The sequence below is a fragment of the Lolium rigidum genome, chromosome 6 (genome assembly GCF_022539505.1).
Source record: "Lolium rigidum isolate FL_2022 chromosome 6, APGP_CSIRO_Lrig_0.1, whole genome shotgun sequence".
Classification (NCBI taxonomy): Eukaryota; Viridiplantae; Streptophyta; class Magnoliopsida; order Poales; family Poaceae; genus Lolium; species Lolium rigidum.
The window spans coordinates 20714216-20770208 of record NC_061513.1 but is presented as its reverse complement, the minus strand read 5'-3'; the positions used below and the strand labels follow the sequence as shown (position 1 = coordinate 20770208).

The window sequence follows — 55993 nt, the reverse complement described above, 5'->3', positions numbered from 1 at the left end:
ATAGATGATCTTGACTCATGTTAGGCAGCTCACAAGATCCAACAATGAAGCACAATGAGGAGAAGACAACCATCTAGTTCATGCTATGGACCCATAGTCCAGGGGTAGATCACTCACACATCACACTCGGGAGGCGACCATGGCGGCGTAGAGTCCTCCGGGAGATGATTCCCCTCTCCGGCAGGGTGCCGGAGGCGATCTCCCGGATCCCCCGAGAGTGGGATCGGCGGCGGCGGCGTCTCGCAAGGTTTTCCGTATCGTGGCTCTCGGTCATCGGGGGTTTCGTCACTCGAGGCTTTAAGTAGGCGAGAAGGGCAGGTCGAGAGGCGGCACGGGGGCCCGCACCATAGGCCGGCGCGGCTAAAGGGGGCCGCGCCGCCCCTAGGGTTTGGCCACCCCGCGGCCCCTCTTCGTCTCGCCTTCGACTTCGGAAGCTTCGTGGAAAATAGGCCCCGGGCTTTGATTTCGTCCAATTCCGAGAATATTTCCTTACGCAAGGTTTTCGGTATCGTGGCTCTCGGCATCGGGGTTTTCGCGACGGAAGCTTTAAGTAGGCGGAGGGTCAACGCGAGGGGCCACACGAGGGGCCCGGGGGCTAGGTCGGCGCGGCCGGGGCCCGGGCCGCGCCGGCCACCCCCCTGGCTGCCTCGTGGCCCCACTTCGTTAGGTCTTCGGTCTTCCGGAAGCTTCGTGCAAAAATAGGACCCCGGGCGAAAGTTTCGTCCAATTCCGAGAATATTTCTTTACTAGGATTTCTGAAACCAAAAACAGCGAGAACAACGAATCGGCTCTTCGGCATCTTGTTAATAGGTTAGTTCCAGAAAATGCATAAATATGACATAAAGTGTGCATAAAACATGTAGGTATCATCAATAAAGTAGCATGGAACATAAGAAATTATCGATACGTTGGAGACGTATCAGCCGCCCCCAAACTTTTTTAACATTAAAATACTTTTTTTTGTTTTTTTTGCATTTTTATTTCAATAGAGAGAATGAACATTCCACAAACTAATACATAATTAGGAACATGCTTTTACACAAACTAAAACATAGTTTGGAACATGGTTTCCACAAACTAATATATAGTTAAAACATTGGAAAATGAGGAAATCTAACTTGTGTTGGCATCGCCGATTTCGTGTATTCACTGCCAAGAAAGAACACTCTCACTCACCCAAACTGGAAAATCCAGCTAGTAATGATAGCCATGTTGGTCCTTTCGAGGAAGAACATCCAGAAATCTACGTGCATATTTTTGTTGCGAAGAAAGAACACTCAACATGTTCAATCGTCCTTCTCATCGTCGTTGTCGTGGTAGTGTCGATGGCAGCGCGTGTCGTTGAGCACCTTGACGCTCATATTCGCGTCGCCAAGGTAGGAGAATGTGAGCACGCAGCCGGCTTCGAGGTCGTGGTAGCGCGCTAACTTCTCCCAGCCGGTGTGGAGGTACATCTTGCCGCGCCCGTCGAAGAGGACGTCCACCGGCCACCAGCAGCAGTCGCAGCCAGTCTCCCGCAGTTGCAGCGCGGCCGGCTCATTGCCGGCGATGAACTCGGCGAACTTTTCCGGCAGCCTCTGGATGCCGAGTGGGTCTCCCTTGAGGACGACGACGAACTCGAACATCCCTTGGTCCTCCTCCTGTAGGTCCGACGATGAAGACGACGACGTCGCAGGCGACGGCGACCGTGCAGCTCTGCCGCGGCCACGACCTCGGCCTCGGCCTCGGCCTCTACCAGCCATGGCGTCGACTCTTGAGATGGTGGCGACTAGGGTTGGGAGAGAGGCGCTAGGGTTTGTGTGTGAGGGACGATGCGAGAGCGCCCTTTTTTATAGGCCGGAGGGAGGCGGGGGCGTGGTGGCGCTCATTAACGCCGGCACGGAGAACTAGGCGCGATGAGACGCTTCGTTGCGCCTCTGCAGAAACTGCACCGTCATTGCGCGCTAATAACTTTCGTCCCGAGGTAGGCGATGGTTAGGTTAAACTTGAATGTGTCGCTGACTAGTCGGGTCCGCGTCTCCTCGCCTCGCTTTTCGTTGTGTCCGCCGTGCCCAGAGCGTCCCTTGTGGAGCGGGGACAGGCTCGGGGCGCCGGACAGCGTATGGGCTGCGCCGGACGGAAGGAGGCTTTAGGGCGTGTGGCTGGGAACGAAATTTTGTCCGGCGCGCCCCAAATTCCTTTGGGGGCGCTTTGGGGGACGCGGCTGGAGATGCTTGTCGTCGCTCTAGATGTTTGCGATTTTCTCACCATCTTGGCTACTACCTATGCTAAATCCACAGTTGGTTGATGGGTGCCCCGAATGTCATGGTATGTATTTTTTGGCGCGGTGTTGCTGTGTCGTCTTTGGAGTGTTCGGTCGTGTCCCTGTGTCGGTTGTAATTTTTTGTCCGTTTTTTTCCTAAGAAGTAGACATTCTCTTCTTAATTAATAGATCTTTACTATTAAATTGGAGTTGGTCGTTTGACACTCAACGCGTTTGATGGTCGTCATTGAAAACATCTTGTCCGTCCAATCTAATCCCACGGTCTCAACTTAACATATCAATCCAATCCACCGTGAGTTCTCCTCATATAACCTTCCTCACGAGTAAACAATCATTAAAAGGAAAGCTATCTTATCTTTCCAATCAATCTTTATTTTTGTTTTTATTACCTCGATTCCAATCGCTGCAAACTTGGAAAGAAGAAATTAATGTTGCCAAATATTTCAGCTACAAACTTGGAAAGAAGGAATCCTCCGTACGGGCAGAAGCCAAGGCAGGGATCCCACAACTACGGATCCCCTTGATCTAGAAAAAAAACTACGGATCCCCTCACCTCTACGTATCCTCTCCACGGGTCTGCTCACGACGACGCCGACGCTGGCTGCTTCCAGCGCCGCCCTTCGCCGGCGCGAGCTCGGCTACCTCACATCTTGCAAATACCATCACCATTTCTTCCTTCTACATCCTGAACTACGGCCTCGGCTACCCCTAGCCGCCTCAATCTCCGGCTGCCTTGAAGGGCTCGGATCTGTCCTCCCGGAACTAGATCTCGAGTATGGTGTCCGAGGAAGGAAGAGAGCATTGTTGCGCGGCAAGGTCCGGCACCGGAAAGCCATCAAGCGCGTCGTGGCCCACACGCGTCGGAAGGACGACCACCGGAGCTCCATGGTCGCCTCGGGAGTGTCACGACCCTCCGTGTGAGAATTTCGTGTATTGGTGAGTTCTGATTTCTGAAGTTGGCACCCTCAAATGGACAGAATGAACCACCCGAGAGAATGCCCGATCCAAGTTTCTCCCGGGGAGGTACTAATAGTGAGCAATATTGGTTTGGTACGCATCTCCTGCAAGTTACAATGTGATCCAGGTAAACAACATCTTCAATTTAAGTACCTACTTTCTGTCACTACAAGAATTATTTTGCTTGAATATTTATCAAGTATATTTTGGTGGCCTTTTCAAAATCAGGTACATGTATTTCCTAATAATTACATTTGCTATTGCGATCGTTGCCAAAGAATCACGTACATCGAGCAGCCATTGCAGTTGTTTACCACCACGGCGAGCACCATCACACGTGCCGTTCGCAAATAGGAATGGCATGCTCCCGCCTCGGACGTCCATGCTCTTCTTCTCTGTGGCCCGTCTTCCGCTGCTGGATATACAAACTGTAGACGAATTGATTGCTGCCACGCTTCAATGCTCTCTCCTTCTGTATGTCAACTTCAGTCAGAAAGACATATTGAGGTACTTGCTGCCACTTATGATCTCTTATGGAGAGCTGAGGTGTTTTTAGACAAAGAGTAATTTTTTTATTGGCTTGTACAAATGAGTTCTTGCATCTTAGGTTAATGAAGCTTGCAATACATACAACACTTCCCATCCGATTCTTGTACCAGACACCGGATTGTAGATGGATCGGAGCAGGAAGCTTCGTACGCACAGTGGTTCCGCGGGTTAGTTTAGTCAGTGGTTATTAACAAAGAAACAAAAAGATGTGCAAAGCAGCAATGATATACTTATTATACTCCTATTCCTTCTGTCATGTACCTCAAATATTTTGTCTGGTTGTCACCATTGCAAGGCCATGTGGTTCTCTCCTGTGTGGTAATGCTTTGTAACGTCCTTAATGAACGTGAGGTTTTTCTTTGTTCTCTTTCAATTGTAAAGTGTTATTTCCCAACTAAATATTTAGTATCTGATATGCTTTTACCGCTGAGAATAGTGAAGGAAATACATTTTCTAGCATCCTTCTCAGTTTTCAAGGATAATTGGTGTTAGATGGCATAGGTCATAGAAGGAAATGACATAGTAAGTTATTTTGTTTCTCGGGTCAATGTTTTACTGACTAAGCTGTTCTATTTTGTTCTGTTATCTCATCAAAACCACTATCTTTTCGCAGCAAGCAGTTTTTCACATTTATTAGTGTATTTTTTTTGTCACCCTTAATAGTATAGAGCAGATGGATTTATTTCTTGTGACAACGATTTGAAATTAATCTAGATATAATGAAAAATGTGCCTCATGTAGAGAAGTATAATCTTTACTATTAAATTGGAGTTGGTCGTTTGACACTCAACGCGTTTGATGGTCGTCATTGAAAACATCTTGTCCGTCCAATCTAATCCCACGGTCTCAACTTAACATATCAATCCAATCCACCGTGAGTTCTCCTCATATAACCTTCCTCACAGTAAACAATCATTAAAAGGAAAGCTATCTTATCTTTCCAATCAATCTTTATTTTTGTTTTTATTACCTCGATTCCAATCGCTGCAAACTTGGAAAGAAGAAATTAATGTTGCCAAATATTTCAGCTACAAACTTGGAAAGAAGGAATCCTCCGTACGGGCAGAAGCCAAGGCAGGGATCCCACAACTACGGATCCCCTTGATCTAGAAAAACTACGGATCCCCTCACCTCTACGTATCCTCTCCACGGGTCTGCTCACGACGACGCCGACGCTGGCTGCTTCCAGCGCCGCCCTTCGCCGGCGCGAGCTCGGCTACCTCACATCTTGCAAATACCATCACCATTTCTTCCTTCTACATCCTGAACTACGGCCTCGGCTACCCCTAGCCGCCTCAATCTCCGGCTGCCTTGAAGGGCTCGGATCTGTCCTCCCTGGAACTAGATCTCGAGTATGGTGTCTGAGGAAGGAAGAGAGCATTGTTGCGCGGCAAGGTCCGGCACCAGGAAAGCCATCAAGCGCGTCGTGGCCCACACGCGTCAGAAGGACGACCACTGGAGCTCCATGGTCGCCTCGGGGAGTGTCACGACCCTCCGTGTGAGAATTTCGTGTATTGGTGAGTTCTGATTTCTGAAGTTGGCACCCTCAAATGGACAGAATGAACCACCTGAGAGAATGCCCGATCCAAGTTTCTCCTGGGGGAGGTACTAATAGTGAGCAATATTGGTTTGGTACGCATTTCCTGCAAGTTACAATGTGATCCAGGTAAACAACATCTTCAATTTAAGTACCTACTTTCTGTCACTACAAGAATTATTTTGCTTGAATATTTATCAAGTATATTTTGGTGGCCTTTTCAAAATCAGGTACATGTATTTCCTAATAATTACATTTGCTATTGCAGTCGTTGCCAAAGAATCACGTACATCAGCAGCCATTGCAGTTGTTTACCACCACGGCGAGCACCATCACTGTGCCGTTCGCAAATAGGAATGGCATGCTCCCGCCTCGGACGTCCATGCTCTTCTTCTCTGTGGCCCGTCTTCCGCTGCTGGATATACAAACTGTAGACGAATTGATTGCTGCCACGCTTCAATGCTCTCTCCTTCTGTATGTCAACTTCGATCGAAAGACATATTGAGGTACTTGCTGCCACTTATGATCTCTTATGGAGAGCTGAGGTGTTTTTAGACAAAGAGTAATTTTTTTATTGGCTTGTACAAATGAGTTCTTGCATCTTAGGTTAATGAAGCTTGCAATACATACAACACTTCCCATCCGATTCTTGTACCAGACACCGGATTGTAGATGGATCGGAGCAGGAAGCTTCGTACGCATACGGTGGTTCCGCGGGTTAGTTTAGTCAGTGGTTATTAACAAAGAAACAAAAAGATGTGCAAAGCAGCAATGATATACTTATTATACTCCTATTCCTTCGTCATGTACCTCAAATATTTTGTCCGGTTGTCACCATTGCAAGGCCATGTGGTTCTCTCCTGTGTGGTAATGCTTTGTAACGTCCTTAATGAACGTGAGGTTTTTCTTTGTTCTCTTTCAATTGTAAAGTGTTATTTCCCAACTAAATATTTAGTATCTGATATGCTTTTACCGCTGAGAATAGTGAAGGAAATACATTTTCTAGCATCCTTCTCAGTTTTCAAGGATAATTGGTGTTAGATGGCATAGGTCATAGAAGGAAATGACATAGTAAGTTATTTTGTTTCTCGGGTCAATGTTTTACTGACTAAGCTGTTCTATGTTGTTCTGTTATCTCATCAAAACCACTATCTTTTCGCAGCAAGCAGTTTTTCACATTTATTAGTGTATTTTTTTTGTCACCCTTAATAGTATAGAGCAGATGGATTTATTTCTTGTGACAACGATTTGAAATTAATCTAGATATAATGAAAAATGTGCCTCATGTAGAGAAGTATAATAAACACAATACGAAAGTTTGTTGTAGAAGAGGCCTAGCTACTGGTGTCTACAATAATACTTCCATTGTATGAGGCTACATGTAATCCTGCACTGTAGGCCACTTTCCTAAATGTACCAAGAAACTCTCCACCTGTTAGCAATTTTTTCTAATTACCCAAAATTTATTTTTTCTAATCTCCACCTGTTAGTGTAATTTTGGGTTAAGGGTACATTGAACTAGACATTCTGAAGGCTATACGTCTTGCCCATCATTACTGCTCATTTATGTTGGATGCAAATGAAGGCTCCATACAAAATGAAGCAATCACCGTTTTTGACTAACTAAACTGTTTGTACTTGTGCAAAGTTGATGCTACTATAAAAACTCGGTAGTTTTAATCTTTCTGCAGTATGTTCAGTCTTTTCATTAATATATCCCGGTCATTGGGAGGTTATCTGGTTGTTTTAATAATTTTAGCATTGGTTTCAGAAATAGAGTGACTCATCGACTCTTTGAGCAACCAGTTCATAGAGATGATTGATGACGTCTCCATGATGTTAGCATTGCTGCTATGGACAAATAGAGAGTTGTTGTTGCTGATGAAAGCTGTCAGAGTTTGCTTGATGCTCAGAATATAATACATGGAAATCTTGCTCATGTTATGAACATTAAACGGGAGAAGTTAGGGTTCTTGGAGGCCTCGAAGTAATTATTGCTGCAAGAACAGCTTTGGTTGTAGGTTCCTTTGAAGTAGTGATTGAAGGTTTCTCTCCAGTAGTACACTTATTACTAGGATTCTCGGCTGATCATCTAGCTGCTAGGCTTTGGTTGTTTCAGATTGGTTAATTGTGAAGATTTCTATGCAAAAAGAAGTTGCGTGTTAAAAATATGAACTACCATGTTTTTCTTTGCAACTAGAGGCAATGCCACAAGGAAGTTCAAACTGGAAATGATGGTACAATGTTTTAGGCGTCATATTAATAAGGTGCTAAAATGAATCATCCACTCGTCGTGGTAGCAATTTTGTTGAGCTGAACACACCTCTTGTATTGTCTGAAGATCTAGCTGACGGTGGCTATGAAGGTATTCTTTGACAAAATCCTGTAAAGCTGCAATTTCCTTGAAGATTTTGTTTTGAAAACATCCATGTTCTGAAAATTATGTTGTTATTCTTTCATATTAAGAATTATACCGCAGCCATTCTGATGCTTATGCTCTGATATATTGAATCATGATACTCCAAAAATCTTATGTTTGATTCATAAGCAATTGTGCTCTTCTTTCCAAGTTGTGGATCTTCAAAATAAAAAAAAGATTAGGAGTCGTTTCGTGAAACAATCGTGAAGGCACAGACAAAAGGCACTTCTAGACCATGTCATGTTCTCAAAATACATGCTAAATTGTGTGCATTACATTTATTATGCTACTCACTTGCTGTTTGGAGGTCTTCCTCTGCACTCTGGCAACTGTAGGTGACATGCTGTTTAGACATGTCTTATAGGGGCAGAAAATAGACCCTGGAAAATCATAAAAGGAAAAGGAGAGGCTGGAAAATAGACCCTGCTCTAATAGGCTATTATGTATAAGTTGCATGTAGGTAGATGTTAGAACCAAACATTGAATTGCTCCTCACCCACCCCAGCCTCCTCCGTCGGGGCGCAAAACAAGAGGCAACGGGCAGAGGGAGGAGGAGGGGTGAGAACGGATCGATTTCACTTGCTAGGAGTTCACGAGAAGGTCTACATTGCGGATTAGTACTTCTAAATACAACCTTGCCTATAATTGAGACCAAACTCTGAAAATCATCTCTTTTTTACCAAGGACTGCACATAAATCCATTGGTGAGGACTTGGTAATTAGTTTAGTTAGGAATGTATAGACCAGGGCAAGTGCTCGTTTGGCTTGGACCGGACCTGACTTCGTTCGTAGGCCCAACTATTATTCACTAATTCAGCCTCATCAATTTCAGGGAATTTGTGCTGCTTGATTACCCGACTTTTCGCGACTGTGATGAAGGCTGCTCAGAGAAGAGTATCTCATGAACAGTAAGTTAACTTCATATAGTCATCAAGGTCAGGGGCACAACCATCTTCGTCTGACACGAGTAAGCACACTTCTCTCGCCATTAAAGGAGATATGTAATGTTCCACTTATCAGTTGTTTACCTAAAAATTGAAATGCTTTCCAGTTCTGTAGTTAGTCTGTCATTTGGTTCGGCCGCTGTGGCGGATAAAGGCAGTGAGAATTGTTTCGTACTCCCAGACAACATGCTGACTCTCAACATGCAGTTTCTTCTAACAAAGAGCTTTAGCTACATCCAAGTGATGAAAGCCTACAAAATATTCAGCGAGGACGTGAACTCGATGATCTATTACCTGATGGAAATGGGAGGCACCGGAGTCTCTGCAGGTAGCAACAATCGCTGGAAGGGAAAGGCTGCCGATCGATGCCGTGATGCGTGCACCTTTCTTTGAGGGCACGAGAGAAAGGAGTTTATCGGACATGAATCATGCAAATCTTTACTATTTACTGTTAATTGGGATCGGCCATATGTTGTCTCGTCCCGTCGAAAAACCCAGCGTCACACTACTTAAATAAAACCGTTGACACTTGTTTCCGGAAAATAGTGGTTGCTCTTCTATATATCATGTCCTTATTTTGAAAACTGGTTCGTAGTTAGAAAACGAGTGCAATATCCATCAACACTTCTATTTCGGTCGTATGTATATGTTATCCATAGACTCTTAGTTTGAAAATAAGGAATGGATACAAGGACAAGCAAAAGAGTAACCCGTCAAAGAATATTAAGAAACGAACAAAAACAACAGGTATTAAAATTCTCAAAAGTAAATTATCTTATTCACCAAAGCGCAAAAAAGCAATAGAATAATGAGAAAATATTGAAATTTACCGAAACAAAAATTGAAATATTTTTAACTACTGCTTTTTCTCTAGCTTTTCTTGATATTTTTCAAACTTTGTGCAATAAAAAAAATAACCGTAGCAACGCACGGGCATTTAACTAGTAAACACAATACGAAAGTTTGTTGTAGAAGAGGCCTAGCTACTGGTGTCTACAATAATACTTCCATTGTATGAGGCTACATGTAATCCTGCACTGTAGGCCACTCTCCTAAATGTACCAAGAAACTCTCCACCTGTTAGCAATTTTTTCTAATTACCCAAAATTTATTTTTTCTAATCTCCACCTGTTAGTGTAATTTTGGGTTAAGGGTACATTGAACTAGACATTCTGAAGGCTATACGTCTTGCCCATCATTACTGCTCATTTATGTTGGATGCAAATGAAGGCTCCATACAAAATGAAGCAATCACCGTTTTTGACTAACTAAACTGTTTGTACTTGTGCAAAGTTGATGCTACTATAAAAACTCGGTAGTTTTAATCTTTCTACGAGTATGTTCAGTCTTTTCATTAATATATCCCGGTCATTGGGAGGTTATCTCGGTTGTTTTAATAATTTTAGCATTGGTTTCAGAAATAGAGTGACTCATCGACTCTTTGAGCAACCAGTTCATAGAGATGATTGATGACGTCTCCATGATGTTAGCATTGCTTGCTATGGACAAATAGAGAGTTGTTGTTGCTGATGAAAGCTGTCAGAGTTTGCTTGATGCTCAGAATATAATACATGGAAATCTTGCTCATGTTATGAACATTAAACGGGAGAAGTTAGGGTTCTTGGAGGCCTCGAAGTAATTATTGCTGCAAGAACAGCTTTGGTTGTAGGTTCCTTTGAAGTAGTGATTGAAGGTTTCTCTCCAGCCGTACACTTATTACTAGGATTCTCGGCTGATCATCTAGCTGCTAGGCTTTGGTTGTTTCAGATTGGTTAATTGTGAAGATTTCTATGCAAAAAGAAGTTGCGTGTTAAAAATATGAACTACCATGTTTTTCTTTGCAACTAGAGGCAATGCCACAAGGAAGTTCAAACTGGAAATGATGGTACAATGTTTTAGGCATCATATTAATAAGGTGCTAAAATGAATCATCCACTGCTGTGGTAGCAATTTTGTTGAGCTGAACACACCTCTTGTATTGTCTGAAGATCTAGCTGACGGTGGCTATGAAGGTATTCTTTGACAAAATCCTGTAAAGCTGCAATTTCCTTGAAGATTTTGTTTTGAAAACATCCATGTTCTGAAAATTATGTTGTTATTGTTTCATATTAAGAATTATACCGCAGCCATTCTGATGCTTATGCTCTGATATATTGAATCATGATACTCCAAAAATCTTATGTTTGATTCATAAGCAATTGTGCTCTTCTTTCCAAGTTGTGGATCTTCAAAATAAAAAAAAGATTAGGAGTCGTTTCTGTGAAACAATCGTGAAGGCACAGCAAAAGGCACTTCTAGACCATGTCATGTTCTCAAAATACATGCTAAATTGTGTGCATTACATTTATTATGCTACTCACTTGCTGTTTGGAGGTCTTCCTCTGCACTCAGGCAACTGTAGGTGACATGCTGTTTAGACATGTCTTATAGGGGCAGAAAATAGACCCTGGAAAATCATAAAAGGAAAAGGAGAGGCTGGAAAATAGACCCTGCTCTAATAGGCTATTATGTATAAGTTGCATGTAGGTAGATGTTAGAACCAAACATTGAATTGCTCCTCACCCACCCCAGCCTCCTCTGTCGGGGGCGCAAAACAAGAGGCAACGGGCAGAGGGAGGAGGAGGGGTGAGAACGGATCGATTTCACTTGCTAGGAGTTCACGAGAAGGTCTACATTGCGGATTAGTACTTCTAAATACAACCTTGCCTATAATTGAGACCAAACTCTGAAAATCATCTCTTTTTTACCAAGGACTGCACATAAATCCATTGGTGAGGACTTGGTAATTAGTTTAGTTAGGAATGTATAGACCAGGGCAAGTGCTCGTTTGGCTTGGACCGGACCTGACTTCGTTCGTAGGCCCAACTATTATTCACTAATTCAGCCTCATCAATTTCAGGGAATTTGTGCTGCTTGATTACCTGACTTTTCGGGACTGTGATGGAGGCTGCTCAGAGAAGAGTATCTCATGAACAGTAAGTTAACTTCATATAGTCATCAAGGTCAGGGGCACAACCATCTTCGTCTGACACGAGTAAGCACACTTCTCTCGCCATTAAAGGAGATATGTAATGTTCCACTTATCAGTTGTTTACCTAAAAATTGAAATGCTTTCCAGTTCGTAGTTAGTCCGTCATTTGGTTCGCCGCCGTGGCGGATAAAGGCAGTGAGAATTGTTTCGTACTCCCAGACAACATGCTGACTCTCAACATGCAGTTTCTTCTAACAAAGGGCTTTAGCTACATCCAAGTGATGAAAGCCTACAAAATATTCAGCGAGGACGTGAACTCGATGATCTATTACCTGATGGAAATGGGAGGCACCGGAGTCTCTGCAGGTAGCAACAATCGCTGGAAGGGAAAGGCTGCTGACTGATGCCGTGATGCGTGCACCTTTCTTTGAGGGCACAGAGAAAGGAGTTTATCAGACATGAATCATGCAAATCTTTACTATTTACTGTTAATTGGGATCGGCCATATGTTGTCTGTCCCGTCGAAAAACCCAGCGTCACACTACTTAAATAAAACCGTTGACACTTGTTTCCAGAAAATAGTGGTTGCTCTTCTATATATCATGTCCTTATTTTGAAAACTGGTTCGTAGTTAGAAAACAGTGCAATATCCATCAACACTTCTATTTCGGTCGTATGTATATGTTATCCATAGACTCTTAGTTTGAAAATAAGGAATGGATACAAGGACAAGCAAAAGAGTAACCCGTCAAAGAATATTAAGAAACGAACAAAAACAACAGGTATTAAAATTCTCAAAAGTAAATTATCTTATTCACCAAAGCGCAAAAAAGCAATAGAATAATGAGAAAATATTGAAATTTACCGAAACAAAAATTGAAATATTTTTAACTACTGCTTTTTCTCTAGCTTTTCTTGATATTTTTCAAACTTTGTGCAATAAAAAAAATAACCGTAGCAACGCACGGGCATTTAACTAGTCTTCTTAATTAATTAGATAAGGTAAAGGTTTTGGCTCTATTTCAGAAAAATAAAAAAATAGTGTTCCCACGTACTTGTGGTTTTCCGGTGGAACCGCTGGAGAACCCTGAAGTGAGTTTCTTATAATAAAAGAATTGAGGCATGCTCCATTACAAGTCCTCTCCTCAAACTTAAACTCGTTAAAGGCTGAGATTGTTCCATACCTCTTCGTAGGTTTTTTAAAATTTGAACATAAGTGGATGGGTTGCATATCCATCCCCTAATTAGTCTCACTTCTCCACTTAATTCTAGCTAATAAAACTGAAATATTATTGAGCTCTTTAAACTAGATCACATGTTAATATGTTTATAATTACTTTTGCACTTCTTGAATTACATTTGCTATGCCTTATTTCAACTAATTCTTTTCCAAAAGTTCTGCTCACCACATTTTTACTGACTTATCTTGTAGTGTATGCGTGCTGCCTTGCCTGTAGTAACTCCATTGTTATATCTTTTGTTCTAGATTTATGGTCCTTTTAATTGTACTGACTTGGGCTATACTGTCAACCATCTTCGTAAGTGCATTGCAAGAGGAAGCAATCATTTTTGTTTTACCTTCGACAATTATTTTGTATTTTATTATTTGTGGTTGTATTTTTCATTAAATTGCGCTTGGGTCCCTATAATTTTTTGTGCCTAAAAACATATTCACCAACCACTTTCATTTTTCACGGATGTTACACTATTTATTCACTCTGCTATGTAAAAAATTGTTCACATAGGTCTTACGATTGATTCAACAGCTTCCCACTAAACTTAAAATATCATTATCAATTGTAGAACAAGAAAAAGACATAGGAAATACAGGTTATAAACCCATGAAAACATGGCATCCACAAAATTGGAGAAATTCTTAAAAATGCATGAAGCTAAAAGGTAAATATAATATAGTTCTAGTGACAGTAAGGTCGTCGTGTGATCGTGTCTAACCTACCCTGTACGGTGAATTGGCATACAAATATAATTGTGCTTTCAGTGAACCTGTGAATTGATTTTTGAGCAGTACATGAAATTTTAGAAAAACAAATTGACAAATGGGACCTTGCTGTCTTCCTTGTCTGTATGGATTTCTTACATGTACATCAGCCAAATTTGTTTTGCTCCACACTTGTAGTCTCGGTTGAATTGTATCACTTGGAAAGACGGATACCATCCAAGCCTGTAAGGCCATTTAGGTAAAACAAAAGGGAAACGATAAAAGACTTCCAGTATGGACACGGAATATTGTAAAAAATAAGGCACCAACGAAATCAGAGAGATGGGTAAATGTCCTATGATTGGCGTACTGTCATAGGGGAAATCGCCAGAACTAGAAAAAATGATTGATGTAAACAATCATACTCTCACACTAATGGAACCTCTGTTTGAACTAAGCAGCACCAGTGCACTAAGGATCAGGAATGCATATGCTCTTGAACACTTTAAATACAGCATCACATCTGCATCCCTCACACAACACAAAAGGGAAGAGTACTTCCTTTGAGAGGCGATAATCCTAGCCATGGCCTGGCCTATCTCCGTCCTGTCCCTTCTCTTCCTCTCGCATTTCATTGTCGCCATGGCTGATCCTTCCTTCATGTGCCCCATTGTTCCCTGTGAGCGTGAGATAAACTTGCGTCTGTACTTGCATCAAGTAATTGATGGACCAGATCACAACCAGGTGGTTACAGTTAATTCTGGCCACCGATCATGGTTTGGTACGACCGCCGTCATCGACTGGACAGTCACCGATGCGCCTGAACCCGATGCGACAATTGTAGCTCGGGCAAAAGGGATGCAAGTTCAGGCAGACTTAGATGGTCCCGGCTGGTTCCATTATTTCAGCATGGTGTTCCAAGATCCCAGGTTCGTGCATAAGAATTCACTGATTCAGGAGTCAGGACTAGAAGTTTTTGATAAATAACTTACATGGTAAATATTGGCTGTTCAATTTCACGGTGATACTGCATGATATTGCTCTTCAATCCTAAAATAGGTTCAAAGGGTCCACACTTGCAGTGATGGGGCAGTATCTTATGGAAGGCGAGATGGCCATTATGGGTGGGACAGGAGAGTTCGCCATGGCACGCGGCGTCATCAAGTACAAAACAGTCGTTAATACTCGCCGTGAAAGCTACAAAGAACTTGACATCCATGCACTCTATGTCCCAACATCTGTAAGTATATCATTTAAATGTATAACTTATGTATATACTCATTTTCATATTGTAAGTGTCTGTACCAAGTTATAAGCAGATATATGCTGAGATAGCATGGTCAGATAATTCATCCAAATGTGTAAGATTGGTGGTAACTCAAGCAGAATTGAGAAATGCCAACTTATGTGTAACATGTTAACATTTGATACCTGGATTACGTTGTAATATTGTTCAGTAGAAATTTAATAATTTATTTTGATATATTACCTCAATGCCGGGTTTATCAATATGCACAGTAAACTAATACTATGCTCAATGTTTCATTATTTCCGACATGCAGGGCCATCAATCCATACCTTCATCCAGTATAATTGTTTAAGGTGTGTCTGGACTCTAGAAAACACTTGCAGTGTGACAGGACATTGTGCGATGAGCTTAACATGTTTTACTCTCCAATTATGATTCTGAGTGTTGGATTGTCAACAAACCCCACTCTCTGGGTTGTTTGTATCACTTATTCAGTTATGTATGTAAGTCTTTACGGGTACGGACAAGAACAACTCGATTGAATTTCCGCTTTCATTATCTTGGCCGTTCTCCTGAAATGCTTTCTTCGAGGGCGATCTGTTTTTATTGCAAGTAATTGTTAATTTTGTTGGAGTTGCACCTTGCAACTCCTCTTCTTCTCTTCTACTTCACAAGACCACACACGACACGCACACATGTGGAAATTCAAGAACAGACAAAGATAGACCAACGAAGAACATGCAAAGGCTTTGCCTAGAATATATGCTTCCTTCGTGGACACAATGACTACATTGTTTTTCCCCGTAGGCCACAATAAAACTTGTTTACAATGCCTTAAATAAGCCCACGCAACGGCTAAACCACCTTACCTACTCCTAAGCCAAGCGGCCACAATCTGCATGCATCAACATGATCGCAGCTTATCTTCACGTCGCAGCTTTGTGTGTGCGTACTGCCGCAGCTTCAAGCCGGTGACTCTATTACAAGTGCAACTCAAAACAAAACAAATTAAAATTAATCTAATCACCTAGATCTAGCACTGATAACAAGATTAGTTCCAACAAATTTATTCATCTTAATGTCTGCAAGAAGTTCATTTACTCCTTGGAGAGATGTACATGAATAAACTTTAAATACAGTAGTTGTATAATGTGGGAACTAGTTGAGACTATATACCTTCATTTGCAACTAAAAGACATTTTGGCGGAGTCAAACCAACATTGCAACCTGCCCGAAGATAGAAATATACTAGTATTCAGTATCTCAATTCTGAGATTTGTGATCCTTCGAATGGATTAGCATAAACAAGGTAGGTAATACTAGCCGGGGTCCGGCACCGCAGTCCTATATTACTTCGAGATGAGTGCGTGTAATCAGGTATCTCTGATGATCATTTGGTTTTTAATCAAGTTCGCAACATAGTCAGCAACCCAGAAGGACCCAGCCTCCGTGCAGCAGTAGCCATGTGTGTGACCTTCTTTCTCGACCGACAAGGCAACCCCAGGAGCATGCTTTGAGATCTGTAATTGAATATTCGAAGAAAAAAAATACTGTGAGCTAAGATATCCACATATTAACAGAATAATGCCATTGGGTTAACAAATGAGAACTGTTCACCTCTTCCATGTGAGCTAAAGGACCCCAGTGATCATCCACACCAAACAGAAAAGCAATTTGGTCTTGTTTTGCTCTAATGAAATTCCAGTCCGGTTTTTCATGAAGCTGAAAAACAGTAACATAGTAAATAACTGACTGGTGAGCAAGTAAAACAGGAAGAATCTATAGCTTAGTACTGTAAGTGATGGAACTGCCGTAATAATACTCTTGACTCTTGTGACTGATAATCCGGTTGAATTTAGCATTGACAATGTTGTGAATTACCTTTAGGAATTCTGTCTTTGCCATGAAAAGCACATTGTGCATCGTGTGGTACTGCACGTTTTATAAAAAAATGAGCAAATTCCTCAATACTTTTTAAGATAACGAATAATTATGGGCTTCTAAGTTCAAAACTCACCTGCAAGAGATGGCTACAACCAGCATCGACAGCGGCTGCAGACCAAGAAGATCCAAGGAACCGTCTCACAATGCTCCTTGTAACTGAAGGTTGGAGTGAGCCAATAAAAGACACAAGCAAACTAACCCCTTTACTAAGGAGAGATGACCTGACATGTCCATTTGAAAACACAAATTTCAGAAAAAGGAAATGCTCATTTGGTAATGGACAAGGTAATTGCTTCAACACTGAACTCAAAAGTTAGGTATTGGTTAACCCCGTATGAGATATAAGTCACAAAAAGAAATAGATGCAGATATCTATTATTCGATTATTTGTTGTATGCCTAGTATCTAACCACTTATGTGGATTGCTCTCTAAATAGAGAAGACGGTTTAGATTTTCCTTATCACTCGACTTGACTATCAATGCTCATGTTGTCATGCAAGCACATCACCTTATTTGATTTAGATAGAAGTTTGGGCAGCATAGCAACAAAGTATTGTGCTGATAGTTTTTTGTACCTTGCAATATATCCAATTGTTGATTGCTTCATAGAGCTCTTGTTTAATGACAAAAATGGGTATAGCCCTACAAAAAAGGTCACCTGTCTAGAAGAGTAAAAATAATGAATCAACAAATATGTACTTCACGAAAGGAGGACCAATACTCAACCTTTTTCTGGAGTCTCTTGAATATCTCCAGACCTATGTATGCACCAATAGAATGACCCACCTTCATTTAAATGAAGAACTAGAGTTAAGCTGCACTTTCTATAAAAGAAAACCGAGTACAGAAGTATACAAAGATACCCACATATCAACCTAGCATAGAACGGACCAAACTGAACCAAAGAGCTTGTGGTAGGGAAGAAAAAAACATACCAGAATTATTGATTGCTCTGTATGCAGAACCTCTTGCTCAAGAAAATCAACCTGCAAAGATGGACATGTGAAACAGGAAACTGTTATAACCACAGTAGGAAGAACTACGATATGGCGCTTATTAATTTCTAAATGCTTTTCCTTTCGAAGGCATGACAGATAAAAATCTTTTGCGACAGGAACAAAATTACAAAGAGAACTTTGAACTGAAATATGAAATCAAACATGCCAAACGAACCTTGTGATCAATCTGTTCCTGCAACGAAAATAATCTTCCACGCTCACAATCCTGTCTTGGATAGTGTAAAGGTCAAATGCAGTAGAAATATTAAAATATTGACTAAGCAATAGAAACCAAGCTTCATCATAGTATATAAACGCCAATGGATCATAAAGACAATGTACATTTGCAAAGCTTATTTGGTAAGACTTATTTCTGAACATGGTAGTGACAAAGAAAACTTAGGATGGAAACTTTGACGACTGATACACCAAAAACATAATAGTTTCTTTCTTTAACTACCGCATTCGGTAGAACCAACTTTTATCATAACAAGTAGTGAGAATGCAGAAGTAAGTGGGATGTGGAAGATCAATTCTTCATAGAAATTTGCAACCTCAACCAAGATAGCAACAACCCTAAGAACCTACAGAGGAATTCCCTAACATGCTGCATATTTTGGACTGCTCCATTTACGTATTATGTTTAAATCATCTGTAAAGGAAATACTAAGAACATCCAATGCTCCAGAGCTATGGCTAATCCCAGATAATCCATCATCATTTTACTGTCTGCCATACATATAAACAATACATGTGACTGTCCCGTGCCGATTCATCACTAAATCAACATGATGCTATGAATAAGTCTGAAGAAAGTTGTATTATTACCTTCTGGCCATGTGAAATGTGCCCTATTGCTGCACAATGCAGAAAGTTCATCAGCAAGCAAAAAGTCGCATCGACAATACATCAGCAAAATATGCACGGATCAAGCGAGCTTACCCGTAACAGATGCCTGCCCACCAAGGTTTTCGTAGAGGGCTTCAACAAAGTCCTTGTAGAATCCAACAATACCTGCCGCACATAAACATCAGAGCAAATATAAAGCCCTGGTCCTGCACCCATGAGCATTCCAGCACACGAAAAGGGATATAACTTGTACCTAAAATCAGAGCAAATATAAAGCCCTGGCCCTGCACCCATGAGCATTCCAGCACACGAAAAGGGATATAACTTGTACCTACCTGGATTGCCGGGGATGACTAGCACGTGGAGCGGCGGCGATGGCTCTCTGGATCTTATCTGAAGCAACTCCGTCGCGAAGCTGCGGAAAGTAACAGCCATGAAATGAACACCTGAAGCGAATACAGCTCTGAACTCTAGTTGACACTTGACAGCTCAGAGCACTGAAGCGAATAGAGCCGCCGCGGCCGGGTACCTGGAGACCATGCACACCCTGGCCGTGGCCTGCTCCCTCGGAGGGAACGGCGCGAGGAGCCCCGCTCTCTCCATACCGGATCCGGTGCTCGAAAGCCTCGCCGCGCCACCGCAGGCCGCCGGTCTGAACAGCCTGGAGAGCTACCCGGTAGAGCACCGCACCGTGAGCCGAGCTAGGTAGTGGAGATCAGCTCAAGGTAACAGCACCTATTACCTGTGTTCTGCACCGGAAATCAGCCGCGCGCAGGCACGATCCTGAGTGGATTTAGAGGGGGGACAATTTCGAGTTGAGATCGTTGGGGATTTGATTCGTGGGAGCGGAGATAGGTGCTTACCCATCCAGAGGGGAGCGGGAGGGGGAGGAGGGGGCGCGGCGGGGACTCGCCGGGAGGGTCCGCCGGCCGCCGGAGGAGAGAGGGTCAGAATTCAGAGTGGCAGTGGAGAGTTGGAGACTGACCTGCTGGGGTTCAGTCAGCGACCTTTCCAATCGGATCGGAGGAAACACGTGAGCGGTGTGCACTCTCCACTCTGCAGGCTCGGCTATTTTTTCCGTAGATAAAAAAGAATATATGTCAATTATCGCTGTAACAATATAATACCCGAATGTAGTACATATGCATACGGCTAAGAAAAAAAAAGCTTTAAAAAAGCACTGCTATGGTGTTCTAGTTTTTGTAGCAACAGGTCAAACACTACCAATACAATATCTGAATTCCAAGTTTTTGAAAAGCGACCTCTCTAATAAGAAAACGGTGTTTAAGCCTTCGTCCGATTATAGATCTTAGATTTTAGGTTTTTACCCTAAAAAAATCTCCGCTCTCAAAACAAGGTCTTCAACAGGGTTATTGTCAAACACAACAAATAAAAGCTAGATCTTGATTTTTCACCTGAATGGTAAGACATTGAACCTCTCATGTGTTGTCGCCCCACTTGTATGCCGCTACTACGAAGCTCTATTCACCAAGCAAGTTTCTCATCGTCGCAAAGACTCGAACCACCATTACTAGTCCTCATATCGTGGATTTCATGTCATTATTTGCCTCTGGCCTCACTATGAAACTAAAAGACAAGTCCCATGATGGCAACAAATGGCAGAGCTTCGCACCACTCCCTTCGAAACCAAACGGTTGAGAAAAACATAGGTGCGCGTGACCAAATCCCATCTGACCCAGCAATCACTAGCCATGAGGGACCTAATGGAGTTCGGCGGCAGAGCCTTCCGGAACTCGAAATTTCCGCCAGATCAAGGAGGACAAGCATCCAATAGATCTTCGTCTTAGTGCGAGAGAAACCCTAGGACCGCCACCTTTATTCGAACTATACCTACATGCAGCAGTCCACGCAGCCACCCCATGTCAACCGCGCCGAGCGGAGACCACTAGCATGGCCAGGCACTAACAATGGTTTGAGGCCAAGCACGGCCACTGCCGACCAGGTTCGGCCGCCACCAGCATCAACGCCATTGCTTTCCCGCAGCTTGTTGACGTGGCCGATCTTGGGATGCACCGGACCCACCAAGATTCTTCGAGAACCATGGCCGAGCACCACCAAGTAGATGGTCGGAACGCCTTTAGGACCAACCCGCGCGACCCAACAGCCGCGAAGCCCACCACAGTTGAGCATATTAGGAGGGTCGTCGCCCTTGGTCCAAGCCATCCCGCGTTGCCACAGGAGGAGACATCCCCGCTGCGCCCGTTTGCTGCATGGGCTTAGCCCGGCAGCCTCCTCCAGCGGCAACGATAGAGAGGAGGGTGGGAGGGTGGCGGTGGTGATTTCTAGGGTTTCCCCTGTGCCGCCTAGGGAGGACGATGCGAGGGTATCCCTGACTTGGTTTCTAGCTAGTTTCGCAGGCTCGGCTGCTGCCTTCATGTGTTTTTTGAACTAAAAAAATAAAATACTCCCTTCATCTCTTCTAGTTTTTATAAACCAAACTATTTAGAACTTTAACCTAGTAAGAACTCAATTCAAATACACCAATACATACTTATACATTTACTTTGTTAGCTTCAAAATATTCATGAAAGTGGGCACAAACCGAGTTAGAGATATTGCACAAAAGGTTATTCAGCCAATCTGAATGGTTTTTATATATGATAGCAATGCACATCTTGTAAAGGAGGATGGTCCTCCATGAAATAATTTATGAGCTTCATAGGAAGAAAATAAATGATGTTCTGGTATGCCATAATGATTATTTGGTCCAAATTTAATGTTATAAGAATAATTTATATATACATTTGTTATTATGAATATCCATATTTTTTGGAACTCTTATTTCCTTCTCCATCCGCGAAAAAAAAGCATTGGCTGCTAGAAATGAACTCGCCAGTTTTTTTTAGGTTGCCGGCGCCGCTGAAGATTCCCCAAAGTCCAAACCCTTGATTCCTAAAATCCTCGCATTCCCCGACCACACATCACTACCAGTACCAGCCCCAAACCCTCGCTCCCGCGTCTCTCTCGCCAGCCATGGAGGCGGTGGCGGCGGCGGCCTCGGCTGCGGCTGCGGCTGCCAGGGACTTGGCGGCGGCTGCTGCGAAGGATGCAGCGGCGGCTGCAGCGACTGCCAAGGAGAAGAAGGCTGCCGCGAAGGAGGCGGCTGCGGCGGCTTCGACCGCGGAGTTGAATGCCGAGCAGGCGGCTGCGAGGGCTTCCGCTTTGGCACTAGATGCGAAGGAGGCTGTTGCCGTGGCGGCCGCTGCGACGGCGGCGGCGGCGGCGCAAGCTTCCAGGAAGCGTAAGTTCCATCTGGTCGACGACCAAGCTCCATCCGATGGGGATTTCATCAGCCGCCTCCCCGACCACCTCCTCGACACAATCCTCTTGCGTATCCCCGCCAAGGAGCGCGTCCGCACGCAGGCCATCTCTCGCCGGTGGCGCCCGCTCTGGCGCTCCACTCCTCTCGACCTGTTGGCGGACTACGACCTCAAGAGCAAGGGCCGTAACACCGTCGACTTGATCCACAAGATCATCTCCGAGCACCCCGGCCCTGCGCGCCGCTTCTCGTTCCGCCTCTCCATCACCGACTGTTACCACGAGCTCGTAGGCTGGATTGGTTCTCGGGCCCTGGACAATCTGCAGGAGCTCGAGCTCGACTACACCCACACTCACTCGTCCAATGACAGGAAGAAGATGTACATGTGGCAGCTGCCATCGGCTGTGTTTCGGTTCGCGCCCACACTCCGCGTGGCCAAATTTCACCACTGCATTTTCCCCGACTTTATTGTTCAGCTGGCCCTCAAGTTTCCGCGCCTCAAGCAGCTCACCCTGGATATGGTCACCATGTCGGAGGATGCTCTTCAGAGCTTGCTCTCTGGCTGCACTCTACTGGAAAGCCTTGAGCTCAGGGACAATCTCGGCATTGGTCGCCTATGCATCAGCTCCCAAACTCTCAAGAGTTTAGGCTTCAGCGCCGACAGTAGGAACAAAGGTGTCCTCTTACAAGAATTGGTCGTCGAGGACGCCCCGTCCCTCGAGAGATTGCTGCCACTTGATCCAAAGTATGGTCCAACGACTATACGGATAATCTCGGCGCCTAAACTGAAGATATTGGGTATACTATCTGAAGACATATCAGAACTTCAGTTCGGAAACACGGTTTTTCAGGTACCAGCAGTCTTCAACCGTTGCCCATTCAGCATTCATATATGCAGGTTATTGTTCTTATTTGCACTTGTTTTTTGTTTCTGCAGAAAATGATTGTTGTCGGCTTGGCAACCAAAATGCACACCGTGAGGGTTTTGGCTCTTGGATCTGCTGGCCCCAATCAGGATACGGTGGCTAACTTCCTCAAGTGCTTCCCAAACTTGGAGAGGCTGTATGTCATTGTGAGTGCATATCATAGGTTGCTTGCCTTAGATGTCAAAATCAGCATTTGATTCGACATGTAATCTAGCCAACTACCATATCGCTAATCTGTTGGCAACCTCTTTTTTATTGTTCGTTCTCTCTGTCTCCAGTTCCAGCCATCGATGGATAAGGATGATGTCCTGAAGTATGATCCCATTGAATGCCTTGAGCTCCATCTCAAAGTAGTTGTGTTGAAGAATTATAACAGCATCACGGGGTCATCTATTAGCTTCGCCAAGTTCTTTATTTTGAATGCGAAAGTGCTAAAGGAAATGAAAATCTCATTGGTTTACCACCGCAAGCAAAACTGGTTTGCTAATCAACGCAGGCTGCTACAAATTGAAAATAGAGCTTCTCAAGATGCTCGAATTGAACTGACATGTGGTCGTGGTTCTAGGGATAATTTCACACACAACAGGCATACCCATGATTTGTCAATGGCTGATCCGTTTGACATCCCCTCCGGAGAATGCTATGATTGTATGGAGCTAATAAGGAAGAAATCACTTCTACTTTGATGACCATTTGGAAGATTGCCTTGTCTTCTGTCCTTAGCTCACATTTTATGTTGCTACTTTTGTCTGTAGCCTATTTCCTAGCCTTCTAAGTTCTGATGGTCTAGGAAAGGATCTACTTCATTCGGTGATGGAGTATTTTGTGGCCTGCTCAAGATTATACCGGGGTTGAGGAGGTAATGTCTATGCTCAAGCTTCAAATCTGAGCTTGCTGGTTGAAGGGGGTTGTCAATAGTTAATTTTCTGTCGTTTTAAATTTGTTATGTTTGGTTGGTTGTCGTTGTTTCTTTGCTGTTTGGTGTCCTGTATTGTAAGCTGCTGCCACCAGCACTTACTATATGTATGTATGAACTTGGAGAGGTTGTATGTCACAATTGGATTAGTTATATTTATCCTAACTTCCTTCATTCTTATGAATAATAGCATGTGAAGTTTGAATGCTGATTTTTTCGGTATACTTACATCTGTAAGGCGTCATAAAAAGGTAAAGTGTTTGACACTTTTTGGACCTCGTTCCTCTATGAACTGTGCACGTTGGGAAGAAGTGCTACTGGATTTTTCTGACCTCGTTCCCACGTGAACTGTGCAAGCTGGGAAGAAATGCTACTTGATTTATCAATATTATTTCTCTACTATCCTATCAGCATCGTGTTAACATGATGGATGTATCGTGTTTTAATCATCTATAAAGAACTGGAGCTGATATAGGCAGAGCTGTAGAAGCTTAGTGTGGCAGGATTTATGTGACAAGGGGATTTGAGTTCTGTATAGTCTGACATAATTCATGGATGTAGCATACACATAACACATGTATTTTGTTTGTAGCAAATCAGTAGTGAAAATAGTACCAAGGTTCCGTGTGGAAGAAGTGTGTATCTTCCTGGCAATATTAATATTAATATTAATATTAATATACCAATGCTTGACAAGCTGGCTAAAAAACCAATTAATGGTGGTGGATTGGGTACATATAACAGAGGGATGGGCCGAGTAGATATGCAAATATTGTTCATCTCCAAATATCAATCTATTTGATGCTCTGGTCAATAAGAACCTGTGTAGTGGCAGAAGTACAATACGTTCATTTCTTGCATGAGACGCACATGATTTATTCAGGAAATACATAAATGGATGCTTTTTGCTGTATACTTGGAGGAAGCACATATGCTTGCATATTCTGCTGCTTTTTGTCTTAGCAATCGTGCAATTGTGTATCCATGTAGCAAAGCTCAATTTTCTATTTGTATGCATGATTCTTTCTTCTCAGTATTTGTTGCTATCATCATGCTCAGTTCATTAAGACTCTGGTGTGATACATATACATATTGTGTTCTTCCTTTTCCTGAAAATATATTTTCATGTTGGGATGGGGTCATGTAGGTTCAGCAGCGCGTCTACATTTACTAATATTACCACTCTTATTTTCTACGAAATGACTGTTTTGGAGGTTCGGCCATATAGGATAAAACGGAATTCATTTTCATCCTTTTCTCAAGAAAAACTTCTGTAGGTGTAGCAATAGGTCTATCTATCTAGTACGGGGGTATTGCCCTTACCATAGTGACCCATGCGGAAGCAACTACAAGCTAGGACGTTAATAATTATTATTGGGTTCTTGTCATCGTAGTAATTTCTCAAGAAATGTTTGGCCAGTTACACAGTTCTAGCATTTCATCGCCGTTATTATTAGCAGCCTGCATTAATTTCGTCGTGTACATCTTTTTCTTGAAGTGTATCTGACAACAGCAATAACATCAAAGCCTTTTTCCCAAGCAAGTTAGTCATATATGCTTTACATACTGAACCTGATGCATGTTCGGTTCCATAAACTTCCTTAGACCTTTTGAATTTGCTCTGCATCATCGGATTATACATTTTGTCCTCATTCCAAGCTATACTGCAGCGGTAGTACATAAATGCTCTATAAGATTACTTTTATTAAAGCATCCTATATTGAGGCAAAGTATATTTTGTGATTTTTTTCTGGTATAATTCAGCAATGCCCACATAATGTTTACATGATAAGTTTTGGGTATTTAACAAAATGTATATCCTTTTTTGTAAGTGATTTGAATCTTGTATTCATTTGGTAGAACACATATCACTTTTGAAGTCTTCAGGCTTCAAAATATGCATGTTGAACCCGATGCCTGTTCCGTTTCACAAACTTAGTCTTTTGAGTCCCCCCTGCATAAATTATACATTTTTCACTTCATCCCTATCTATAGTGCAGTAGTACATATATGCGCTGTGAGAATGTTTTTGTTCAAGTATTCTATACTGAGGCAAAGCATAGTCTGTGATTTTCTTCTGGTATAAATCAGCAATACCTGCTTAGTCTTTACATGGTAGAGTCGAGACACTGAGTACTCCAAATTGAGAGGCGCAATGGCCTCGCAATAGGGTATGGTAATGGTTACTTATCTTCTTAGCTATGACCAGCTTTGTAAAGTTTCTTGTAGCCATCTACATCACCGGTAAGTTTATTTTCCAAGAAAACACAATAATATAATTGTTTTCCATTTCATTGAAGAAGGAAGAGTTTGTTTTACCGATCTCCTAGGAGTTGGTGGTTACAACAGGTTACAGGTGTTTTAATGGACACCTGGAGTCCAAGGGCGGGAGCTTATGCCCACGTAGCTGTCTGCCTGCCTCTTCCTTGATGCTGGCCATGAGATGGCTTGCCGATGGTTGTGCTCCATCAAAAGACGCAACTATTCCGATGCTTCCACATCACTGGGAAGTTGTGATATCATGCAGCACACAGAAAGTTGTGATCTTCAGAGACACTAGGTTTGTGGTTGTGGATGAATAAACTGATGCTGCGACGGTAAGCAATTCTAGTAGTGGCATTTTGGTAGTTCTGGTAGGGCAGAGCTGTGTAAAATTTGTCTAAGGAGCCTAAATGCAACAGGTTGGCCTTGATAGATGTCCATCGACAATGCGCGTGATCGTGCAGCATTGAAATGTAGCTAGGTTTACCGGCTGCTTGAACTGATGCTGAGTTTGTCGGTGGATCGGGTTCGCGATTGAATCTGTTAAAAATCTGAAATGCAGTTGATAGTGAGATAGAGTTCATATCTGCTGAGCTCTGTTTCAGTGAAATCTGCACCAATTAATTAACTGGGCCGGAGTCGGATGGGTGGCCATTTGGTCAGAAGATTGGTAGCATGATTTTTATTCTGGTGATTTGGATGTAGTAGAAGAATTATAGATTATCCTGTACTCACAATATGCGCATACTTCAGATTACTTCATGCGCTGTGGACAGAGCTCACGAATGATCCGGTGACTAGGTTCAGGGACATGGTTACGAACGGACAGTCTCCAGTTTCAGGAAACAGTAACAAGTATGGCAGGGCTTGGAGCTGCCCGCAGTCTGCAGGTTCAAAATGACACCACGGTAAATTGGTTCAAAATGACACAACGTTTGCTTAACCTGTATATATGTGGCTGACGGTTGAGAGCAAAAAAAATGAAGATGTAAAATAACCATCGTTTCCATCACATTGGAGCAAAAAAACAGTTTCAGCAGATGATGTAGTAGATGTTTTCTCGCAAGTTTCTCGCCTGATGCAATAGTATATATACTAATTGGAAATGGCACTGCAAGTCTTGACCTGCTGCACGTTAAAAATGCATGGCTCTCATTGTGCAACTAAAAGTTGCTCACAAGACAACTAAAGTTCGTTTTAGTGCGAAGAACTCTTGTACTTCAAGGTTTAGAATAGACTTTTTCCATTTTTCTTTTGAATTCTCTCGTGAACGATTTAATTATTGTTTAATCATCAATAAAGTTGGACGTGGTGGCTTTTCCCTGAAAAAAAGGAAAAAGAGCTTAAGAAAACCTGAATAATCACTGAGCCGCGCGACTACCAATTCGGCGAACCTCCACCGTCTCCTCCTCCCCCCATTCCCACCTTCCCGGCCCGGTCTCCGCACGCCACGGCCGGGGGCATGGACGTCGACGACCCGACGCCGCGCGGCGGCGGGGAACCGCCCCGCATCCGGCGGCTGGAGGAGTCGGTGGTGAACCGCATCGCCGCGGGGGAGGTGATCCAGCGGCCGTCCTCGGCGGTGAAGGAGCTCGTCGAGAACAGCATCGACGCCGGCGCGTCCACCGTCTCCGTCACCGTCAAGGACGGCGGCCTCAAGCTCATCCAGGTCTCCGACGACGGCCACGGCATCCGGGTACGCCTGCTTCCTCCTAAACCCTAAACCCCGAAACAAATCCCCCATTCCAATACCTTCCAGTGCCAAATTCCTGCGAAATGCTGGGATTCGCGAGCTGTTAGTTGCGATTTCTGCCTAATCCTGTGGTCATGTGGTGGAATTGCCTGGCACGCGGGCGATTTGGTTTGGGAATTATAATCTTGTGAATTTGCACACTGAATCTGTTTGTTCCGACTTTAGCTGTAAACATCGCATAGGAAGCGTACATTGCCGGCATTTCAGTTGTTTGCTGCGCTACGATGTATCGTATATTAGCCTTGTGGTGGCGTACTGTCAAGGGAGCCTAGTCACTGGCAGCCTACTCTGCATAGGATTACAATGCTGATGTTGGGCATATGAGAGTTGGGCATGTTCAGAATTTTGCTTAAGCAGCAACACAGATCAAGCATTTGCGTAAGCATTGTTGATCACCAGGACCTCTATGTCAGCTAACTTGGATTCATTTCACAGTTTGAGGACTTGCCAATATTGCGTGAGAATGATTGGGAATTTTAGTCTTATTATTTCGTACACTTAATCTGTTTGTTCCACCTTAGCTGTAAAATCTGCGTAGGAGCGGCATATGAGGAGTCCAGGGAGCGCACCTTCTCGTTAACAGGAAGCTCAAGATCGTTAACAGCAGTTGCCTCTAGGCAGCAGTTTAGTTGTTTGCCGAGCAATGCTGTATCGTATATTGTGTTTGAGGTGTGCTATCAAGGGAGCCTAGTCACTGGCAGCCTATTCTACAGGATTACAATAATGATGATGGGCACATGAAGAGTTGGGCCTGCTCAAAATTTTGCTTGAACAGCACATAGATGAAGCATTTGTGTAAGCACTGTTGATCGCCAGTACCTTTGTAAGCTAACTTGGATTCGTTTCACAGTTTGAGGACTTGCCAATACTGTGTGAGAGGCATACTACCTCCAAGTTGTCTGCATACGAGGATCTGCAGACGATTACATCCATGGGGTTCAGAGGAGAGGCTTTGGCCAGTATGACTTACGTTGGCCATGTTACCGTGACAACAATAACGGAAGGCCAACTGCACGGCTACAGGTCAGTCCATGTGCAACTTCAAGTCTTTCTGTCCGACTCTGAAGCCGTTAGTTGATTTCCCAGCCAAAAAATTCGTTTTGTTAATGATCATTACCATGTTTCCCCTCAGGGTGTCATATAGGGATGGAGTAATGGAGAATGACCCGAAGCCATGTGCTGCAGTTAAAGGAACTCAAGTCATGGTGGGTTTGCAGCTTTGCATATAGTACTATTGCTGTATTTGATATGTACTGCGTTTCTTACAGCAATTTTTTTTCTATGCAGGTTGAAAATTTATTTTACAATATGGTAGCTCGCAGGAAAACATTGCAGAACTCCAATGATGACTATCCCAAGATAGTGGACTTCATCAGTCGGTTTGCAGTCCATCACATCAACGTGAATTTCTCGTGTAGAAAGGTAAATATAGATATTTATGTGAACTCATCACTTTTAAGAGGGTGACATTTGCATCCTCTCTTGTCACAGCATGGATCCAATAGAGCAGATGTTCATAGTGCAAGCACGTCTTCAAGGATAGATGCTATCAGGAATGTCTATGGGGCTTCTGTTGTCCGTGATCTGATGGAAATAGAGGTTTCAGATGAGAATGCTGTAGATGAAATATTCAGGATGGATGGTTTCATCTCAAATGCTAACTATGTGGCAAAGAAGACTACTATGATTCTTTTCATAAATGGTAAAGAAGATAGCTGCAGCTCAATGACATTTGCAGATCACACATGGCAGTAGAGTTTTTTTTAGAGTTTTTTCTCCATAAATAAATCATGTTAATTTTATGCACTAAAAGTCTGGATAATACATGTCATGTTAATCTAACCAGAGTTTGGCAGTTTGGCCATTTAGCTGAATATATAAGATAGAGATATACTTGTCAGTTATTTTTTTTTTGGCAATTTGGCCATTTAACTGATGTCTACTTTGATAGACCAGGGTTATGTTTTATGAAATGCTTTTGTAAGACCAACAAAGTTTCAAATTATGCACCCATTGAATTTGTGTATAGCTCTTCTGTTTTCATGTCGTGCTTGTTTCTTTGCTTTCTATCAATGCATCAAAATGCAAGGCTTTTGCATTTTCGCTATATGCTTGTCTCTTTGCTTTAGCGAATAACTGTCTCCATTTTACTCTCCAGATAGGCTTGTAGACTGCACTTCTTTGAAAAGAGCTATTGAATTTGTGTACTCTGCAATATTGCCTCAAGCATCTAAACCCTTCATATACATGTCCATCAATCTTCCACCAGAACATGTGGATGTCAATATACATCCAACCAAAAAAGAGGTATGCTGTGACAAAATCCGGTGCTTGATGTGCAAGTATTTCTGCAATTGCTGGATTTGAACAAATGGTTTAATGATTCTTTTGGTTGCAGGTTAGCCTCTTGAATCAAGAGCGTATTATTGAAATGATTAAAGATGCTATTGAGGAAAAGCTGATGAATTGTAATACCACAAGGATATTCCAAACTCAGGTTATTCATGGGTTATGCTTACGTAAATCCATTGATACTTTGCCTTTTATTCTATGTTAAGTGAAAGTATGGTTACTTCTCTGACAAACTGTTTGGTTACTTTCACTGTAAAAAAAACTGTTTGGTTACTCTCCACTGCATAACTGGTCACCGTCTTTGGAGACTGTATCTGTTCCAAAGCTACTACCAGGTGCATAAATGCCTCAATTTCCAAATATGCGTAATAGTTGCAGAAAGTTATGCACAAGTTTGTACATTGACATTTTCTTAAAAACTTGCTCTCGTGGAAAATGGACTTATCACTAGATGATCCTTGGTGAAATAGTCAAGCTTAGATCTTTAGTCAAGCCTCACCTTTTACTTGTACAATTTTACTTCTATGGTCAATGCTGTTTATATACTCCTTTCGAAGTAGATTGTTATATTTGTGACACTTAAGAATGCAGTATATTGCAGAACTTTACCCGGGGTTTCTATATTTAGGCAACCACCCAACTTGTATTTAATACTTGGTGCTAGTGCTTTTACCTATTTTTTAAGCGTGCCTGTTCGCAAAAGCTACTTATCTCCTGCGCAATGTACTTTTATAATACATGGTCCAACCTACTGCTAACTTATGAATATATACTTAGCTATCTGGACAATGAATATTATGTGCATATGTATTTTACATTTTGATGTGAACTTTTGTGCACATTGGTGATGCTTTTCGATGTGCATTGCAGGCAGTAAATACTTCAGCACTTACTCAAGCTAGCACACAAAAGGAGAAAGGTACTGAGGTCAGCACGCCTACTGGTATGTAGCATATCATCCCATAAATATGTGTCAGTGTCAATTTTAGTACCTTTTCAACCTAAGAAGTTTCAAAATAGACACTATATTTAGTTAACTGTGTATTATTGAGCTATCTAGTAAATAATGCGTGAAACTGCCACCTCCCATCCCAGCGAATAATCTTACTATAATCATGTTATTATAATGTAGGAGCAAAATCTCAAAAGATTCCGAGCCAAATGGTCAGAACAGATCCACGTGATCCTTCTGGAAGGCTGCACACTTATTGGCATGGGCAATCTTCAAATCTTGAAAAGAAATCTGACCTTGTTTCCGTAAGGTGTTGTCCTGAACTCCTCCTTAGCTAGCTGATAGCATTCACCACTTTCTGTATTCTCTTATGCCCTTCAAATTCTGTACCAAGTACCTCTGGACCTTTTTCTACATTGGTGGCAAATTCATAAATTCTATTAGAGGAACAGATAGAGTATTTTACTGACATTTCTTCTACTTACTGGGACTGATTATGTCTTATATTTTTCTATGGTTCCCCAAGAAATGTTGTAAGATCAAGAAGAAATCCAAAAGATGCTGGTGATTTGTCCAGTCGTCATGAGCTTCTTACAGAAATAGATACAAATTTACATTCTGGTGAGCTCATCTTAACCTGTGATGCCTGAATCTGTCTCCATTTTTTTAGACTGACTTTTTTGTGTATTGCTTTAGGACTTCTGGATATTGTTAAGAACTGCACATATGTTGGAGTTGCGGATGAAGTCTTCGCTTTGATACAGCACAATACGCGCTTATACCTTGTGAATGTGGTAAATGTTAGGTAAATCCTATACGTTGATGACTAGTATTACTCTTCTATGACATATATACCTAAGCTATATTTTTTTTTAAAATTCTGATGAATTGAAGGCAACAGAAACTGTATCTCTCTTCACACTTGCAAATGCATGCATGCGTAGACAGGCAATATTGCTCGCACACACCATCATCCAACTGCTATCCATGCATTCATATCCAAGTTGAAAGCCCGCAACTACTGCCGCCTCTTCCAAATATTGTGTCAACATTTTTCTGTCCTAAGCCATTATATGGTACTGGTTTTTTTTGGTGAGAGGGATTGATGATTCAACTTTATAATGCAGTAAAGAACTCATGTACCAACAAGCTTTGTGCCGTTTTGGAAACTTCAATGCTATACAACTCAGTGAACCAGCTCCGCTTCGGGAGTTGATGATGATGGCTCTGAAAGATGACGAATCAATTAGTGATGAAAATGACAAGGAGAAACTGGAAATTGCAGAAGTATGTTCTTTTCTTAATTGATTGAGTATTTGTTTATCTTGTAGGTGATGGCGAACAGATGTAGCTTTTTATTTGTCCACCTTCATGCTGTTTCTATTTCTTGATTCTTGTATTACAGCTTAATCCTCTGACTCCTGTTGTATAGCTCCATTGATGAAGATATTACTTGTCTGCAGGTGAACACTGAGATCTTGAAAGAAAATGCTGAGATGATTAATGAGTACTTCTCTATTCACATTGACCAAAGCGGTAACTTGACCAGACTTCCTGTTGTACTTGATCAGTACACGCCTGATATGGATCGTCTTCCAGAGTTCGCGTTAACTTTGGGAAATGATGTAGGTTTCCTTTTATTAAGCTGTCACGTTCATTGTAGTCCTATATGGTAATTAAATTTGGGCATGATATTTGATTATCCACTCCCTGCTGCGGCAATGGCAAGTAAATTTGTAGGCTGATACTATGTGCTCAAATTTTAGTTTTGGTGTTCATGTAGATTCTGCTAGGTATCCGGGAGTAACTTCTTCTTGTTTTATATTCCAAGTTATTTCGTAATTGCAGTCCCAAGAGATGTTGCTTCATGACATATTTTGTTTTAGATTGTACAATAGTTCTCCAAACTGGCAATCCTCATATTTACTGGTTACCATCTTATAATAGGTTACATGGGATGTTGAAAGAGACTGCTTCAGGACGGCAGCTGCTGCTATTGGAAACTTCTATGCACTTCATCCTCCCATCCTTCCAAATCCATCTGGCAACGGCATTCAGTTATACAAGAAAAATAAAGATTGCATGGCAAGTGGTGAACGTGATAATGATTCAACAAATACAGGTGAGACTGTTGGTAACTGTATTGTATACCCATTGAAGTGCAGAAAGAACATATATGCTTAGTGTAACATCTTAGTTGCTAATTGAGTCCATAGTTTTCCCCAGTTTACTAGATGCAGCATCACTTATCATCAATATTTCTTTATTATATAAATTTCAGTGTCATGTTATTCGGATGAGTACATATTCCATGGAGCCAATTGTATGTTCTTTTCATTCAAAATTAAATGCTGCTGGTGCTTGTTACATATTGCACTACAGATGAAGATGAGATTGATCAAGAACTGCTCGCGGAAGCCGAGGCAGCATGGGCTCAACGCGAGTGGACCATTCAGCATGTCTTGTTTCCATCCATGCGACTTTTCCTGAAGCCTCCGAAGTCGATGGCAACCGATGGAACGTTTGTGCAGGTTCTTTCTTAACTTTTGTTCAGTTTCCCTTTATATTTGTTAACTTATATATATATAGTTCAATCTCTTACTTATTCTCTGGACTTGTAAAAATTTAGAAGTTCTCTATATGGCACTATAGGCTGTTACTGCACTCATGTCCATGAAATGCTCAATTCTAGCACTGCAATTCCTGAGATGCATGTGTAGAGGTTTTATTTCCATTATTCTTTATCAGCAAAGCATGGACAATTCCTTGCTCAGAATATTGCTTATAAAGTTGTTAAATTCTCTTACCAACCAATGCGTAAAATAAGTTCCTTAGGAATCACCGAGCTACATACACAAGACATTGTTTCGGGTAGACTATCTGGTTTGCTGTGGACAGGTAGCAAACGGAATTGACATGAAAGTGCAACAACTAGAAGTTGTGCAAATATTACTTTACCTTATTTGTGGATGATATTTATGAACGATTCCTGATCTTGAGTTTGTTCTTTCAATTATTATGTAGGTTGCTTCTCTGGAGAAACTTTACAAGATTTTTGAAAGATGCTAGCCAACATGAGTGATCACAAGATAGAAGGGAGTAGGTGTAGTGGCACCCGTGTGTTTTTGGTAGCATTGCAAATATTTGAAGGAAGATCAAAAAATTTGATTCCACTTTCCGTATTGAAATAGTAGCAAATCTGTGAATAGTTTGGGCATGCTGCTGAATTTTCAGGTATCGGCCTGCATTAACATGCAAGTTACTAACACTCTTCTTGTGATCTTCTCGTCCAAACCCTGAGAAAATCATTTCATTTGTGCTCGGTGCAGGAAACACTGATTTGATATAGAAAACCGTTAATTTAGCTTTATGTTTGCATTCATGGAGGCCATCTATTCGTGAATGAAGTGTACACGTTGCAGTGGAAGTATATTTTCATAAAGTTTAGTTTGTAAATAAATCTGTATAAAACGTATGCAACAGTAAGTTGTCTAACTCGAATATGATTTAATCAATGTGAAATAGTCATGTATTTAATAAAATAAAGGTCATCAAGATTCATAATCTGATTAATGTTGCATGCTAATTAATAGTTTAATACTATAGCTATATAGATGGTGAATCGAGAGTGCTTGAATGGTTAGAATGCAGTGACACCTTCAATCTGCCAGGTTGGTATCTTATAAAAACAGAATATTATTTTAGTGGGAGTCGATGTTTCCCTCTCTTGGTAGTGCTCATAAAGGTAGGGTTGTGATGTGTTTCGAAAATAAAATGGTGAAGATCAGCTAGAAAGCACGGTGGGCTCAAGAAGAAAAAACAACTAAATTGAACCCAAAGATGAAAAATGAATTAATCGAAAAATCTCGAGCAAAAATCTTTCGTAGATCCCGGCAAAAGAAAAACAATCTCAGATAGAAATGTGCACGGGCCCAACCCAAGTACTGGCCCATTTGTCCAACCCACTAGACCCAACAAGGAAGTTAGCCAGTTTCAACCTGCGGCCTCCCCCGCCGCCGCCGTCCGCCGGGACGGCTTCACTGCTCGCCGCCGCCGCCGCTGATCGACGGTCCCGGTGTGGCTCGCGCGGGTCTCCCTCGCCGACCCCGGCTTCCTCCGCCGCTACGGCGAATATCACCAAACACCTCCAATGCTGAGCTTCCTCCGCAACACTGAGCGCCGCTATGTTCCCAGCTCCTCCTTCCGCCCGGCCGGCCCCGCTCGCCGCAGCCTGTACGCCACGGGCGCATCCTCCTCCATGCCGTCGCACGCAGCCTCCACCACCTCCGCTCCTGCTCAATGCCACGCCACGCCGCCGCCGCCGTTCCCGTCCAAGGACGCGTACTACCTCCACCTCCTCCGCTCCGGCTCCACGCCGCGCCACGCCGCCGCCGTGCACGCCCACATCGCGCGCGCGCACCCTTCCCCGTCCCTCTTCCTCCGCAACACCCTCCTGGCCGCCTACTGCCGCCTCGGCCCGCTCCCCGCGCGCCGCCTGCTCGACGAAATGCCCCGCGTCAACGCCGTCTCCTTCAACCTCCTCATCGACGCCTACTCCCGCGCCGGCCAGCCCGACGCCTCTCTCTCGACCTTCAAGCGTGCCCGCCACGCCGCCGGCGTCAAGGCCGACCGGTTCACGTACACGGCCGCACTCACCGCATGCTCGCGGGCAGAGCGCGTGCGGGAGGGCAAGGCGGTGCACGCGCTGGCCGTCCTCGAGGGGCTCGCCGGGGGCGTGTTCGTCTCCAACTCGCTCCTCAGCATGTACGCCAGGTGCGGCGACATGTGCGGGGCCAGGCGGGCGTTCGACGCCGCCCAGGAGCGGGACGACGTCTCGTGGAACTCGCTGGTCTCCGGGTACGTGCGCGCCGGCGCGCGCGACGAGATGCTGGAGGTGTTTGCTCTGATGCGCCGGTGCGGCATGGGGCTGAATTCTTTCGCTCTTGGCAGCGTCATCAAGTGCTGCTCCGGTAGCGGTGACTCCGTGATGGGTATCGCGGCTGCGGTTCATGGATGTGTGGTCAAGGCTGGGCTGGATTCCGACGTGTTTCTTCTGAGCGCGATGGTTGACATGTATGCCAAGAGAGGCGCGTTGGCTGAAGCTGTCGCGCTCTTTAAGTCGGTGCCTGACCCCAATGTGGTTGTGTTCAACGCCATGATCGCGGGGCTGTGTCGTGATGAGGCTGCAGTTGGTAAGGGAGTCTTGAGGGAGGCCTTAAGTCTGTATTCGGAAGTGCAGAGTCGAGGAACGGAGCCTACTGAGTTCACATTCCCCAGCATCATTCGAGCATGTAACCTTGCAGGCGACCTTGAATTCGGGAAACAGATACATGGGCAAGTGCTGAAGCACTGTTTCCAGGGAGATGACTTCGTTGGGAGCGCACTCATTGACTTGTACCTCAACTCTGGCTGTGTGGAAGATGGATTCAGGTGTTTCAGATCTGTTCTGAAGCAAGATGTTGTCACCTGGACGGCGATGATTTCAGGGTGTGTCCAAAATGAGCTTTTCGTGAGGGCGCTGACCTTGTTCCATGAATTGTTAGGTGCTGGACTGAAACCTGATCCTTTCACTATATCGAGTGTGATGAATGCATGTGCCAGTTTGGCTGTTGCAAGGACTGGCGAGCAGATTCAGTGCTTTGCCACGAAATCTGGTTTTGGACGGTTCACTGCCTTGGGGAACTCTTGCATACATATGTATGCTAGGTCAGGGGATGTTGATGCTGCAATTCGGAGGTTTCAGGAAATGGAATTGCATGATGTTGTCTCTTGGTCTGCAATAATATCAAGCCATGCACAACATGGCTGTGCAAGGGAGGCTTTACAGTTTTTCAATGAAATGGTGGATGCAAAAGTGGTGCCAAATGAGATTACTTTTCTCGCTGTCCTTACTGCATGTAGTCATGGAGGATTGGTTGATGAGGGACTCAGGTAAGCTTTCATCCTTTTTATCATCATTTATCGTGCAAGTATCTTCATCAGAAAAAGAACTACGCATGGATAGAACTTTGACGATTTTGTGTTTGCTGTAGCGCATCTTACTGTCTTACATTAGAGTAATACTTGTTCCTCATAGTCATAGGTCCATCTCCTTTTCTTGTATCATGCAGGTATTATGAAATCATGAAAAAGGAATATGGGTTGAGCCCAACCACAGAGCATTGTACATGTGTTGTTGATCTCCTTGGACGAGCTGGGAGATTAGCTGATGCTGAGGCTTTTGTAAGGGATTCAATATTCCATGACGAACCTATCATCTGGCGGTCTTTGCTAGCGTCATGTCGTATCCACCGAGACATGGAGAGAGGTCAACTTGTTGCCGATAGGATAATGGAACTAGAGCCTGCTTCCTCGGCATCCTATGTAAATCTCTACAACATGTACCTGGATGCCGGGGATCTCTCCTTAGCTTCAAAAATTAGAGATTTGATGAAAGAGCGAGGCGTGAAGAAAGAACCTGGTCTTAGTTGGATCGAACTAAAGTCTGGAGTTCACTCTTTTGTTGCGGGTGACAAGTCCCATCCAGAGAGCAATGCAGTATACACGAAACTTGCAGAGATGCTTTCCAAGATTGATAAATTGACAACCAATGATACTATCAGCATTGTGTCAGATGAAATCACTGGAAAAGAGCAAAATTGGATGAATTGCCACAGTGAGAAACTAGCTGTGGCATTGGGAATGATTCATTTACCACAGTCAGCACCTATACGAGTAATGAAGAACTTGAGAGTCTGCCGTGACTGCCACCTGACTATGAAGTTAATATCCAAGAGCGAAAGTAGAGAGATCATCTTGAGAGACGCGATTCGCTTCCATCACTTCAGAGATGGCTCATGCTCCTGTGGCGATTACTGGTAATGACCAGTGTAATGATTCGGAAGGTGAATTCTTGAATGGCCACCTCCCCTCCCAATGAATAATCTTACTGTAATCATATATACTGGAGGAGAAAACCTCAAAAGATTCATGTCAGCCAAAGTCAGAACAGATCCACGATCCATCTGCAAGGTTGCACACCTATTGGCACGGGCAATCTTCAAATCTCCAAAAAGAAATCTGATCTTGTTTCCATAAGGTATGATCTTTATCGTCAGGCTGCCAGCGTTCTCCACTTTCTGTCCTTTATATGTTGATTGATTTGATCATCTGTTTGTGGTACCTAAAAAAATTCTGTTTGTCCATCAAATTTTGCATTAGGTACCTGCTGTTCGCCTTTCCTCATGTGAGGTTTTAATGATTAACTCTGTTTACACTCTATAACTCTGGTTAGTTGTGTGTTGGACCTTTGTCTACATTGTTGCTAATTCAGAAGTTCTATTTGAAGAAAGGAGTAGGATGATTCACTGATCTTTTTACTATGGCTGATTTTTTCTTCTATTTGTTTATGGTTCCCCAAGAAATGTCGTAAGATCAAGAAGTAATCCGAAATATGGCCTGTGGTTTGTCCAATCGCCACGATCTTCTTACAGAAACAGATTCCAGCTTACACCCTGGTGAGCTTATCTTAACCATTGAATGTGATGCCTTAACATGTCACTACTTTTTGTAGACTGATGGTTTATGTATTTGCTAGGCCTTTTGGATACTGTTACGAATTGCACATATGCTGGAGTGCTTATGTACTTTTCGCTTTGATAAAGCACAATACCCAATTGTACCTTGTGAACGTGTAAATGTTAGGTAAACCCTATACATTGATGGCTAGTGTTACTCTTCTATGCCTTATATCTTTTAGCTAAGCTAGAAATTTCTAATATCTGACATGTTCATTGAAGGTAATCGATACACCCCAGTTCCCTGTACACATTTGCAAATGCATGAGTACACAAACAATACTGCTGACACACACCATCATTAAGTGGCTATTCATTCATATCATATCCAGTTGAAAGAATGTAACTTCTACCATGGTCCAACAAGCTTTTCTGCCATTCTGGAAATATCAATTCTATACAGCTCAGTGAACCTTCCTGTTGTACTTGATCAGCACAATGCCACAACCCTGATATGGATGGCCTTCCAGAGTTCGTATTGGCTCTAGGTATTCATGTAGGTTTCCTTTTATTAAGATTCTGCATTCGTTACATGTTTTGATCTAAATTTGGTCATGATATATGATTATCCACTCCCTGCCGAGGCAATGGCAAATAGATTTGCAGTCTAATACCGTGTTCAAATTCTAATTTTGGTGTTTCATGTAGATATGGCAGCTAGTTACGTGGATATGCTCATAAGGAAAAGCTGCACTTTCGAAGAAAATGGTCTCTGTCAAATTTGTGACAACAGATTGCTGTAAACCAGGGATCACCTTTTCTGGAGCTGTACTTTCAGTAGACAGTGCTGGGAAAAAAAATAACATCACGATCAATGAAAGCCTTGAATTCCCCCAGATGATTACATCGGCTAGATGCAACTTTGGAAAACCATTTTTCTTTGAAGCTTTTGCTACATCTTGCTGGAATATTTGGAAGCATAGGAATGGTCTTATCTTTGAAAATGAAGCACCTTCTATTAGAGCTTGGACCTTTTCCTTCTTTCTTACAGAACGAAGGACGACCTCAAATTCCCCCTTATAGCCTGGCTAGATGCTCTTTAGTTCCTTTGGGCTATGCCCTGGGCACCCTTTTGTACATTCCCTCCCTCAATCTTGTACATATTGTTCTCTTTTAATAAAATTTACTGTCGGGGCCTTCCCTACAGTTTTCAGCTAAAAAAGTTACCTAGAACTAACATTTTTTTTCCTTTTTGTACATAAGTTATTTCGCAATTTCTGTTCTGTTAGCTGTTGTTTTTCAGATTTCTGTTTTTAGATTGTACTTCAGTTCTGCAAACTTGCAGTTCTGATTTGTAGTGATTACCATCTTATAATAGGTTTCTTGGCACACTGAGATGCCTGTCTAGAAGTTATCTGTCCATTACCCTTTATCACACATGCAATGGTATTATATCGCTATAAAGTGATAGAATTATGATACTAACATAATTTCCTTAAGAACCACCAAACACACGCGACATTGTTTCAAGTAGACTATCCTGTTGTCTGTTGCCAGGTAGAGAACTGACACTAGAAGTTGCGCTAATTACCTTTCTTGATGGATGATACACGATTAATCATTGCTGATCTTGAGTTTGTTTCTGAACCTACTGCAGAGTCTGCAGGTTGCTTCTCTAGATAAATTTTACAAGATTTTTGAAAGCTGCTAGCTGACAAAACTCACAATAGAATGAAGGAAGGGAGCGCAACACCTTGTTGATTCTTTTTGGTCGTGTATCTCTACTATTAAGAGCAAACTGGTGAATGCCTGGTGTCACATTTTCAGGATGGACAATAATACCCCCCACCCACGTCTCCTACCAAGATGATTTATATTATCCTCTGCCTCCAACCCATCCTTTTCGATTTATTCTGTTTAGAAAAAACTAGATCTACGACTTTTCTGAAGCTGCCCTCAATTCTTGTTATTCTCTTAGGCACGTGGTCTTCTATTAGCTAGCACGAGGTAGGCTTTAACTTTCCCATGCGGCCATGCCTTTCGCAACTTATTTACGTGATAATAGGAGGAGCCTCTGCTTGCATGCTGCCTAATGAAAAAAGTAAGATGTCACCGTGGATGAGATCAGCGCGTCTCCATCTCCTTCGCCGCGCCGACGTTCTCTACCAGTAATCTACGTTGCCGGCCCAGCCTCGCCCACCATGTTAATATTGTTGGCGTTGCTCACTGGACGGCACGAAACATTCTGCTGTCGTAGTGTCGTCTCCAATGCATTAACGTTGGTCGACATGAAGAGGTGATCAAGATCACCAGCGGCCGCCACCTACATCAATAATTCAAGATCACCACATCGTGGCGAAGCAGGCGTGCAACATCGGCGTCAACCAAGTCGTCCTCTGCATCTTCCGCGACCTTATCGGCCTCTCCGTCCTCTTTCCCTCCCCTTCTTCCGCAACCGCGGCTCAGCTCGCCTGCCCAGGCGCGGCGGCCTCACCTCCTTCTTCCTTCTCTGGCTCACAAGGTAAGATTAACCACCCGAACGCCTGCTCGGAGTCGGACAAACTGATCGGTTGAAGCAACACCTGTTTTTCTTGGTTGGCCTCGGCTACACCAATCCCACCTACGCCGCCGCCATTTAGCCGTCCGTTCCCGCCTCGACGTTCATCTTGGCCTTCTTCGTGAGGTCAGTCTCATTCACTCGTAAAAATCTTCAGACATTCATATTTCCCGTTGATCTTCAGTCTCAATATTTTGCTTGTTCCAGCTCTGAAACGGCGAGCATGGGCACACAGGAGGGCCAGGCCAAGATTGGTGGCACCATCGTGTGTGTACTAGGTGCTGTTCTTATGTTATTGTACAATAGAGCAGTGGTGTGATTGGTGGCAGCGATCTAGCTGGACCTTTGTTCATAGTAATGGAGTCATCACTGACATGCTACAGCCAGAGCCACTTCTTTGGTTCATTGAGTTTGCGTTTGGGTATGGGTGGCAACATATAGCAGGATAACTTTTCTTTTTTGAGAATTTCTCATTCATATCACGGAAAGATATAAAGTTGTTGACCCTTACAAGCACGGAGAAACACAAACACAAAGGACCAAAAACACCTAGAACACCCTAAGACCACCATAACCCATGAAGATCTCCGGAGCCCTGTGTCATCATCCCATAAACTTGAGAGAAGACCCCTGCAGCGGCAGAAAGAACTACAACCAAGCGCAAGCAGGTCATCATCTTCGACCATGGTGCAATTGCCACCACGCTACTTCCTCCTTCCTTGACACCAGCGTCGAGAAGGCATAGACACCAATCCAACACGCCTGCAGCAGCCGTCGCCATCTTTGGCTTTGAGTACCGCGAAAAGTGTCCCTTCCGGAAGGAAGGGAACTCGAGTCAACCCACCGGTCCAACACCACGGCCGGGCCATCCGCCCGGGCAAACCAGGAACTCCCTCCAACATCAGCGCCGAGGAAAAATAAGAATAGCAGCAGCAAATCATACCGACAAGGAGGAAGAAGGGTCTTTCTCCCGACCATCTGGCCAATTTTGGCGTCACCACATCGGACCGCCTCCTCCCCTCGCCACCAAGGCCGGCCGGAAGAAGCTGCAAAACATGACAGCCGCAAGCCACCAGAAGAACACAAACCCTAAAAAAGGAAGACAATGGTGCCATATCCTTCCTCTCCCTCGCCACCACGGCCGGCCAAGGAGAAGGCAACAACATCAGCACTCCTCCGACTCCAGAATAGACTCGCAAACTCCACGGCAGGGTCGAAATTCGACCTTGCCCGGGGAATCCACCCTCCCCCGATCCGCAGATCTGAGAGGAAACCAGGCCAGTAGCTCGCCGGCGCCGCCACAAGTGGCCTTGCCGAGATGGGGATCGAGCTCCAGCATCCTTATTTCGACACGACGTCGCCTCCACCATCTCGACGCCGTCCCAGAACACCACGCGAAGACTAGGCCGGGTGCTTCGCGGCGCAGCAGAGGAAGATCCCCCGTCGACGCCACGCCACCAGGGCTTTGCCCAGCGGCGGTGGGGGCTAGGGTTGGGGTCGTGCGGGAGGAGGTTGGGGGTCCTGATTGTCGCGCGGACTCATATCCTAGAGGCCACTTTTTATAGCAGGATAACTAGGGAGTGCTTTTCTTCCGCCACAGGAAGATCCAGGTCGTCAAGAAGCGGTGAAATTGGATGGTAAAAGATTTGTTCATCCAGTTTGCAGCGTGAGGACTCGATATTCACAATCTTATATTTTTGGTGGGAAGAAAACTTCATGTAACATGATAGATTAATTGTGCAGGATGGTTACAAGCTAAGGAAAAAGTTTCTGATACACATACTTAAGTATCAGGCTAATGAAGTTGAAGACAACATGCCTGAGACCGTGCGAGAATACCTTAGACGCGTCAACGGACCATGGCTTTAATAAATAGTGTATTCAGTCATTTCTCTTCTACATAATGAATTGTGCGAAGTGGATCTTTAAATATTTTATGTATTATATATTTATTTTATATACTTTAATATTTGCCTGTATTATTTACACGCTTATGCATTTGACACTACGTTAAAGGGCCGTGGCGAAGCACGGGCATTCTACTAGTAATATCAACGTCTGTAACTTTTTTGTGCCTCTGTAAATGTTTGAGGAAAGAGTAAACATGAGGTTTGAATGAATTTGTTTTTGTGCCTCTGTAAATGTTTGAGGAAAGAGTAAACATGAGGTTTGAATGAATTTGTCATGAGGCTGTTGTGCATCAACCATGCATTTAAACACACTTATCCGTTGATAAGACAAGAAATATTTTAGCTAACTGTAAAGGAACTCTAGAATACTTCTTAGGATTAAGCCTTTGCAACTACGGTTTTTGCCGGTCTTGGACAGATCCTGGAAACCTACGCGTCTTTTCCTATCCACCGCTCCCGCTCTCCCGGCGGACCCTCGCCTCCTCTTCTCCGGCGGTTGCTTGGCATGAAGATCGAGTGAGGGTCCTCCCCTTGTACGAAGTAGACTTAGGCTAGGTTTAGGTTTAGGTTTAGGTTAGTCTAGGTTTGCCTATGTGGTGTTTGGCTTCTTGCCGTTTGGGAGTTCACCGCCGGAGCTCTCCGAGTCGCTGGGTAATGGTGTGGCGGCTGCGGTGGTTGGAGCCGACAATGTGTGCGGTAATATCTCCGTCTCCCTCCAATAAGGCTCAGTTGCAGATATGTTGATTTTGGTCAACTCTCCTACGATGTGAAGCCACAATGGAGTTGGTGGCGTTCGAGGTGTTGTTTCTTGGCCCAATCTGCGACCTATCTTGCGTGGCCTTGGTGCGTTCCTTACTAGGGGAGTCGCGACTGCCCTTGCTCTTCATGGCCGAAGGGCGGTCCTCCTCAGCCACTTATTGATGAGCTGTTCTACAACCTCCAAGGGTGATGTCGATTCGGAGGCCATCCAGCTGCTCCTACTTGGCGTTTTCCGTAGTCATCGTTCCAAGTGGTGCGTCCCGGCCGAGTTGATTGCTTTTCCTCCATATGTTTTAGGGTCTTTTTGTAACCTTGTAGGTCCTAGTTGCAATTTTTCCTTTTCTCTTGGACCTCTTTGTAATTTGTAACCCACCGCTGGAATGAGCGAAGTTCCTAGGTCCTTGGGGACCATTCCTCGCTAAGAAAAACCAAAAGTTCAGTCGATTTCATCGGGTCGGTTCAGTGACTTAATAATTGCTATGGTTTAGACTTATAATTGCCAAGGATTTGCTACGTTTTAGTCGACCGAGAATTTCTTAAGCCTTAGTCACCCAAAAAGTGCTTCAGTTGCACTTTTCTTGCACTGGATCGAGATATAATTTCGAACACGAGTAACTAGTCCATATAATAATAAATAAGTAAATACACTTGAATCTGGTTTGTTTCTTGAAAATTTCTTCAATTCAAATTTAGTCTTCCTCTCAGAGGCTGCAGATGGGCCCGAAGAGAAATCTCAGACCAAACGTCCCCTCCACCTTACCATTATCCCCCTCTCCTTCCTCCCCGGGCAAAACCCTAGACCCAGACCAACACCCAACAACTATCCCGCCCGCTCGCTCGCCGCCGCCGCCGCCGCCACCGCGGGGAGACGGACCATGGCGAAGCCCCGCCGCGGCCGCTCCGGCTCGCGGTCCTCCTCGGGCTCGTCCTCCCGCTCCGCGTCCTCCGGCTCCGGCTCGTCCCGCTCGCGCTCCCGCTCGCGCTCCCTCTCCTCCTCCTCCCCGTCCCGGAGCCGCTCCCCTCCCGCCGCCAAGCGCAGGTGAGACCACCACATCTCCCCGGATCCACACGGTTTGCGGCTGTAGACTTGATTTACGGCGATGTTTTCGGCGGCGCTGGGGTTTCAGCGACTCGTTTGTTGTGGAATCTCGATGCGCGCCGCCGCCGTTCTCGTCTCGGTGGCGTCTAGGTTCTGGATTCGATGCCTCCGGTGGTGGGGGTGCTCCCGCAGTAGATTTGTGCTATTTAGGAGATACTGAGAATTCTGCCTGTCCAGTACAGCAAGGTTGGACTAGTTCCTTCGAAAAAGGTTCAGGGACTTGCGGGTCTTACGGCATATGCTTACCATTATTGGAAGATTGTTTTTTTGATTTACTGACTTGATCAGTGCTTATAATACAAACGCTAGAGCTTGCGTGGTTGTCATTGTATAGAAGGTACTGAGGCTGCGGTGGTTGAAGTCCTTGTTTTGCGCGTCTGAAGCTGTAGTTTCAGGATAAACAAGGCGTTTAATAGAACCGAATCTGAAGGGAGCCAACTGCAGCTGGAAAAGGCAGTAGTATTTTAGGGTTAGGTTGTTCATTCTCATGTGTAAATTGCTAAACATTACAGTTATCGACTGTATGTTTCTGTTCCTTCGGTGTTTCTCACTGTATTAATCCCTCTTGGGATCTGTCAATATCGTCGTAGCTCTTTTATTATATATATTATAAAATAAGGTGCTGATATCAACTGCGTGGTTAAGAAAATATTTTTGAACAATGTTTGAGGTGGGATAGAAAATTTGAGTTTATTGTCACCGTCTGAGCTTCACAGTTTAGGTATAATGTTCCTGTTTGTTTTAGCTGCTTGGCGCACGATTTCCTTCTCCCTATTGCCTTAAATATTACTGCTGTCGCTTGTCATTTATGTTTTGTTTGCGGCCTTTTTGAATTTTGCTGTGCTATTAGGTTAGTTCTACTTCACATATGCACATTTATTTATTGCAACTGTTATCTGTGCAGTTCACCTGGAGCGCGGAAAGGTCGATCACCTTCACCAGCCCCTAAGAAAGGTTCGCCATCAAGGAAAGGCCGCTCACCATCGCCTCCACCTAAAAAAGCTTCACCTCCTAGGTATGAGCTTGCAGAGGGTCTGCACATTTCTTTTATTCTGCTGGTGCTGCATTCATACTTGTACAGTTAAGCATGTTGTTTGAAATTGTTAATTGTTATCATTTGTCACAAATAATTACTCAGGATTAGAAGCTTGGAGTGCCATTTGGGAGGCGACAATAGAAAGCTTGTCCATGATACCCATTTTATTTCGAACTTTCAGTTCCTTTATAAGCTGCTGTTGCACATTTGCTGTTCTTCTTGGTTCCAGTACAAGTAGTTTCACATTCTGTTATATATTTCAATGCCTTTTTTGTTTTGTTGTAAACAAACAACATGCACTCATGATATGCTATGCTCTCTTATTGTGCATGGAAAATTAAATTGATGGTATCTGCTTCAGGAAATCATCTCCTGCTCCTGAGTCGGTTGTTCTACATGTTGATCATCTATCCAGGAACGTTAATGAGGCCCATTTAAAAGAGATATTTGGTGAGTTTGTCTCCATGTTTGATGTCGTCTTGTGCTTAATTATACGAGGTGTAGTAATGTTATGCAACTCTGTTTCCATTTTATCATGAAGGAAATAATTGATTCAAAATGTTACCCACAACTCATGTTCTTCCATTGATTGGTCTGAACTTTTTTTAGACAAGTCTTCAAAAAATGCTGGTACTTTCTAGAAGTTATATATACATTTGTGAATTTCATGAGAATGGTAGGCTTGGAGACATTGAGTTTGAAACTGAAGTTGGTAAACATTGTGCATTTCCTTGCATTAGTATTCACATTAAGATTGTTGCAGACCTAAAATTTGTTTCTCTGTTCTGTTGTCTACTTCATGATTTCACAGGGTGTGCACAAGCGTTAGAACAATACTCTTTTTTTGCAGTCTTCTGCATGTTAAAAGTCTTCAGTAAGCAAAATACACAACATCATGAAAAATATCCCTATTTTGCAGGAAATTTTGGCGAAGTGGTGAATGTGGAGCTATCAATGGACCGAATTGTAAGTAGATGTGTTGGAATGACATTATATGTGGAAGTTCATCTTGGCACGTGCTCTAACTTATTCTTCTTTTAATATAGGTTAATCTTCCTCGTGGGTATGGATATGTTGAGTACAAGAAGAGGGCTGATGCTGAGAAGGCTCTTCTTTACATGGATGGTGTATGCCTCCTGCCCCTGTGTTTCTTTTTGTTCTGTTCTCTTATGAGCGAACGACTAACAACTTCATATATCTCAGGCTCAAATTGATGGAAATGTTGTTAAGTTGAGATTCACGCTGACACCACGCCAAAAGCCTTCTTCACCTACAAAGCCACTGCCCCCTCCTCCAAAAAGAGATGCTCCTCAGAATGATAAAGGTGCTACTAGTGTTGAAAAGGATGCTCAGCAGCGGCCTAGGGAACGTAAGCTTCTGAAACGTTATACCTTATAAGTTATTCAGGGTGTACTAGCCTGGCAAAGTCTTCTGATTCTTTATAGGCATTTCTCTGTTGCTTTTGTCCCCAATTAGGATTAAAATTTCTAGGTGCATATTCCTTGCAATGATATAATCCTCTTCACTTTCCTGCTAGCAGCATCTCCACGAAGAAAGCCACCTTCACCTCCGCGTAAGCGGTCTCCCCCAATTCGTCGTGGCGATTCTCCGATTCGTCGCCGACCAGACCCATCCCCTGTTAGGCGTGGCAGACCAGGATCTCCAATTAGAAGACGTTCTCCTTCACCACCTAGAAGGCATAGGTCACCGATGAGGTGAGTTGTCTAACTTTCATTCTTATATCTAGGGTATTTTCTGGAATTGCTGACAGTCGTCTCGCTACTGTCAACTAGGAGGGGTCGTGGCAGCCCATCACCACGCAGACGCTCCCCTGGGCCTCTTAGGCGCTCACCTGGGCCTCCTAGAAGACGGTAAGTCACTTTGATCTTGTTCCATCGATCACTATGTGCAATGTGCCCACCTGACCCAGGAATACAATGTTCTATCGTACATGTTCTGGAACTTCCGTATAGTATATTTTACATTGGCCTGATGTGTTCCATGTTTATGGCATTTCGTTCAGTTTATGGCAGGCGTTGCCTTCCCATGTTTATACTTAACTATTCAATTCTGGTCATGATAATGTCATTATTGTGCTGGTGCTGATTACTAAAACTTGGGACAGTTGGATGGATGAGCCCCATCCATGTGCCAGTTTACTTTGGTTTACAAGATAGTTTGCTAATCCTTTCACTTGTTTCACATTTATGTGTGTTGCCTGTTTGGGTGCTGTACATCTGTTGTGTACGATTTTTATTTCCTCATTGTTATGTATATTAATTGTGTAACTCTTGTTTTTGTCTTCAGGTCACCACCCCCAAGGAGAATGAGAAGCCCCCCAAGAAGGCCACCACCACCACCTCCACGTCGTCATAGTCGTTCCCCTCCTCCTCGCCGCCCTCTTCACTCTCGCTCCAGATCGATATCTCCTCGCAGGTAATGAAGTTGTTGCTGCCTCTGCCTTTTATATCTCCCAACAGATCTCATCTGCTTTGTTAAGTATCTTAAATCATACTCCTATATATATTCATAATCCTCTTTGTGGTAGCAGGGGCCGAGGGCCGCCACTGAGGCGTGGAAGGTCAGATTCATCCTATTCTGCATCACCCAGTCCTCCAAGGAAGGTGAGAGCAGCATCTGTTGTGGTTTTTGTAGCCTGTCATGGCAAACAGTTTTTCTTTGCATGTTTGCCTGCGTTTTGTTGATCATGCTCTCCAATGCTAACTGATTAATTCCAAACACTCTGTTAGGGACCAAGAAGGGTATCAAGGAGCCGCAGTCCTAGAAGGTAGGTGACTCTGCTGTTGGTACATTTACTGGTGTTTCACATCATGTCCTGAGATAGAAGTAATATAACAATCTATATATCTTAACTAAAGTGCCATGTCTCTCAGGGGTCCTAGAGGAAGGAGCTCCAGCGGTAGCGGGAGCAGCAGCTCACCTTCCCCCAGGCCGCGCAAGTAGAACTCGTGGCTTCTGTGCTCCTGGCAGGTAAGATATCTTTTCTCTTGGCAGGTAAAACTGGCTATGAGCTCAAGTGGTGATTCAAGGGGGTGCGAACGTTGAGAGCTTCCAATGGATCAGCTGGCTTAGCATGCTGTGGTGAAGTTCGTTCCTGGAATTTGTACTTGGAGATACGCTATGTGTCTTGTACTTAAAATACTTCTAAATTCTGAAGCTGCTGCTCTCCTGTGCTCATCTGAATTAGTACGTCATATTTGAATTGAGCTTTTAAGTCTCCTGTTGCTTTCTGAAGTTTTTTTTTTCATGTCGTATCACATCTTAAGTGTTTGGATACTTTTTTCTCTGCTCGTTTTGCCTGTGTGCACCATGTTGCCCTGGCATGCCCGACCCCCTTGGCCAGTGGCAAACTATAGTATGCTGTATGCGGCTGTATGCTGATGTTTTGCCTGCCAGACATCCCATCGTGCTGGTGGTCTGACCCTTCATACCATAGGGGTCAATCTTGGCTATTAGGCAAACACAATTTACGCTGTGCTCTCTATGTTGGGTAAGCTAGTCTTATAGCCGACTAGGTAACCCTACTAGGTGACCAAACTAGACGATGGGAAAACACTACGGGTGAAGATAACACTACATGTAAATCGATTAGACCTAACGCAATTTTCAGGCAACCAAATGATTGGGGCTTGGCTTTTGTGATGCAGAAAACGAAGTGTTGGCAACCAAACTATCTATAACTAGTTAGCATTATTACCCTGTGAATTAGATGTAGCATTACCCAGTGCAGCTTCCCCAAATGCCCAAAATCGGTCCGAGCAACCAAATTGACCCGTAGTGTTTTCTTCACATAATTCATTGCAAGCTAGGTCGCTGGTCTATGGAATTCTAAAAGCAGAGAACGGGTTAACCGCTCGATCGGGTCAATAAGAATAGACTCGTTATCCGTAATCTAGGGTGTGCTTCGCCAGTTTTAACCAGGCCATTTTATTCCCTTCTCGTAATAATAACAAAAGAGATGCATCACTTCATACAGGAAGATAGATCAACCAAACAGGAGAGTGTACACAAGATCAAGTGATGTTTAAGTCGAAGGGCAATGTAAAGCAGATCCATCTATCCATCATTCTAAGATATCAAGGACAATTTCCGTGCCGGCAGCGCATCCACGTAGCAAGGTCGGTAAGGGAACGAACCAGAGGCACAGCAGGCTGGTTGCATACTGTCTTTGATAAGCTCATATTCTTCGCCTAGGTACTGCAACTTTGACGTGTCGAGATGATACGCCACCACTTCGTGCATAAGTAGGAGGATGATGGTATGCTTGTGTGGATAGAATCCCATGATTTCGCAACGACCACCCCATGCCGGCAGACCAAGGGAGTTTGCGCCTTCGACAACATCGATGAAGTTGTCCTCGTCGAAATTCCAGGAATCTACAGAGCTACATCTGCTCCCCAGTTCTTCTGCTTCCTCCTCCTCACCATCATAGGTTTCATCATCGGTCATGTCATCCTCACAATTTTCCTCGCTGCATATCGTTTCTCCATAGTTACCATCCTCGAAAAGGCTGACTAGTTCATCCTCGCTGCTTTCAACCACACCCCATGTTACCCTCGGCTGTATTGCAAGAGGTTCAACCATATGACAATGTGGGGTGAGGCTGACCTCGTGTGACAGCGTCCACCCTAGCTGAGCACCTATCGATTCGGTCAGCATCCACACTTGCAGCTGCAACTGGTTGATCGCCACGTAGTGGATTCCTCTCTCATAGCTTGCTAACACAGATTTAGTGGGCAACGTGCAAAATTCTTCTTGTTCATCGCAGGGTTCCCCAGGGAGCTCAACCATGTCGTATGTCCCGTTCGAGGGCCGTAAGATCACGAGGACGCTGTTGTGGAAATGCATGTAGAGCGACTCGCGCCAGTACTCGGATGACCATACCGTCTTTCCGTAGCCGCTAGGCGAAGTGGCCACCATGTCGTAGAGGTGCCCTGGGGCACAACGTCCAGGGGCGAACTCCCGGTTCTCCCACCGCCCTGTGCGCGACGAGTAGACGGTGAATGGAACCGATTTTTCTTTCGGTACATCTTGCGGTTGCTCAGGTGGTGAAACCATATCATCTATGCTGTCAGATTGTTCATCTTCGGACGATTGCTCTTCCCCAAACAATCTTGGTAAGTATGGTTGCTCCAGGTCCACCCACGTCGGTGGTTCTGGGACGGGTGGCGGCACCGCCTCCTGAAAGAAGAACACCTCGTAGTGCAGCGACACGGCCGGGTCGAAGGCGAGGAACTTGGAGCCGGCGCGGCGCGTCGGCGGCAACGGTGGGTTCGGCAGGGGAGCGCTGCACCGTACCGTCGCCGGGTTGCACGCGTAGTAGTCTCGGTGATTCTGTAGGAGGAGGAGGCCGTTGCACGAGTGACGCACGATGGACCAGCTGTGCCGGAAGACGGGGCGGAGGAAGGCAGGCCCGTCGTCGTCGGCGGCGGCGGTGGCGGACCGTCGGTTCCGCGGGCCGAAGAAGGCCGAACACGAATCGCACCCGATCTTGTTGACGAAGATGCCGGGGAAGGCGTGCGCGGGGAAGTAGTGCGGGAGGAGGAGGTCGTGGGCGTCGACGATGGCACGCCAGGCGCGGCAGACTAGCCGGGATCCGGCGAGGGCGCGCGTCGAGAGGCGGCGGAGGATGGCGACGAGCACGTCGTAGGGGAAGCAGACGCCGTTGCCATCGCCGGAGTCGGCTTCCATCGTACGTGGTGGATCCTGACGATGGATCGGTGGCTGATTCGCAGCGGTAGCGCGATTGTTTTTGCTGTTGATTCCTCGGCCGCCCTCGTATTGTATCCTGGTTTTTCCTTTGTATGTATGCGAGGAGCTCGAGTTGTTTTGGAAATTGGGAATCATTCAAATATGCAGAGCTAGTTCCCATGTCGAGTTAAATGCCAAGTCGTGTCCGTTTCGTAGTAGGTGTCCGGCTTGCTTGCTGTGAGTTCCGTCGTGTATAGTAATCATGGAAACAAAATACCTCGTTATTTCGAACGTCTTTACGGCGCTATAGCGTACCTAGAAGGTTTACACTAAGCTATGCATAATCTGTTCGCTATTTGTTGTAACGTTATAGCATTATATTGCGCTAAAAATGTTATAAACCAGCGGCTGCCCACGAGGAGGCACTGATTTCAACCTAGCTCCACTCAACCCTAGATCAGCAACCAACTAGTCGCCACTTTCAACTCCCCATGCGCAGCGGTAGTGGCTACAGCAGCAGCGCGACTCTCCTCCAGCTCTGCCAGCCGCCTCCGCGTGCCACAGCCCGACCAGAATCACCAGGAGGACGCGCGGCTCGACTAGGAGCACGATCTGGCGCCAGTGTTCGCCGCCAGGCCACCACCTCTTGCGCAGGACACGACGGTCATATCTAGTTTCATCCTTGCAGGTTCTCTTTCAACTTGGTCAGTACAGGAAGTTAGGTCAGTAGTGGTAGCGTAGCCCGTAAACACCATGGTTTAGCTCTATAGTTGTTATTTTAGTTCAACCCTATACTTTTTAGTTCAGTTCACTTATGTAGTTCGTGTCTTTCGTCCTTCATGTTTTATCTCTATGAGAGGAAGGAAAAGAGTGTTGAGATAATCCAGTATAAACTAGTCAATTAGTTCTGCATGTATTACGCTGTACAATTTTTTAGCTAATGAAATCTTTGATATACATGCTATACCTATCAATTTTCTATTTTTTTGTCAAACGCTATTTTGAAAAATAGCGTGCCATCAGAACAATATAACTTGCATAACGTTTAAAGAATGACCATGCTATTTCATTTAGCATGCTATTTTTTTCTTGGTCGTCATTTGTTGGTTGCTAGTGCATACTTGAACCAGAATTCGCTCTCACTCTTTTAGCTAATGAAATCTTTGATATACATGCTATATCTATCAATTTTTTTTTATGAAACGCTATTTATAACTTGAAGCACAAAGGTATCGCAAAGTAAAGTGCATAAGTAAAAAAGCTCGGGTATAGGAATAACCGAGGTCACGATAATGTATCCCGAAGTTCACACTCTTGCTAGTGTCACTCTCCGTTGGAACGGTGTGGAGACACAATTCTGCCCAAACATTCATGTATGCATTTTACATGCATCAGGCCTTCGTGGCCTGATGCTGGCCTGATGCATGTAAAATGCATACATGAACTTTGTACTTTATTGACACGTATTCCCAGATAATTGCAACACACACACACACACACACACACACACACACACACACACACACACACACACACACACACACACACACACACACATATATATCCATGTTTTATATTGATTTATTGGGATTTATCAATGATCCCATTTATTGGGTTATAACTCTGCAGAACAGAAAACCCCGTCTCGTGTAATTTTCACTTTCAGGGACCTATACGGAGTCAAACTGAGCTAGGATTTTGGGGGCGTCAATATTTTACCACGAGAAGTATCTGGAGCGCTTTGAACTCACGAGGGAGGCCTGGAGGCAAAAATAACACAAGTGGTGCAACTAGTAAGGGTGGGCGCACCACCCTGCCTCTTTTCGTCGTCGACCGTCTATTTCGTCTAATTCTTTCGCCCACATATTCTGTTTGACCTAAAACCCCCTATATATATGACCCCCAGGGTTTCCTCGAAGAGAGAGCCACCGAGAGACAAAAACACCAAAACAGAGGCTGCAACAACGAAGATTGGAGCGGGAAACTCCGCCGAAGCCGCCGCTGGAGGGATCTCCACCTCCTCCAACATCTTCCTCAACACCATGATGAAGAGGGCGTAGTCCGCCTCTGTACTATGGGTTTGTGGCAGTAGCTTGATCTATTTCTCTCTTGTTCTTCATAGATCTTAGTACCATATGAGCTGCCCAATATGATTATGTTCATATATGTAATTCCTATGTGGTGGATCTTTATTCTATGATATCTAGATATGAGATTGGAATCTATTATGTGTAAGATGTATTGATAGATGCATATAATGTACCCCGTTCTTAAGTGCTTTTTCTTATCCAACTTGTATGCAAGAACATGTGTGGGAGAAGTGTGTATTAGATGGAGTCGTATCATGGTTTTAGTAATTAAATAGTGACAATAAATTCATGAGCTATTAAGGTTTTACCTTTTCCTTTCCTGCCTCACTAGGGATAAAGTAAGTTCATGTGCTATGTTTATCATGTGACAATAGTGCTAATCTTGTTTGCTCATGGTAGCATATTTGATATTCAAACATCATGTCAAAGTACTTAAGACTATGCTCTGTAGATTGATTGGAGTTTTCCCTTTCTTCTGGAGTATAAGAGAGATGTATTGCATCATCTCTATGTTAGGGCGTGATGCCCATATGAATTCTTATCAAACACATATTGCAGTCCCACCAATATTATCTCATTGACGGATTGTTAGTTTCCACTACAGCTTAGAAGAGAGTATACAAGTGAACGCATGAACCTCGGTCCAATTTTAATCATAAGAAACACCTTTCCACTACCTTTATCTTACTTTATATTTTCAGCAATATTTTAATCCGAAAATACAAAAATACTTTCTTTACTTAATCAAACACAAAACCCAAAAACAACTATCTCTTTACCGTTTTTATTTAGTTTACATAATTTATTTGCTTTACTTTACTTTAATTACCTCTTTTATCTACAATCACTAATATGAAACCTTGTGCTTGACAATCACACGGTGGAGTTTGGGACAGAAGGCAAAATTTTGTTTTGCAGGATTGTTGGAAGGAGAGAAAGAGGCGGTAACTCGAAGGCAATTCCCCGAGAGTTTGATATAAATCCTCGAGTCACCCTTGTGGGGAAAACAACGCTTGCTACGACACTCTGCGCTTGGAATTCCAATGAATTGACGATATACGCGAGCCATAGTTAAGCCATCTAGGGTCCAAAGACCATCATAGTCTAGCAAGGTAGAATAAAACTAAATGTGGGAAGGTTTAACCTATCCAATAGAGATAACCCAATAAAACCCACAATATGAAAAACACAACATGTCGAGTTAGAAAAATATGATTTAGGTGAAACCAATTTTTTTGAAAGAGGATAAAAAGAGCCACCCCACAAGGATTGAGAATCTTAATAAAAGGTGGGTTATGTTTTCTATTAATTTAGAAGTGAAACTCCCTCAACACGAAGAGCCGGGAAAAACTCCAATATCGAAAACGCAACATGTATTTTACGTGGAATCTATTTTTGATGAACTAGAGCTTGTCATGAGAATAAGAGTAAGCTCTAAAATAACACATGGATAAGATACAAATAAAAAAAATAAAGATGATGCAATGATGAAAATGTTTGATCTCACTCCGAACAATACAATCGAGTTACTCACTCGAGAGCCCTCTTGATAGTACGCCCACTAACCTATAAACCGGTCTTCCAACTAAACCACGAGACCGGTAATAAAGAAACCCTATGAAGATAAAACGTTAACCTTGAGAATTCAACTTGAGCTAGATGATAACGATCTTGACCGCGACAAGATGGAACACCATTCTTGATTGTGCTTGCTTGATAAAGTCTTGCAGATTGCTCCGTCATACTCCAATATGGGGAAGTTCTTCTTCGGCGCATCTTCATATATCCATGAACACCATATGGATTACAAGGTTCAAGCACATCATCTTTTGAGATGGCTCATCTTGAACTTGCACTCATGCACACCATTTTTTCTTTCTTCCTTATGTTGATATACTGAAGACATACTTGACACTTAATTTTTCTCATTTCACTACAAGAGATGGGGGATTTGTTGACGAAAACCCTGGTGACAAAAATGCATACCGTCATGGATGTGTCCTTATAGGTGACGAATTCATCTTTCGTCAAGCATTTAAGGTAATGCTTGACGGTATGGTTTCTCGTCAAGAAAAAATCGTCACCCATTACCCAAGCGGGAAGGGCTTCCATCGTGTCTGTTAATAGGTGACGAAATCAAAGATCGAGGTGACGAAATATTACTAAGTTACTTTATTAAATGTTATTAGTTTTATATATCATGCGTGACCCACTTGTCGGGAACATATTTAATTAAGTAAAAATTGTGGTTTGGAAGAATCGAACAAGGGCTT

General features: G+C 43.7%; 5 protein-coding genes across 6 annotated transcripts; 4 read left to right on the top strand and 1 right to left on the bottom strand.

The window, feature by feature from the left end:
* Positions 1 to 16190: 16190 nt before the first annotated feature.
* On the bottom strand, positions 16191 to 19485 carry LOC124663173 (lipid droplet-associated hydrolase-like). The gene is made up of 12 exons (XM_047200900.1): positions 19150 to 19485; positions 18956 to 19035; positions 18714 to 18785; positions 18600 to 18628; positions 17947 to 17997; positions 17709 to 17759; positions 17500 to 17559; positions 17349 to 17431; positions 16846 to 16993; positions 16710 to 16760; positions 16446 to 16550; positions 16191 to 16348 (listed from the first exon to the last, which is right to left on the bottom strand). Exons 1-12 carry the CDS (start codon positions 19221 to 19223, stop codon positions 16202 to 16204), a joined length of 951 nt encoding a protein of 316 aa, XP_047056856.1. The 5' UTR covers positions 19224 to 19485; the 3' UTR covers positions 16191 to 16201.
* Positions 19486 to 21614: 2129 nt separating this feature from the next.
* Positions 21615 to 23803, top strand: LOC124662262 (F-box/FBD/LRR-repeat protein At5g44980-like). The gene is made up of 3 exons (XM_047200117.1): positions 21615 to 22751; positions 22838 to 22972; positions 23105 to 23803. Exons 1-3 carry the CDS (start codon positions 21615 to 21617, stop codon positions 23510 to 23512), a joined length of 1680 nt encoding a protein of 559 aa, XP_047056073.1. The 3' UTR covers positions 23513 to 23803.
* A 3663-nt stretch (positions 23804 to 27466) lies between these two features.
* Positions 27467 to 34411, top strand: LOC124663369 (DNA mismatch repair protein MLH1-like). 2 transcript variants are annotated; one of them, XM_047201079.1, is made up of 16 exons: positions 27467 to 27700; positions 28608 to 28780; positions 28890 to 28962; positions 29045 to 29179; positions 29249 to 29459; positions 29916 to 30064; positions 30156 to 30254; positions 30980 to 31052; positions 31242 to 31371; positions 31588 to 31682; positions 31758 to 31866; positions 32189 to 32348; positions 32525 to 32686; positions 33009 to 33183; positions 33444 to 33592; positions 34086 to 34411. In XM_047201079.1, exons 1-16 carry the CDS (start codon positions 27467 to 27469, stop codon positions 34128 to 34130), a joined length of 2172 nt encoding a protein of 723 aa, XP_047057035.1. In that variant the 3' UTR covers positions 34131 to 34411. The 2 variants fall into 2 exon arrangements, with proteins under 2 accessions (XP_047057035.1, XP_047057036.1); XM_047201080.1 differs by lacking the exons at positions 33444 to 33592; positions 34086 to 34411 and having other exon boundaries at positions 32525 to 32597; positions 33009 to 33134.
* Positions 34412 to 35211: 800 nt separating this feature from the next.
* Positions 35212 to 38923, top strand: LOC124662260 (pentatricopeptide repeat-containing protein At3g13880-like). The gene is made up of 6 exons (XM_047200116.1): positions 35212 to 36992; positions 37172 to 38139; positions 38262 to 38329; positions 38462 to 38557; positions 38638 to 38744; positions 38840 to 38923. The coding sequence occupies exons 1-2, from the start codon at positions 35212 to 35214 to the stop codon at positions 37920 to 37922; spliced, it is 2532 nt and encodes an 843-aa protein (XP_047056072.1). The 3' UTR covers positions 37923 to 38139; positions 38262 to 38329; positions 38462 to 38557; positions 38638 to 38744; positions 38840 to 38923.
* A 5735-nt stretch (positions 38924 to 44658) lies between these two features.
* Positions 44659 to 49173, top strand: LOC124667088 (serine/arginine-rich splicing factor SR45-like). Its single transcript, XM_047204415.1, is given in 11 exon segments — positions 44659 to 44822; positions 45787 to 45897; positions 46280 to 46368; positions 46838 to 46884; positions 46965 to 47045; positions 47122 to 47287; positions 47459 to 47789; positions 48226 to 48354; positions 48470 to 48542; positions 48669 to 48706; positions 48813 to 49173. Coding segments are annotated over 11 exon segments (1299 nt in total). The 3' UTR covers positions 48883 to 49173.
* Positions 49174 to 55993: the final 6820 nt, after the last annotated feature.

Bases quoted from the DNA above. Each gene is read 5' to 3' on its own strand.
- LOC124663173 (XM_047200900.1), bottom strand. From the start codon at position 19,223: ATGGAGAGAGCGGGGCTCCTCGCGCCGTTCCCTCCGAGGGAGCAGGCC. The intron at 17,998-18,599 runs GTAATAATACAA...TATCCAAGACAG, and splicing joins ACATTTCACATGGCCAGAAG to GATTGTGAGCGTGGAAGATT. The intron at 17,760-17,946 runs GTTCGTTTGGCA...CCATCTTTGCAG, and splicing joins AGGAACAGATTGATCACAAG to GTTGATTTTCTTGAGCAAGA.
- LOC124662262 (XM_047200117.1), top strand. From the start codon at position 21,615: ATGGAGGCGGTGGCGGCGGCGGCCTCGGCTGCGGCTGCGGCTGCCAGG. The intron at 22,752-22,837 runs GTACCAGCAGTC...TTGTTTCTGCAG, and splicing joins TCGGAAACACGGTTTTTCAG to AAAATGATTGTTGTCGGCTT. The intron at 22,973-23,104 runs GTGAGTGCATAT...CTCTGTCTCCAG, and splicing joins TGGAGAGGCTGTATGTCATT to TTCCAGCCATCGATGGATAA.
- LOC124663369 (XM_047201079.1), top strand. From the start codon at position 27,467: ATGGACGTCGACGACCCGACGCCGCGCGGCGGCGGGGAACCGCCCCGC. The intron at 31,372-31,587 runs GTGTTGTCCTGA...TGGTTCCCCAAG, and splicing joins TCTGACCTTGTTTCCGTAAG to AAATGTTGTAAGATCAAGAA. The intron at 31,867-32,188 runs GTAAATCCTATA...TTTATAATGCAG, and splicing joins GTGAATGTGGTAAATGTTAG to TAAAGAACTCATGTACCAAC.
- LOC124662260 (XM_047200116.1), top strand. From the start codon at position 35,212: ATGCTGAGCTTCCTCCGCAACACTGAGCGCCGCTATGTTCCCAGCTCC. The intron at 36,993-37,171 runs GTAAGCTTTCAT...TGTATCATGCAG, and splicing joins TTGGTTGATGAGGGACTCAG to GTATTATGAAATCATGAAAA.